This window comes from Helianthus annuus, chromosome 17, assembly GCF_002127325.2.
Source record: "Helianthus annuus cultivar XRQ/B chromosome 17, HanXRQr2.0-SUNRISE, whole genome shotgun sequence".
In the NCBI taxonomy this organism is placed as follows: Eukaryota; Viridiplantae; Streptophyta; class Magnoliopsida; order Asterales; family Asteraceae; genus Helianthus; species Helianthus annuus.
The window spans coordinates 166,065,457-166,130,181 of record NC_035449.2 but is presented as its reverse complement, the minus strand read 5'-3'; the positions used below and the strand labels follow the sequence as shown (position 1 = coordinate 166,130,181).

The window sequence follows — 64,725 nt, the reverse complement described above, 5'->3', positions numbered from 1 at the left end:
CAAGAATTTGTTGTTCTATGAGTCTCAATTTCATCCCCAACAACTCAAAAAAGGTAGGAGGAAGCTTCGTATTAAGATTCATTTTTATCTTTTGTTTTATTTGAAAAGTTTTATTTCTACAGCAAACAATTGACGGTTTCATGTATACATCTTAACTTTGCTCATGATAAAGATTTACTTCGCACGTAGCTTTTAAGGAAACTTTTTGAACCAACTAACAAATTGGGCGGGTTGGGCAGGTGTGGGTCACCGGTTAAAGTGAGTTTGGATCAGAATGAGTTCAGGTCAATATGGGTTAGGATTAAAATGAGTTCGGGTTAAGACGGGCTCAGAGCAAAATGAGTTCGGTTCATTTAAAAAACTTATTAATTAAGATCGGGTAAACATGAGTTTGGAGCAAAATTAATTTGGGTCAAACAGGTAGTTTAAGAGAAAAACTTTCAAACGTTTGGAATCTCTTGAAAAAAAGTAAAGACTGGAAAATAGTGCGGGTTGGGTAATGGTGAAACAGGTGGTTTGAGATACGGGTTAAAAAGGTGAGTCAACTCAGTTGACCTCTTATACCATTACCATTTATTATAGTTTTATAGTTGTTGAATACATGGCAACTGAGTTAGTGCTTATGCAGTCTAGAAACCACAAGGCATGTTTCAGTGATTATAATAACTCTCTCTACAAAGGAACTGAATACATCATCTAGTGAGTCAACTCAGTTGACCTCTTATACCATTACCATTTATTATAGTTTTATAGTTGTTGAATACATGGCAACTGAGTTAGTGCTTATGCAGTCTAGAAACCACAAGGCATGTTTCAGTGATTATAATAACTCTCTCTACAAAGGAACTGAATACATCATCTATTGGGTGAGTTGGTTTATTACATTCGCTATGTTTTTGTTTAGTTAAACGTAGGATCTTCCGGTAGGTGTTAATTCGACCATTTACATGTGAATGGGTCTAATTTGGTTAGGTTTTACATCAGATGGGTCAAATAAAAGGTTAGTGAAAAGGGACAAACGAGTTTAATGTTGGCTCAAAGCCAGTATTTATTTCAAATAGGTCGAACACATAAATCTGAAAGGCAGCCATCGTAACGGGTCGAATGGGTTGAAAGTGGCTGAAAGTATGTTTTTAATGCAAACGCCCTTTTTCATTGTTTAATTCAAAGATATAGATGATTATTGTAAATATATTGTTTCTGAAATCATACATATTGAAATAATTGTTTTGCAGATATCAGCCCACATTGTCTGCTAATCAGATGAAAGTGGCAACTGAGTTTGAGTATCAAGGAGGTATGTCTTTCTAGGCATCTGTTTATCAACTTGAAACATGACTTTCATTTCAAGCATTAATGATGAAGAGTGCACGTGTAGCTAAGGAAGTCAATCACAAGGTATTGCTTCTTTGTTTTGTGTGTAGTGATTTGTGTACACTTCGGATTTGGTTTGGGTAAAAAGGAAACTGGGTTGATTTGGGTAAAGATGAAATTTCATTTGGGTGTTTTTGGGTCCGCTAAATTAAACAATGGCTCAATTTGGGTCTACTAAAACGGATCAATACGGGCTATTCTTATAAAACCCGCTAACTTAAAACGGGTTCAAAAGGGTTTGCACTACCCATGACCCATTTTGACACGACTCATTCACGAGTCCATTTTGGCCAGAACCTGTTTTGACCCAAAATAAATTGGAAACCTTTTAAAATGGACTGTTTTGACCTGTTGGCTGACCTGACCCGACCTGACCTGACCCGACCTGACCTGACCTGACCCAACCTGACCTGTTGGTTGAGTTGAGCTATACTTGTTTCACCCCTGCAAAAGAACAATTAATCCATGCTATTTAATATTTATCATGCAACTTTTCGCCAAGTAATTCTTACCGATCTTGAGTTTTTAGTTTTTATTATAAATATATATTGTATTGATATTTATATGATAACATGCTTGCATAGACTTCTCCTATTATTCAAATTCCTTTATTAAATGAACTCAAATTTAAGTTTGAGTTTAGCTTGAACACAGATAAACTCGGCTCGATATTAACTTGCTAAACCGAAGATTTTTGTTTTTAACTTTCATCAATTTCATAAATACGTCTTATTTCAAACTGACTTCAAAATATAGTTCTATACAAATGGCTGAGCTGAGATAGTTCTATTGTTTTATTTGAAAAGTTTTATTAAATTATAAGACATGTAAAAGTAAATCATCCTATCTTATTTAGTAATAATATTCAAAATATAGCTCTATACTACAGGCCCGAAAGAAAGCAAGAAAGGCTTTGGGGGTCACGATCTCGAACAACGAGAGGTTGTGGTAAAATTCCCACCCAATCACAAACCGATCCCGATGAGTCTACTGTTTCGTAGGAGATGACGAGTGAGGATGGTGGTATGTGGAAGTAAGCAACAACAGCAGCGGTTGTAGCACCAGAGATTTTCTATGTGGAGTCAAGTGGAATTTAAGAGAGTATACTGGCTTTAACATGATTAAGCTGCAGTAGTGATTTTCTATGTTCATGTTATAAGAATTGGGGTTATTTTACATATTAACATCAGTTTGCTCTATATGATCTTATTTCAAGTAGTTTTAGTTTCATTACATACTCATAAGCAAAACAAGTAAAGGCAATTAGTATTATTGTTATTATTATTCTAGAAGGCAACAATATGCTCTTTCTATAAACGTATACACATTTGAATAAAGACTCGAATAAAAGATGATCTACGGGATCATCATAACCTACGGGATATTAATTAGTGTAAAGGTCTACGGGGCCAAATTGACCCACGGGTCATGAATTGAAGCAAAGGGATCATAAGGGCCTCGCCTTAAAGAGGTGAAAGCTTAAGGAAATAGCCTACGAGGTTAAGTGAAGGAACCTACGGGTCAATAATGTAAGGTGAGGGAACTTGTTACGATTCCCCGCGTAAAACAAGAACGGAAAACAATAAATTATGGGTTGTCAATTTCCTTGATATGATTAATTGACACAGTTAAAGAGAAAAACGTTAAACTAAAATTCTGTTTTAGTAAGAAATAACGTTTTGACAAATATGAATACTATAAGACGAATTCGAAAATAACAAATATCAAAGAGTATGGGTCTTAACATCGATAGGTGCGAGACGATACATTCGAAAAGAAAGAGTATGATAAAGAAACGTTGAATTAAACTTAAACGTGACACGCTCATTGACAAGAAAAGAAATATAGAAAATGATCACGTTGTAACGTGAGTTACTGGGTATGAAGTGACGGCGACTAACTAGTCTAGCTGGTAAAACTATTCAAAGTTAAGAAAGCGTCATAACAAATACAAACGCTTGTTAATATAACACAAGCGCGGGATAGACCTGTTAAAAGACTAACGAGACTAAGTGGTCAAGTGACAACTCAGTCAATAAAGATAAAGGGTTATAAGCTGTAAGTAACGGCCCGCGAGGCCTTACACATGAAAGACGTACGCGTCAGTATACATGAAAACTTTTGACCAAAGGAAACGGGAGCCTTGAAAACGAAACTAGGTTCGTTTGATTAAACCAATGAACTACGTAAATAAGGTTTCGGGGACGAAACCTCTTTAAGGGGGGTAGACTTGTAACACCCCAAAAACGGGGTTGGAAATCAAACCACGTTAATAGTGAAAATGAGTAAAATACCGTTAGTGGTAAAAATTAACCCGGTAAAAATTAGGATTTAAATAAATAAACTTGATATTAATTAAAAGGAGGATAAATACTTTGAGAAAAACAAAGTATGTAAAAGGCCCGAGTTAACAGGACTTAAAATAAAACGAGTTATGACTTCTCGAACCCACGAAGTTAACTAGGAGTGTTTAACCCAGTTAACAAGACGAAATATTATTAGAAATAAGTAGGTTGTAGCCTATTAAATAAATTAACCAAACAAGAGGGGCCAATGTGGGATAACTTAAAAAGTTAATTAATAAAACAAAAAAAATATACATACACAGTGTGTGCGTAGAGATGCATGAACAAATCGACCAGGGGAAGCTCCCATGGAGCTCTAACCCTAATTTCAACAAATGCTCCAAATTGAAGCTCAAATCAAGGCCCAAATCAATGCATGAACACAAATTCGTGATCACCTAGTCATGGGGATCACAAGGTATGTTGAAGTTTGTCATTTTGTGATACTTTAAAATTATGGTGAACAATCATAATCGAAATTATGGAATGAATGATGAATCTATGAACATAGTTGTGATGAAATTCATGTTTAGAAACAAACCCTAGTTGAAAACTTGATGAATTAGTGTTAAAAACTAGGGATTTGATAATTACCCTATTATGTGCTAAGTGGGTTTTATGACAATATGATGAACACTCGGATTAGAGTGTTAAATTGATGAATATTGATGTTATGTTATAAGTTCTAGTTGTAGTTCATGAACACTAGACATAGAGGTTTGATTTTTGATGTAAATCTTGGTAGAAATAACTAGTTGTGAACTAGTTAGTAGATATGTAAAATTATGCACATAAGGTGTTTGTTAAAATGCCTGAATGAGAACTAAAGTGTTGAAATTTAGAGTGAAAACGCGTATTTGAATGATATGGAAGTTATGCGTAATATGAAGTGATAAGGGTTCTAAACATCATGTTGAACTAGACTCAGTTGTGTAAACCATGTGATTGAAAGTGGTTAACTTTTGATAAGTTAATCTAACTAATAATGAAGTCGAATGGTAGTTTCGACATAGAGAATGCGTAAGGTGGAATAATCGTATTAAATTATGATCTAACTAACACCTTGAAAACAATGATGATAGTCTGACGCGCAACAAGTTAGGTAGAAGCTTGGGGGAGGAAGCGGGTCAAACGAGTTAAGAAGGAAAAGAGAGGCATAGTTTGGATGCGAGATAAGATAAGTGAAGCTTACGCACTTTTATTTTATTACCAAATACTTGATTGCGAGTATTGAATCTGAATTATATTGAGTAAACAAAACATGAAGTTCCGGCACGATTTAAATGCGAGTCGGAAAAAGTGAGAAAGATAAGAAACCATGAATTATGGTAAAAAGGGTAAAAACGGTCAAATAGTAATCCGGACATGGACTAATGAATATATAAAGGGATTTTAAAGGACACCATTTGGCATGGGCCATAACGGGTCAAACAAAACGAGAACAATTCTTAAGTAAGATGACTTCAAAAGTAAACCAGGATAGGTTAAAGGGGGTGAAATGGTAATTTAATACCATCTCGAAATGATAATTGGTCATTTCGACTAAACTGGTCAAATGGTGTTGTTAACGCCATTTGTAAATAATATTGGATGATTGCTTGTTGAGTTTTGTGATCACAGGATTTAACACATGGTTAGCATTGCTATCAACTAAATATTAATAGCAAAAAGTACTTAAACGGGTCAATCTTATGACCCGAGCCAGGTACGCATGTTTAGAATTATAGCTAAAAGTGATATTTTGGTCAAATAACAGCGGAAGCCCTTCATCGCGCAAATGAAGGGCTAAAATTGACCAAAAAGCCCCTGAGGGGTAAATAGGGTAAACAACCTTTAAAGAGTTGTTTTGAAATAAGCGTCTTCTTAAATTGAGTCATTGGAATTCGTATAAAAATGGTGATAGGATGTAAACCAATAGAAGCATGATTTTAAGTCTAAAAATGTAAAATACTCGTAACGGGTCAAAACGAGTATATATGCATAACGGGTTAAAACTTCTTAAGGAACCCGTAAAGTTGAATGTTGAAAATTAGTAAACGGTTATGGTATTTTGAAGGAAAATAACAAGTTAGTTTGGTAAAAGTATGAACGGGTCAAAAGAGTAATAATTGATTTCAAGCCGAGAGCTTGAAATCTAAAATTTTATAAATGCAGATGTCTGATTTTAATTCCATGTGATGGAGAATTAAATTGCGGACGCGTAGGAAAAAGAATCGCGTAAAACGGACATCTAGATCAAAAGTTATGAAGCTTTGAAGTTAGAATTTCGACCGAAAATGGAGTTGGGCAAATGCAGCAGCAATTAAGGAACTTGCTGTCAAAAAGGGGGCTAGGTGGGGCGTCTAGCCCCCCTGAATCCCAAAATTGTTTAATTTTGTTTGTTTAACCCACATAACTTGTTTAAACTTGTTATTGAACTATCAAAACTAACTTTTAAGTTGGCTTTGATCATAGGTGAATGTCAAGAGTGCCCGGGTGAAGATCAAGCTCGATGAGGAACCGAACACACGATATTAAAGCTTCCGCATGGCGTTACGTCGTAACTTTTAAACGACGAACTCAATTACATCATGTTGTGCTATTTTTTTAAAACAAAATTGTAAAAGTTTTAGTAAACTCGTATTGTCATACGTATGTGAAATCATATAAACATGTAAAAGTTTTAACTAACCTTAATTATCTAAATTACATGTTTGTTTCGTAAACTATACGAAAACCGTAAAATAATAACAAGGGTGTTACAGTTTCGACCCCTACCATTTCGACCTAAACCGTTTCGAATTGAATCGTTTCGACGCTTCGATCGGTATCATTTCGATCAGTACCGTTTCGAATCGAATCGTTTCGACGCGTATCGTTTCAACGCGTACCGTTTCAACGCGAACCGTCTCAACCCGTACCGTTTCGACCCGAACCGTTTCGAATCGAACTGTTTCGACCAGTACCCTTTCGAATCGAACCGCTTAGACCCGAACCGTTTCGACGCGAACCTTTTCGACCCTAACTGGTGATTGTGGGTGCCGGCACAGCGCCGGAACTAGAACATTAACTCAGGGGTATCCCAATTTTTTTACCGTGCAATCATAAAATATTAAAAAAACAACAATAAATAAATAAAGTAAAAAATTCTTTTCAACCGCACAAACCGTAGCATTGTTCAAAAATTCCGAGCCGATTCGATTGCATAAATCCGTAAATCCGTCTTGAGAAGCTTCAATTTCAAAAAAAAATTAGTTATTTGGGCTAATCTAATGTGCTATTATTTAGTTATTTGGGCTTTATTTGGGTTTGTATTATCATCACCAACTGGGCTTATTATTGATTTGTAAAAAAAAAATTTGAGGGGTGTCCTCGTAGTTGTTTATAGTTGTCCTCATGGTTGTAAAACAAGGTCTCCAAGGCCGAGTACTCCCCGAGTAGTCGCTATAAGATCGGCTACCGAGGCGACTTTCTTCAACTCCGACTAATTACTCGGAATCGATCAAATGCGGTCGACATTGGCCAAAATCGGATCTAGTAGGTTAACTTGGCCCGAGTTTGACTTAAAATAAAATAAAACATAATTTCTATGCCTATCATATTAACGAATGAGTATCAATTTCATGTATTTTGTTGTAAATATTAGTAAATTTTTGCTATTTGAAATATATTTAGTTTCTGAAAACTAATTTCTTTATAATTTGGCATATCCGAGTACTCCCAGTGTGCTCTCCGCCTAGGCCGAGTACTCTCAACTCCCTGATCGACCGACTAGGGAGCGCCTAGCGACTTTTACAACCATGGTTTTCCTTAGTATAAAAAAAATTTACACTACCGGAAAAAAGTTGAGTCGTAGCCCGTGCTACGCCTGGACCTTCTTTACGTCCGCCCCTTGTGCCGGGGCGATGGATTCCAATTCATTTGACAACCAAACATGATCATGCTAAGACAGAGGCATGATTATGTTGGAACTAAGGCATACCCATCTTAAAACTACATTGGTTTTTAGAACCTATGTTAGAACTTCATTGCTTTTTAGAACCTGCAGTGCAAAATATTGATTTTGGGTTTTATTGCATCTTACAACCTGGAGTGTAAAGAACATGATCATGCTAAAATAGAAGCCTGGTCATGTTGGAACAAAAGCATGACCATGTTAAAACATTAAGGGTCTGTTTGGTATGGGGTAATGGAATAGATGAGAGAATGGAATGGACGAGGTAATGGAATGGACAACGGAATGAAATGAATCATTCCATTCCATTGTGATGTTTGGTTACTTATATATGAATAGAATGAATCATTACTTTGTACAATTTGATAAACAAAAAAAAAAAGATGAAGTAAACACAACTGTATTAAAACGACAAAAATATAATTGACTCAATAATAATAATAATAATAATAATAATAATAATAATAATAATAATAATAATAATAATAATTTATTAATGATAAAAAAAATTAATAATAGATTTTTCATATATATTAATATTAGTATAAATATTAATAAATATAAATATAAATACAAATAAAAGTATAATAATAATAATAATAATAATAATAATAACAACAACAACAACAACATGTTTCTTTCCATTCCTTGAAGGAATGGAAAAAAAACACATACATACCAAGGAATGGAAATTGTTATATTTGGAAGGAGTTACATTCCCTTGGAATGCTCCATTCCATTACCAATGATAACCAAACATGTTTATTTTCATTCCATCAGAATAATCCATTCCATTCCACCTTCCATTCCTTCATACCAAACGCTACCTAACATGACAATGTTAAAACTCCATTGCTTTTAGAACCTACAGTGCAAAATATTGATTTTTGGTTTCATTGTGTTTTACAAACAAAGAACATGATCATGCTAAAATAGAAGCATGTTCATGTTGGAACAAAAGCATGACCATGTTAAAACTCCATTGCTTTTTAAAGTCTGCAGTGCAAAATATTGATTTTGTGTTTCATTGCGTTTTACAACCTGTAGTTCAAAGAACATGATCATGCTAAAATAGAAGCATGGTCATGTTGGAACAAAAGCATGACCATGTTAAAACATAAACATGGCCATGTTAAAACTCCATTGCTTTTTAAAATTTGTAGTGTAAAATCTTGATTTTGGGTTTCATTGCGATTTAGAACTAGAGTGTAAAAGAACATCAAAGAACATGATCATGTTAAAAGGGAAGCATGATCATGTTGGAACAAAGACATGACCATGTTAAAACATAAACATGACCATGTTAAAATTCATTGCGTTTTAGAACCTGGATGTTGGAACAGAGGCTTGTCCAAGTTAAAACAGAAACATCACCATGTGAAACCCATTGCGTTTTAGACCTGGAGTGTACGTTTTCAGAATTTGAGTGCAAAGAGGATGATCATGCTAAAACAAAAACATGATTATGTTAGAATAGATGCATGACCATGTTAAAACATAAACACGGCCATATGAAACCCGATTGCGTTTTAGAACCTGGGTTATAGTGTGTTGTTCTATCCATTGCGTTTAACGCATCTGGGTTTTCAATTTTTTTTTTCAAAAGTATAGCAATAGTGTGCTCATTTTAAAGATAAAAAAACGCTCGTTTTTATTGTGCAATTTTTATAAAAAAAAAATATTGTTGTATGAAAAGGTTATTAACGTTTTAAAAACAATGAGGAATTGGAGGAGAGAGAAACTATTGACTTAGATGGACTAGAATACCCTCAAACTAACTCAAGCGACTTTTTTGTTCAATTTCACCTCTTTAATCTTAGCCATTGATTATTTAATAGATTATCAAGATTACTACCTAGCTTTCCTATCCAAATAAACTTTCTAGTATATCCTAACCATAAACTTACATTTACTTTTCATATTTTTTGTTGATGGTTTTAAAATACTTTATTAACTTCAAGAGCACGCATACTTTCTTTTAGTTTTTTAAGATTACAATATCAGCTCTTAATAATTGTTAAATATCATAAAGAACTGAAAAGTTAGAATTATACTTGACTTGTTTACATTTGTTCTTGTAATAAACAAGATAACAATAAACAAATTTTCAAGCTTTGTAATATTTTTAACCTTTAGGGTGAGTTTGGATCACAACTGTAAAAATATGAATTTGTATGATTGATAGATTTTAGAACTAATTTTGATGTGTAACCATGCATCTCTCACCAAGAAAAAAGTATTGATAGTTGATAGAAACTTTGATTTATAACTATGCCTATCTTTTTAAGGTATAACATTCCCTGGGCTCAACAATCAACTCCAAACAATTTGATTTTCATATTATCTTGGTAAAATTCTTTTGTAATATAGCTCGCTTGTTGACCAACTAAAATAAAGTTTTATTTTTTTACTTTTATATGTATATTAATACTTTGATATGTGTTATTTCAAACAGCAATTTGATATTTTTGTTAACTTTTTATAGAGACTTGTATCAATGAGGACAAAGTCCGTCCCGCCAGGTGGGACAAAAGCAAGAAGCTTGGAAAGAATGGAAGGGGAGAAGGGAGTATTACCCACGAGAGCCAAAAGCTTGCGAGTGAGAGGGAAAAGAGGTACACCGTCCCCTCCTTGTGGGAACTTTGATTTGTGGCAACTGTCTGTTTTGTTAAGATAAAACAATTATGTTTTTGGTTAACCTACTTTTCATTTAATAACATGCCGAGTTTGAGTTTGACCTGCTTGACCCGTTTAGTAAAATGGTCCTGCTTGGGTCCTAAAACTAAACGGGTTGACCATCAAACCGTGCAAATTCGAGCGTTTAGTTAAAAAAACATTTCTTTTTGTAAGATTTTCCACTTGGAAGTCGTCCAAAGACCCAACCCAAAACCATGAAACTCAAAAGTAGGATAAAGCTACATAGCCATGTCTGTGACAATTAAATCACCATTGTAAAATTAACATAGATAGTTTATAGTTCTAGAAGAGAAGACCGAGTACACGCACATGGCATAATACATATGTATATCATGTTCATTGCATAAATGTATTATGAGACCAGTTTCATTGAAAGTAAATCTCACAATATCTAGAAGCCCTCGGAAGAAGCTTAAGCAACATTGCGCACGACAGCGTTTCTTTTTCTATGCTCGAGTTTTCCCAAGTGATTGTTACCAACTTCAACATCTCTGCGTTCTGCAACATGTATTTTAGAACCGGTAGATCACATTTCCACAACAGGTGTTTTAGAAACGCTGGATCACATTCCGACCGCTCGCACATTGAGAACTTGATGGTTGTAAGTTTTGTTACCACACAGGCCGGAACCACCTCTGGTTTAACCCAGCTATATTCTTCATGCTTCTGTTTTTAACACAAAGAAGATGGAAAAAAACTCGGTATTATATAAGGATAAACTAAAAAGGTTAAAAAAAAAAGTTAGTAAGAACGATCAGCAGACCTTCATACACCGGTCAACTACTTTTTCAATGCACAAATGTTTCAGCTCAGGACAACTTTCAAGAAATTGAGGGATTAGTCCAGAATGCCAAAAACCCTTCAACTCCAAGCGGTTCATATTCGGAAAGATGGGAAGAGATTCAACTCCAAAAGGTGAAGTGAATGGGATGTCGAAGTCAATAAGGTGAGTTGTATTTACAGCTGATAGAGATTTAACTCCATTTATTCCGTTTATAAGCTCAAACCACATAACATGCCTCAACCAGAGATGACACGTCTTCCACTACAAAAGACGAACACAATACTCCACCGACAAATAAATATTCAAGATTAGGTACGTTTAATATAACTTTGTGAAAACGTGTTGAACATTTGGCCCATGTCAGTTTCAGTCGTTTCAAAGTTGGGATGTTGAATACGTAATCTTTTTCATATGTGCCCCATGTTACTTCCAAAGATAAGTTTTCAAGCATTGGACAACCACCGATGAGTTTAAATGCATTGACAGAAGGATTAGAAATAACAAGGAAGATTGACCGGACACTTAAACTCCCAAACATTCTCACTATCATAGTAACTAGGATATAATCTTAATTTTGTGAGAGTCTTGCAAGTGAACATGCTTGGAGGCAACTGAAGTTGATGAACCTGTAAGTCAAGCTCACTAATCTTTAACCTGACTGCCTCATCAATCCAATTTGAAACACGTGACACTCGAGCACAAATTACAGGAAAGCGTAATCGGAATAATTTGACTTGGGATGGCGTGCAAAACTTTAGAATCCGGTCAACAATTATAGTCAAGCTATGTAGACTATCCATGGTGTGAATTTCTCCAAAGTCGAGATTCATGACAAACATCCAGCTATATCTCCATCTTTTAGATAGAATGCTAGTTCGCACAGCAAATTTCATAGGCATTAGAGAGAGTATGTGTGAAACAATATCTTCAGGCAACCTGCTAATCCTGTCGTCTACATTCTCACCTATGGAACTCATTGTTTAGCTTCTTAACTTGCTTCCTAAAAATAAAAACCCAAAATCATCTGAAAATCCATCTTCATAAACTCTTGAGAAATTCAACACTTTTTTCAAATATGCAATTCACTATTAGTTTCAAAACAAAAAGTGTAAAAATGAAAAAAAAAAAAAAAAAAAAAAAAAAAAGAGAAGTAAAACAGGATTGAAGAGGTATGGTCCCAATTCCCTGCCTACATGGCAGGGACCACACCACTTTTTGTGCACACAAGGCATCCACATCATCTGGGTCTTCTAGAAGCTTCCAGAAGACAACCGGATAAGGCCCGGCTGGCATCAAAGATGCCTCGCCCAACATCAAGGACAATACGTGGCACCATACACAGGAAGCCACATGGGCCTGCGACAATCCAGGGAGCAGGGCTGACATGACCAGTACGAGGTGCCCAACACCGTCGAATGCAGGGACGCAACGTGTACCACTATGCCGTCCCTGACAGAGCAGACCAAGAGGATATTCCCCTTGGTCGGACAGCTGGCGCACACCCACAGCTGGCACAGCTGCTTCCTCCTTCTTCACCCTCCGGCTATAAATAGAACCCTTCATCATTCAGGTTAAGGATCTTGGCTCTCTTTACTCATTCTATACACACACTGTTTATTCATCTCGGAACAGTACTTATTCTCACGCCGGAGCCTGGTTAAGAGGGAAAACCTCCCTTTCCCCTCTTAACGAGACTAACGGTGTTTGCTGTTTTGCAGATCTCGAGCCTTTGATACGAGCAAGAGAAGAGGTTGAACCCCATAAGTGAAACGACCCCCTTTGGTTATCCTTTGTGTTAACCATTGTTTCAACATTGGCGCCATCCGCTTTTTTGCAAGACCACTCTCACCTCTTTTTCTCTTTTAGAAAACACTCGTAAAAATGGCAGACCAGAATCATTCACATCCAGCTGACGGAGAAATCTCTTCTTTTGAACTCGTTTCGGACACGGCACACGTCCAACGCAGTCAAAGGAACGAGACCATCCAGGAAGGCCAGCTGAACAACGAGTTCCCGTCCATTTTTGGAAGTGCGTCCAGGGCTGCTAGCCAGACCACAACTGGACCCATTTTCCAAACACCAACAAGAATTATCACTCAGACCACAAACGGGGCTGCTCTCCAACCTCCAACGGGGATGTTACATCAAACCCCACCGCCGATGCAGACTGTAAGCCATGGGCCAGGCCCTTCGGCACCATCGGAACAAGCACAACTCAACTATTCTGCACTTTTAGGGCTACCCGAAGGAAAAACTCTGGCTTCCTGGTATGCCGAACAGATGGCGTCTATAAACCTTGTCTATACGCAGCTCAGCGCACAACAAGCCTTGCTCCAAGCACAGGCTAACCAATCAGCGTTCGTAACTCCACAACCAAGGTCTCTGAGTACACACACGGCTCAGCAGACAAACGCGTGGAACTTACGACCAGAAAGAGAACCAGTGCAACAGGTCAGAAGACCCAGCATACAAGACACACGCGATACTTATGCTGAAACAGAGAGCAACTTCGTTCAAACTTCCAATCAGCAACGAAGGCCGATCCAAACCCGCTTGGGCGCACGAAACATGAATACAGAATGGGAAGAGGAGGAAGACGACCCAACGTACAAGGCAGAGTCCACAGTGTTTAGCAGACTTCCTCCAGAGCATGAGGCTTACAAACCAACCAAGCGCGCGGGGTACAACCCCAAAGCAGAACACGACTTCACCTTGAGCTATCGTCCTGAGGACATGGCTGAAAATTCAAAATTTATTCCAGAAATCGCATGCGCGGCCATCGACAAAACAAAGTTACCACACAACGTAGGTAAATACAATGGGTTGACGGATCCGGATGATCACCTCCAGGTGTTCAAAGGCGCAGGAGCAACAGGTGGTTGGAACCTACCAACATGGTGTCACTTGTTTGCTCAAACTTTCGTTGGCGCGGCACGCATCTGGTTCGACAATTTACCAGCTGGAAAAATCAAATCATGGGTCGACTTCCGAGAAAAATTCTTAGCACACTTTTCTCAACAGCGAAGACACGCCAGAGACCCAGGTGATTGTCTGAACATATACCGAAAAGACTACGAAAGCGTAGAGGATTTTATTACGAGGTACAACAAAGAATGTCTGGAAATTGGAGACATACCGGAAAAGATGATGCGCGCACACTTCATGCGAGCAGTCAAATGCGACGATCTGGTTAAAAGAATCAAAGGGCGCGACGGAGGACCCAAAGACTGGGAAACCTTCATTGAAGCAGCCAAAACCATTGCGCAGACAGATAGGCAACTGACCGGTGACGATCACCGTCAGCGCGCACACAACCATCACGATCGAAACAACAGAAGGGGTAGAAATCAACCCTGGAGGGCTTCTGGGAACAGAGAAAGAAGCCCCCCACGGGACGACGCACGCCATACGATCAATCAGATAGCCCATCGAAAAGAAGTAAAGCGCGAAAATAGAGAAAAGCAGTGGACTCCACTAACTAAAACACCTTCCGAAGTCTTAGCTACAGAGAACCATCAATTCAAACCACCTTTGCAGATGCGCAACAAAAGGGGTCAACACCCAAATCTCTTTTGTGAATTCCACAAAGACACGGGCCACTTGACCGATGATTGCTTCAGCTTAAAACAAGAAATCGAAAGAGCTCTAAGAGACGGAAAGCTCGGTCACTTGGTCAAAGGAGGAAAGCGCGATTACCGCCAGATACAACGAAGAGATGAAGGTCCAGACAACAAGAAGCTCAGAAAGCTAGAAACCCATATGGTGCAAGGAGGACCACGGCGACCAAGGAAAAACTACAACAAACGCGCGCAGGATGATTCATGGCGCGAGAAGCAGGTAGTATTCCCAGTTGTCAGGGGAGGTCCAAGAGAAAAGCGGCCAATAGTCATTTCCGGGGTGATCGGCCACTACCAAACAGATTACATCTTTATTGATCCCGGAAGCACCGCAGACATCATATATGAACAGTGTTTCAATCAATTCGACCAAGAGGATAAGGCGCGCCTGGAACCAGTTGACTACCCACTAACTGGATTCTGCAATGAGGCCGTCTTTCCCCTAGGACAAATATCTTTCCCAGTACTACTTTCTGATGGGAGAAATTCAAGAACTGAAGAAGTCACATTTATGGTGCTACCGGCACATTCAAGACATGACATCCTTTTAGGACGAGAATCCCAAGGAGATTTCAGCATGATCTGTTCCGCACCACATTCTGCCATAGGCTTTCCAACCGAAACAGGCGTTGCGTTGATATACGCAAGCAAGGAAGTGCTAGCAACAGACGAAATCAGGCCGGCAAAAGCAAGCAAGCCCGCACCGCGCAGAGAGGCAGAAAAATGGGTATTGAACAGTGCATACCCAGAACAAACGGTCACTCTGATACCCGCAATGTCTGACCTAACGCGTGCGGCGCTAAAGAAATTACTGCATGACAACATGGATGTGTTCGCCTGGACACCAGCCGATATGGTTGGCGTTCCACGGCATATAGCGGAACACCGGTTAAACGTCGCAGAGGACGCGAAGCCAGTAGTGCATGCCAAACGACACCTGGGGGACATCAAGCATGATGCAATGAAGGAACAAGTGTTAGAACTGCTAAACGCAGGAATCATCAGGGAAGTCCGGTACCAAACGTGGGTGGCAAGCCCAGTCATGGTGAAGAAACCGAATGGTAGTTGGCGAATGTGCGTCGACTACAAGGATCTGAACAAAGCATGCCCCCGTGACTGCTATGCGTTGCCCGACATAGACGAGAAAATAGATTCTTTGGCAACGTTTCGGTGGAAATGTTTTCTGGATTGCTACAAGGGATACCACCAGGTCCAGATGGCTGTTCAAGACGAGGATAAAACCGCATTCCGCACGCCAACGGGGCTATACTGCTACACCAAGATGCCGTTCGGCTTAAAGAATGCCGGTGCTACGTATCAACGATTGATGAACGAAACATTTAGTGACGCCATCGGTAAATACATCGAGGTATACATGGACGATCTGGTAATCATGAGCAGGGAGGAGAGCGCAATGCTGGTAAATATTCAGAAAACCTTCAACACGCTGCGCAGCGTGAGCATCAAACTGAATCCAGCAAAGTGCTCATTTGGAATGGAGGAAGGAAAGTTTCTGGGATTCATAGTCACCAAAGACGGTTTTAAGGTGAACCCAGAAAAGGTCCAGGCCATAGAGAGGATGCCTTCACCAGCAAGCATCAAAGATATGCAAAAGCTCGCAGGACGATTGGCAGCCCTCAATCGATTCCTAGCAAATCACGCGGCAAAATCCTTCCCATTCATCAAGACCTTACGAAACTGCATGAAGAAAACCCAATTCCAATGGACTCCGGAAGCAGAAAGCGCGTTCCGCGAGATGAAAGACTGTCTCATCAAGCTGCCAACTCTAACCGCACCTAACAAAGGAGAACCTTTGGTTTTGTACCTCTCAGCTTCCGACAGGGCCGTCGGTGCCGTATTGCTGGTTGATCGACAAGGTGTCCAAACACCTGTGTATTATGTGTCCAGAACCCTAACCGACCCAGAAACAAGATACGCAATCATGGAAAAACTTGTCCTTGCACTGATTCACGCGTCGAGAAGGCTACGCCGATATTTCGCCAATCACGTCATCCACGTGTTAACAAATTACAATATTGGGAATATCCTAGCAAGGCCGGAAATATCAGGAAGGTTGGCCAAATGGGCGATAGAGCTAGGGGGACTCAACGTAGTCTTCAGACCACGACCGTCGATAAAAGGCCAAGTTTTGGCTGACTTCATGACGGAAGTCCCCGATGACAAAGACAGAGAGTGCAAGGCGATGGAGAAAGCGGAGAAAAAACAAATCGAAGAACCATGGATGTTGTATACTGACGGTGCGTCCAACGAAGATGGGGCAGGTGCGGGGCTGCGGCTAGTGAGCCCAGACAAAAACGAGTTCACCTACGCCATACGACTGGACTTCAAGAGCACAAATAACGAGGCAGAGTATGAAGCCTTTCTGGCCGGCTTGCGCTTAGCAATCAAAATGGGAGTCCGACATATTGAGGCACATGTGGACTCCATGCTAGTGGCAGGCCAAATCAACGGTCAATACGAAGCCAAGGGCGACATCATGGCACTTTATCTCAACCAGGCAAAGACGTTGCTGCAAACTTTCTACTCTTACAAGGTGCACCACATAAACCGCAGCGAAAACAAGCCAGCAGACGCCTTAAGCAAGCTTGCGTCAACAAGTTTTCAGCACCTAGCCAAAGACGTACGAATAGAAGTTTTAAGCAACCCGTCTGTGCCACTCCGAGAAGTCAGCGTCATCCAAACAGGAACCACGTCATGGATGACACCCATCATCATGTACTTACAGTCCGGGATACTCCCAGAAAATAAAGCCGAGGCGCGGAAAATCCAATATAAATCAGAACATTATCAAATGGCGGATGGGATATTGTACCGAAAGTCATATCTCGGCCCTCTGTTGAGATGTGTTGACGCCGACGACGCAAATTATCTGATCCGGGAAGTACATGAGGGCATCTGCGGCATCCGCGCCGGGCCACGCATGGTAGTGGCTAAAGTAATGAACGCCGGGTACTACTGGCCCGGAATGCACCTCGATGCCGTGAAAGAACTAAGGAAATGCAGCGGCTGCCAACGGCATGCACCAAAAACCATGCGTCCAAAAAATGAGTTGGTGCCTGTAACAACCGCATGGCCCTTTCAGCAATGGGGCATAGACATGGTGGGCCCCTTTCCAGAAGCTCCGGGGGCAGTCAAGTTTATCATCGTCGCGGTCGATTACTTCACCAAGTGGGTAGAAGCAAAAGCACTTGCGTCAACCACGTCGGCAGTCGTTAAACGCTTTATCTGGGAACAAATCATATGCCGTTTCGGCCTACCACTCCGAATCATCACCGACAATGGTACAAACTTTGCAGCAGATGATCTCGAACGATGGTTCAAGGAACTAAACATCGAACATACCTTCTCGTCGGTCGCACATCCGCAAGGGAATGGTCAAGTTGAAGCGGTCAACAAGAGCATCGTCGATGGCATCAAAGCAAGGCTCGGTGAAAAAAGACGAGGGTGGGTCGACGAGCTACCAAGCATATTATGGGCCCATAGAACAATGCCCAAAACAAGCAATGGAGAAACACCCTTCAGCTTGGTCTATGGGTCCGAAGCTGTGATCCCAGCAGAAATCGGGCTTCCATCTCCAAGAATGCTCTCCATGAATCTGATCAATAACGAAGAAGAAAGGAGGATCGATCTGGACCTCCTAGAAGAGCGAAGGGAGATGGCTGCAATCAATGAAGCCAAGTACAAATCAAAGCTTGAAAAGTATTACAACTCCCGAGTCCGGATCTGCACCTTCAACCCAGGCGATTATGTCTTAAGGGACAATGAAGCGTCCAACGCAGAAAAACCAGGGAAACTGGCTCCCAAATGGGAAGGCCCATACATCATTGATGCGGTCCTCGGCAAGGGAGCATACAAGCTACGCACCATGAACGACAAAGAGGTTCCACGAACCTGGAATGCCCAACAGTTACGAAAATGCTACATATAAACATGTAATCGTATAAGGCAAATCGCCGACACATTTACTTAATACAAGAAGTGTTTGGCTACCTTTATTTCATGCAAATTTTTTGTCACAACTGCATTTATTACTTCGGGCGTACACGAAAACATCAATGGCTCGACCATAGGAAACGTTGTAGACCTCCAAGGCTCGTCACAACCAAGTGAACAGCCGGGTCAGAAACACAACCAAAGCCTACAAAACGCCAAAAAACATAACTTCGTGCCCACATAAACACGAAAACATCGATAGCAAGGCAAATAAACATTGTAATGCTCCCAAAGCTGCAATCCCAGCCGAGCTCACACAATAACCTGCAACTCGATCACTTCGTATATCACATACAAGCGCGCATACTTAAACGACAGAATAAAAACGTTGTCATAACACATCACCTGTCAGCGCCATCATTCATTCGAGACGCCTAATCAAAGTAATTAAAACATGCACATATTATGACGATTTCAAAATTTGCATAAACACAATCAGAGCAACAAACAATCGTCAAAGTACACAAAAGTGCAAAGTAAGAAATTGTCTTGAAACATCATTACAAGCCCATACAAGGCTGTACGCGGCACACAGGCCGGAAATCCCAAACTAAGTGCGGCTGGAACCAGCACCACCCGCACCGCTAGCATCATCTTCTCCCAATGCCTTCTTCAACAAAGCTACCCCATCCGCTTTGAGGGCCAACTTACCAGCAGCCTTAACTACGGCAAAATCAAGCATTGCAAACTCTCGCCGTTTCTTCGCATACGCATTATCGCAATCAGCCTTATACAGCTCAAACTTGTAATCCTTCTCATTGTTTGCAGCAGCACACCTGCCTTCAGCATATCCATTCTTGCGGCCACTATTATAACCTGCCCCACCCAACTCAAACATGTATTGGGCAAGCTCAGGAGAATTCAAGATACGATCAGCAAGCTGCATGAAAAACAAGGTCGAATAAGATAGCAGAAAAAACTACACAAAAGTAGAACAGACAAAGAACATTACCAATGGAACACCGCGAGATAGCAGCCACCTACTATCAGCTGAAGCTTCCTCAGCAAGGAGCTCAGACGCACGGCACTCCGCCGTCTTCTCATCCAGAAGACGCTGAGCAGCCTCACATTCCGAAGTCTTCGCTTGCACAAGAAGCTCCAGCTTATCTATCCGCGCAATATACTCCTTTTCCTTCTTCTCCGCCGCAAGACGCGCTTGATGAGCCTCTTCCGCGAGAGCAGTCTTCTCACCGGACAGCCGTACAATAGCATCACGCTGCGACTGCATCTCCGCGTTCGTACGAGCACATGCCGACTCCCAATCCTTTTGTTTTTGATCGTTTAACTGTTTCTGCTCTTCAAATTTCCGCTCAGCCTCAGTAACCCGCCATTGCAGACCCTTCTGCTCTGTGTTAAATTTTTCCTTCTCTTCAGCAAATGCCTTCTTGGCCTCCTCAAACGCCATAGTTTCTTCTCCCATAGAACGCCACTCACGAAGAATCTCCTGAGAGGTGGCAAAGAAGTTAACCCCAGCCGTAACATGATCATCTATAAGGGCAAAGCGGCTGCGGTTTTTCTGAAACATCCTCTCGGCAGGAGGAAGGGATAATGAGAAGAACTCCTGACAGTTCTGCAAATCATTCATGCGGGAGCCTTGAGTAAGGCCCCAACGGGGGACGTGCGGCAAATCATCGCAAGCCGGGTTACCCCAGGAATCACCAGGATTTTGTTCAAAGTGCGGACTCCGCACAAAGCCAGAAGTGGCTCCACCTTCAACAGGAGGACGTTTTGTGTAAATGGTTTGTTGTGGAGTAGTCTCACTAGACTCCATCTCCACTTCAATACCTTTACCCTTATCAACTCCACCAGCATCACCGCCAACATCACCACCAGCAGCGTCACCTCCCTCAAATATACCTTCAAATCCTTCACCGCCCTTCACAGTTACATCAGCATCATCTCGAGGAGGGGTCAAGCCAACAGTCCTCGAAGGAGGAGAGGTAGGTGGAGTAATCTGAGAAATATCCACTGGCCGCGGCTTCTTGTTAGTCTTAGATTCTGCCACAAAATTACAATTAGCAAAGAAGACAAAATGAAAGATGACAGAAACATACGCAGAAACTAAGTTACCAGGGCGGGAAGCAGAAGCCTCAAATATCTTCTCCAACAAATTCCCTCGACCCCCACTAAATACACCCAAATCAACCTCAGATTCAGAAGGGGCTGGGGGGGCATCCTTCTGAAGCTTGGCCTTCTTGGCCGCAAGAAGGGCAGCAGCTTGTTCATCAAGATGACGCTTATGATCATCAAGAGCCTTCTTCTTCATGTGCTCAGTTAAAGTAGCTTTATCGTCAGGATCAGACCCTTGACGCACCTCCCCAGGGCCTAGGCCAGACAATGTATCAGACACTACCACATAATCTAGATAAGGAAGAGTAGAAGGTTGCTTACGAGAAGATCCAGCAGCTCCACCCTCTTTCTTCCCTTCCTTTCTCACAGATTTCTCCGTCCTTGCCCTCTTCCTCGTCTCCAACTGGGCAGACGGATCAACAGATGCCTCCGCATCGTCATCATCCTCAGCAAACCCATGTACCGGCTCAGCAACACCAACAGGCGTGGTACCTGCACGCGCGGAATGAGATATTAGATCTTCAACATCCCGGTCAGAACTTCCACTAGAAAGGATAACGACTTCCTCTCGACCAGCGTCGACCAAGTCGTCCTCATCATCCTCACCAAGAACTTCATTGGCGTATCCACTCAAACTCGCATCGGTAGGATGAAGAAAACGGTCATGTATTTGCTCCAACCACGTTGGATTCCCATCAGCTTGGATAGCTTCAACCATGGCACCCGCTGATTTCGGGTCCAAGGCATTCAGCAAACTATAACCAACTGCAAGGTGGAAACAAAAATAAGGACACATAATAAAAATAAAGGGAAATAATCAAGGGATGAGACATGAAAGAACAATACATTTGCCCTTATGGCTATACGCAGGCTGACCCAACGGATGTTTAGGAACCCACAACAAACTCATCCCTGCACCAACCAAGGCCATCTCATCCAGTTGAGAAATAGCCGTCGGCTTCGCAGTTATCTTCTTAAACCAGTCTTGATCACCATAGTTGGGAAGAACATCCACCCTGGGAACCCCTTGTTCCACATGCCTATACGACATATCCGTCGGAATCACACCGCGACGGATGTAGAAAAACTTTTGCTTCCAGTCATGAATGCCCTTTATCGGCACCGAACACACCTGAGCGACCCCCATCCTAGCCTGGAAAGAGTAGAACCCACTGGAATACGAAACACTATAAAAAGTGTTAAACATTGGAAACGTCGGTTCAACTCGATAAGACCGGCAAACAAACTCGAAGTGAGTAATCCGGGGGAGCCCAATAGCATTTATCTGAGAAATATGAAGACCATAACCTCTCAGAACGTCAGCAACAAACTTAGTAATGGGTAAACTAAAATTGCCCTCCCGGAAGAAAGCAGCGTATAAAGTGATAAAACCAGGGGGGGCATCCAGTGCAGTAGATCCAGACGGAGGATATCGAGCCCCCCACTCAGATCGAAAGTTATGTCCTCTAACGAGGTTCTGGAATTCATCTTCTTTCCAGTTAATCTGGGCCTGGTCAGGACCAGGAGGTGCTCTACTCTTATGTTTCCTCTTCTTTTGAGTAGGATTCTTATCAGCCATGATAAAAATCAAGAAGAAAACGACTTGAATAAAGGTGAAAGATAGAACAAAGGAGAAGAAGGTAGAGAGAAATTGCACTAAGAATTTGAAAGTGAACGAAGAAAGTGAATAACCGCTCTGCTATTTATACTCATCGCATTAAATGCGAGAGATAGTGGAACGTCAGGAGGCAGGAAAAGTAACCAATAGATGGCCGACACGTCAGAGGAAAGAGAAGACGTCGCCTCATTTTTCGGAAGCATGGGCAACAGGGTCTGCTGATGTGACAGAAAGTCACTGCAAAAGCAACTGTTCACCTCCGAAAAGACAGGGATGTCAGACGGTCACACCAAACGCTTCCCCATAACCACCAAACTTCAAACAGAAGAAAGCACAAAAGGGCCAAAACCCATGCGGCATGCGTCCATTTGGCTCACTTTTTTCAAAGGGCCAAAACCCATGCGGCATGCGTCCATTTGGCTCACTTTTTTCAAAGGGCCAAAACCCATGCGGCATGCGTCCATTTGGCTCACTTTTTTCAAAGGGCCAAAACCCATGCGGCATGCGTCCATTTGGCTCACTTTTTTCAAAGGGCCAAAACCCATGCGGCATGCGTCCATTTGGCTCACTTTTTTTAAAGGGCCAAAACCCATGCGGCATGCGTCCATTTGGCTCACTTTTTTCAAAGGGCCAAAACCCATGCGGCATGCGTCCATTTGGCTCACTTTTTTCAAAGGGCCAAAACCCATGCGGCATGCGTCCATTTGGCTCACTTTTTTCAAAGGGCCAAAACCCATGCGGCATGCGTCCATTTGGCTCACTTTTTTCAAAGGGCCAAAACCCATGCGGCATGCGTCCATTTGGCTCACTTTTTTCAAAGGGCCAAAACCCATGCGGCATGCGTCCATTTGGCTCACTTTTTTCAAAGGCCAAGACCCACGCGGTATGCGTCCACTCGGCTCAACTTATATTCACCAATTCCAACGCGATGCATAAAAACCACAACTCTCATAAGTCCAGAATCCCTCCTAGACGATCAACTCAACTAGAAGGCACACTGGACTGGGGGGACTTGAAGAGGTATGGTCCCAATTCCCTGCCTACATGGCAGGGACCACACCACTTTTTGTGCACACAAGGCATCCACATCATCTGGGTCTTCTAGAAGCTTCCAGAAGACAACCGGATAAGGCCCGGCTGGCATCAAAGATGCCTCGCCCAACATCAAGGACAATACGTGGCACCATACACAGGAAGCCACATGGGCCTGCGACAATCCAGGGAGCAGGGCTGACATGACCAGTACGAGGTGCCCAACACCGTCGAATGCAGGGACGCAACGTGTACCACTATGCCGTCCCTGACAGAGCAGACCAAGAGGATATTCCCCTTGGTCGGACAGCTGGCGCACACCCACAGCTGGCACAGCTGCTTCCTCCTTCTTCACCCTCCGGCTATAAATAGAACCCTTCATCATTCAGGTTAAGGATCTTGGCTCTCTTTACTCATTCTATACACACACTGTTTATTCATCTCGGAACAGTACTTATTCTCACGCCGGAGCCTGGTTAAGAGGGAAAACCTCCCTTTCCCCTCTTAACGAGACTAACGGTGTTTGCTGTTTTGCAGATCTCGAGCCTTTGATACGAGCAAGAGAAGAGGTTGAACCCCATAAGTGAAACGACCCCCTTTGGTTATCCTTTGTGTTAACCATTGTTTCAACAAGGATCATAATCTTAAAATTAAATAAGGGTTCGATTATGCCAGCAAATTAACTACCAACACTCACCAAAGATGAAAACGTACCTGATTAATGAAACTCTTACCTGCAAAGATAACAAGAAAAGCAATTAGGGTTTGGGATTTAAAAGTAAGATCCATGAAAAAAAAACACTGAATGTCCATATTATACTGCTATGAAGTCCAAGTTAACTTTGACCCAATAAAGAAAGTCAATAAACATGCTAACGAACTGAAAGCTATCGCTACTCATTGCAAGTGAAATCTCATTTTAATTTCTTTGCTCTTTCAATTTCCCAAATTTGTAGTTGTGATTTTTGCTTAACTGAAACTTGTTTTGACTTTAAATAAATCAGATCAAACTTCAATATTATTCTTAATTCTGCTGCTATCTTGTTTGAAAATTGAGGATCTTGATTATGTTTATTACCTACCTAATAAGCTTCTGTCTAATGGCATATTAAGTAATCAAAAGGGTAAAGAAGCAAGATATTCGATTTCTTTTGGTGTCTGACTTGGGTCAACTCAACCCGATCATGTCTCAACCTGTACCAAAAGTTTTCGTTTTGACCCGTTATACAACTTGCCTGACCCATAATAATTTTTTTTTTACCTCAGTGTATCAAGTTTGCATATAGCAGTGCTATGTTCAGATTTTATTCATTTTCGAGCAGTTTCATTTAAATCTTTAAGATCCATCTATCTATCTATCTCTGCAGTTATAAGATGATCAGACAGGAACATGATCACATGTGTGTGCAGCAACTTGATACATACTATTTATACACAACACTTTTATGGTACACACATGTATGTATGTCTCAGTAACAAACAAGATGAGCGACTAACCCCCAAATCAGCAAAAACCATTATTAGGAGATCCACAATACGAAAGCAGAATTCATAGGTGTTTCAAATAATACAAAATTACAAAGTAAGAGGACTTACAAACTGGGATATCTCAGTGGCTTCACGCTTACGAACCTTGTTCGATTTTGCTTCTCCATGAAAAGAAAAGTATAAACCCTGATTTTTCTACGAACCAGAGTGAGAAGGAAACATTCTTTTGGGGAAGGGGTCGCTACAGTAGGGTTTTTTTTTTTTTTAATTTATACTAGGTTATAACCCCGTGTATTACACGGGTTGAGAAAATAAAATATCAGATAGTTAATAACGAAGATTTAACAATTATAAAACGATATTTTAAGACACTTTTCTGATATTCGAACAAAATTTTGTTTTATGTATGATCAAAACTTGTGATGTTTGCCAAGTTTATAAATATAAAAACATTTGAACCATCGATTAGAAGACAAAATGTATCATCGACTTTCTCACGACATGAATTCAAGTTTTATTTAAATAATAGCTGTCTTAATTTATTAGTTCTAAAAATATTGTTGAAATGTTTAGATTAGGCATATAGCAATTAGGCAATTAGATAAACTTATAGCTACAAAATAATATTTAAATTAATTAGATAAGTATAAATTATCGGTAATTATTAAGTTATATAACTTTAAAATTTAAACATATAGACTTGAGTTACATCTTAAAAAGATGGTTGTTTTTGGATAAATTTATTAGTATGATAAATTTAGTTATTATTCTTCTTGTATTTTAAATATGTTATATAAATAATTTATTTGTTAAGCAAGAAAATCGTTCCCTCCCCCCTCATTATGAAAATGCTCAATATTTGTTTCAATTATTAAGATATAATTTCTAATCTAGTAATTAATATAAAGAAGAAAATCGTTCCCCCCACCCTCGTTATGAAAATGCTCGATATTTGTTTTAATTATTAAGATATAATTTCTAACCTAGTAATTAATATAAATAAATAAGAAGATAATTTATGGAACTTTATATAGTAAGTTCTTAACATCTGAGCCCCCAACATTTTTTAAACCCTTTTAGCCCTAGACACTAACCCCATGCATTAAATGTTAGGGACTAAAAGGGTTAGAAAAAAGACGTTAGAGGCTCAGATGTTAAGAAATTACTATATAAAGTTCCATTAAAAATTCTTTTTGAGCTAAAAGAGTAAAAGTGCTATAACCATAGGGGCCAAAATCGTAATTTACTCTATTAGTTAAATAAATAATATTATAAATGATAAAGGAGATTAAACTAAATAATAATTATTCATAAAAAATTAAACTAAATAATATTTAGTAGGAGAATTATCTATAATTAATTAGAAAAGATTAAACTAAAATAATACTTATCTATAAAACATGGGCTAATATGATGACAAGTGTCCCCAAAATGGTTTCTTTTATTATATAGTATAGATTTTGATATCTAGTAATACAATTTTTTTCGAGTTAATTACATAGTTAGTCCTCGTGGTTTGCACAAAGTAACATACTTAGGTACTAATAGTTTAAAATCACATTCTAGGGTGTTAACTTTTCATTTTGTAACGTTTGAAGGTATTAACGTTATTTGTAAGTTTAAAATCACATTCTATTAGTACCTAAGTATGTTATTTTGTGCAAACCACAGGGACTAACTATGTTAATACCCTAGAAGTTAATACCTCTAAACGTTACAAAATAAAAAGTTAATACCCTAGAATGTGATTTTAAACTATTAGTACCTAAGTATGTTATTTTGTGCAAACCATAGGGACTAACTATGCAATTAACTCATTTTTTTCCTTTAGAAATGGGGAGAGTTTTAGGGTAGGGATATAAATTGTGTCGGTTTGGTCTGTTCCGAATTTTATAACTCTACCCTGACCCATATACTTATTTGATGTTATGTCGTCGATATACTTATTTGATATGTTGTGTTGAACCTATTTAAATTTATTTTGTGTTTCTGATCGACTCGTTTCATATATACTTACGAATATGAGTAATATACAATGACTTAGTAACAATTTAAATAATTAATTATTCTTATCCATATGAACCTTTCTAATATATACTATATAGTGACTCAGTGACAATGTAAATAATTAATTATTCTGATCCATATGAACATTTTTATAATTTGTATTAACTTTAAAAGTTTTGTGTAGTTATCTCTCATTCTCAATTAACGAGTTTAGCTTTATATATTTAGCTCAAAGTTATAATAAGTGAATGGGGAACAAATAGGGAATATGGCAATTAAAACTAATAAAATAAAATTGTTGGAAGTGAATAACACATAAAAAGGTTTAAAAAATAAATTAATAGCTTTATAAAAAATTTAAAAACAAAATATTTAACTTTAAATTTTTACAACGTTTAAATTTTTACACTTTAAATTAATAGCTTCTCACTTTGGGGAGCTCCAGTTTTGTTTGTTAAGAAAAAGGATGGTAGTTTTCGTATGCGCATCGACTACCAAGAACTGAACAAGTTGACAATCAAGAATAGATATCCTCTGCCGAGAATTGATGATCTGTTCGATCAGCTTCAAGGTTCAAGTTTCTACTCAAAGATCGATTTACGATCAGGTTACCATCAGTTGAGAATTCAAGAGGAAACTATTCCCAAGACTGCTTTTAGAACTCGATATGGACATTACGAGTTTTTGGTGATGCCGTTTGGGTTGACAAACGCGCCAGCCGTTTTTATGGATTTAATGAACTGAGTTTGTAAACCGTACCTCGACAAGTTCGTGATTGTGTTCATCGACGACATTTTGATCTACTCGAAGACGAAGGATGAGCACGAACAACATTTAAGAGCCATTTTGCAGCTACTTAAGAAGGAGAAGTTGTATGCCAAGTTCTCAAAGTGCGAGTTCTGGTTACGCGAAGTCCAATTTCTTGGACATGTGGTTAATGGAGATGGAATCCATGTGGATCTAACAAAGATCGAAGCGATAAAGAACTGGGAGACTCCAAAGACGCCAACCGAGATTCGACAGTTCTTAGGATTGGCTGGTTACTATCAAAGGTTCATTGAGGATTTCTCAAAAATCGCTCAACCTTTGACTTCCCTCACGCAGAAAGACAAGAAGTTTGATTGGGGAATCAAACAAGAAGATGACTTGGCTTTGTAATGCACCGATCTTATCGCTACCCGACGCAATAAAGAAAGTCGGTCCTAGGCGGTGCCTAGGACCGACTTGGCTATGACCCAATAAAGAAAGTCGGTCCTAGTCGGTCCTCACGCAGAAAGACAAGAACTTTGACCCAATAAAGAAAGTCAATAAACATGCTAACGGACTGAAAGCTATCACTACTCATTGCAAGTGAAATCTCATATTAATTTCTTTGCTCTTCCAATTTCCCAAATTTGTAGTTGTGATTTTTGATTAATTGTAACTTGTTTTGACTTTAAATAAGTCAGATCAAACTTCAATATTATTCTTGAAAATTGAGAATCTTGATTATGTTTATTACCTAATAAGCTTCTGTTTAATGGCATAGTAGGTTAGAACCCCGTGTATTACACGGGTTAAATAAATGTAATTTTATATATTAAACAATAAAAAGTTAGATCTTTATGAAACCCCGTATATTGTAAGGGTTAAATAATGTAATTTTATATATCAAATAATAAAAAAAGTTATAACTTTAAAAACCATGTGTATTACACAGATTAAATAAATGCAATTTTGTATACTAAATACTAAAAACGTCGTATTCTTAAAAAAAAGTGTATAATCGGGTTGAATAAATCTACCATATAATAAAAAAAAATTACTTCCTTAAAAACCCCATATATTACACGTGTTAAATAGATCTAAAAAGAGTTTTATCTTTAAAAACCATGTGTATTACACATATTAAATAAACGTAATTTTGTATATTAGATACTAAAAAACGTCGTATCTTTAAAAAACCATGTAGTCGGGATAAAAAATCTACCAAATAATAAAAAAATATATCTTTAAAACACCGTGTATTACACGTGTTGAATAAATCTAATTTTACATAGCAAATGATAAAAAGTTATATCTTTAAAAACTTCGTGTATTACACGGGTTATATAAATGTAACTTTGTATAGTAAATAATAAAAAATATTATTTTTAAATACCTCGCGTTTTACACGAGTTGAATACATATAATTTTGTATACCAAATAATAAAAAAAGTTATATTTTTAATAAATTTGGATAACATTTAATACTAATTTATTATTTATATATTTAATATAAAATAAGTAGCAAAGAGAGGTATTTGTTTTAAAAATATATTAAATTAACAATTTAGATTTGAGTATAATATTTTATTAAAAGATGATAAGATTTAATATTAATTTATTATTTGTTTAATTTAATTAATATAAGATAAGTATAGATTTGAGAATACCCTTAATGAATGAATGACACGTGTCAAAAAATTCGTTTCTATAGTAGTTAGATAAGTATAGATATAAATATAGATTGGATGGTGAGTTGAATAGGTAAAATTAAACACAACCTGTATATTTATTTGTTTAAAAAATTATCCACTAAAATTTGCACACAGGCTAATGTCATATTGTGTTCACGTTATGTTTAAGCCGATATTTTTGAATATGATTAACAATGACCCAATCTGAAATGAAAATTCCTTGTGAATATGAGTAACAGATGACCAATCTCAAATGAAAATTCCGTTTTTCTTGTAATTGGGCGTCTTTTAATTTATTATCCTTTTTTTTCCTAATATTAATCCATAAGATATTAAATTAATAATATTTTAATTAATTAAAAGAAATTAAATTAAAATAATAATTATTTATAAAAGATGGTCTATTATAATGACAAGTGTCCCTAAATGGTTTCTTTTATTATATAGTATAGATAGATTAAGTAATCAAAAGGGTAAAGAAGCTAGATTTTCGATTTGTTTGGAAAAGATGACATCTTGGTCTCTGACTTGGGTCAACTCAACCCGATCACGTCTCAAGCTGTATCAAAATTATTCGTTTTGACCCGTTATACAACTTACCTAACCCAATAATAATTTTTTTTTTACCTCAGTGTATTAAGTTTGCATATAGCAGTGCTATGTTCAGATTTTATTCATTTTCGAGCAATTTCATTTAAATCTTTAAGATCCATCTATCTATCTATCTCTGCAGTTATAACATGATCAGACAGGAACATGATCACATGTGCGTGCAGCAACTTGATACATAATATTTATACACAACACTTTTATGGTACACACATGTATGTATGTCTCAGTAACAAACAAGATGAGCGACTAACCCCCAAATCAGCAAAAACCATGGTAAGAATCACTTATTAGGGGATCCACAATACGAAAACAGAATTCATGGGTGTTTCAAATAATACAAAATTACAAAGTAAAAACTCATTCATGCTCAAAATCGAAGAAATCCAGTACTAAAAGTAAGAGGACTTACAAACTGGGATATCTCAGTGGCTTCACGCTTACGAAACTTGTTCGATTTTGCTTCTCTATGAAAAGAAAAGTATAAACCCTGATTTTTCTACGAAGCAGAGTAAGGAAACATTCTCTTGGGGGAAGTGGTCGCTACAGTAGGTTTTTTTTTTTTTTTTTTTTTTTAATTTAGATTTTGATATGTAGTGTATGTTTAGCAAGAGTAGATTGTGGCCGGAAGCTATAATTTTTAGGATATATTTAAGTGTTTGGCAAAGTAGTTAATAAATGTATAAAATGAACAAAATTAACATAATTAAAAACTTCATTATCTTTAGAGTTTAAAAATAAAAGTCTTTTTTTACTAAAAGCTTTTATCTCCTCCTAAACGCTACTATGTTTGGCATGAAGCTTCTAGGAGTTTTTAGAAGTTTCTAGCTTTTAAGAAAAAACTCAACTCAATAAAAAACCTTGTTTGGTTGAAGAAGCTTGAAGCTTTTGGTTGAATGCTCATACTAGTAGCGTTTAGAAGGAGCTACAACTTTTAGGGAAAAAATGACTGTTTTAACCTCTAAAGATAATGAACTTTTTAATGCACAAACTTTTTAAATTTTTAGTTATGTCCATTTTGGTCATTTTATAAATTTTATTAAAAGCTCTAGCTACTCTTCCAAACACCAAATATATCTAAAAAACTACAGCTACTAGCTTCAGCTACCAGCTTCCAGCCACCAGCCACCAACTTCTAGCCACCAGCTACTTTTGCCAAACATAACTAGGAGCGTTCAACCAATGACTTAATAAGGCCACACGGGGCGGTTCCCGTGATGGCATTTATAACGCGTGGAAAAACCAAAGTTCCCACCCGCCTCTTGCTATAACGCTCTATAGTAGCACGGAATCGGATTTTCGTTATTTTATCACAGCGTTATTCTTTTGGTTTGTGAGGGTAGTTGTTGGTTGGGGGAAAATTGTTGGGTGTGGTGGTGAGTGATGACCACCCCCACTAAAAAAGATTGTGAGTGATGAAAAATGGTTGATGACATGGCGGAACTTGATTGATGCTTATGAATGATAGAATTCTATCACTAGTGACCACCCTCTCCCCTAACAATTTAAATAATTAATTACTTTGATCCATATGAACCTTTGTATTATATAGTGACTTGTTAACAATTTAAATAATTAATTACTCTGATCCATATGAACATTTTTATAATTTGTGTTAACTTTAAAAGTTTCGTGTAGTTATCTCTCATTCTCAATTAACGAGTTTAGCTTTATATATTTAGCTCGAAGTTATAATAAGTAAAAGTTATAATAAGTGAATGTGAACAAATAGGGAATATGGCAATTAAAACTAATAAAATAAGATTGTTGGAAGTGAATAACATATAAAAAGGTTTTTAAAAATAAATTAATACCTTTATAAAAAAATTTAAAAACAAAATATTTAACTTTAAATTTTTACACTTTTTATATCTAGAATCAAAATATTAACTTAAATAATATTTGTTAAACAGGTTAATATGTCAACCCACGGGTCATGTTCGGGTTGACCTTTAAGAAAACAAGTCGTGTCAGCCGATCCAAAACTTGTTTTTTTCCTGTCAGGTTTAAGTCGTGTCAGAAATTCTCACCCCTACCTTAGGGGAGACATGTTATCTACATTGAAGCCTCAAATTCTTACTTTCTCTATAAATATATAGGAAAATAGAGAAAACAACTAAAACTCACTACATTGGAGTTTGTGTACATATGAAAGTTTTAGAGATAAACTAAGTTTAAAGCCGTTCATACGTTTTTGAAGGCCCTAATCAAACTATACAGTGCAGACCCTTTTTCAAAATTATCATACAGTATGTTTTTTTTTTTATAGATTTTGATATGTAGTGACGCAATTTTTTCCTTTAGAAATGGGGAGAGTTTTAGGGTAGTGATGTAAATTGTCTCGGTTTGATCAGTTGAATTTTATAACTCTACCCTGACCGATATACTAATTTGATGTTATGTTGTGTCTAACCTATTTAAATTTATTTTGTGTTTCTGGTCGACCCGTTTTATATTTACTTATGAATATGAGTAATATACACTGACTTAGTAATAATTTAAATAATTAATTACTCTAATCCATATGAACCTTTATAATATATAGTGACTTACTAACAATTTAAATAATTAATTACTCTGCTCCATATGAACCTTTTTATAATTTGTGTTGCACGGATAGTCCCTGTGGTTTTGCAAAATAACATTTATAGTCCTCAACTTTTGAAAATTACACCGGTGCTCCCTGTGGTTTGACAGTTTGTTACTCGGATAGTCACTGGAGTGGATGTCCGTTAGTTTTCTCCGTCAAGTGGACGTGAAATAACAAAATTACCCTTCATCTTCTCCACTCTATAAAAACAAAACAGCCCCACCCCAACCCCACCCACCCCACCTTTCTCTCTGTTTCACCCCCAACACGAGTAAAATGCACGGATAGTCCCTGTGGTTTTACAAAATAACATCTATAGGCCTCAACTTTTGGAAATTACATTGGTGCTCCCTGTGGTTTGACAGTTTGTCACTCGGATAGTCCCTAAAGTGGATGTCCGTTAGTTTTCTCCGTTAAGTGGATGTGAAATGACAAAATTACCCATCATCTTCTCCACCCTATATAAATAAAACAACCCCACCCCAAACCCACCCCCTCACCTTTCTCTCTGTTTCCCCACTATTAACCACCAACCACCACCCACAGCCAACTCAACGGTTTTTATATCGAAAGGCACCGGGGCAGCAGCGACACTTCGCCGCAACCTCTTCCCATTGCGGCATTCAGTCAAACACTCGAAACACTTCCAACCCCTTTGCACTTCCTAACCCCTAAAAACTCAACATGAGACTTCCCACAGTCAGTACAAATCACCATCAACCCTTCTATCTCACCACAAGACAAACACCGCGCTCCAGCGGCAACCCAACGGCGCCGGCGAATTCTCGAGGGGAGGGTAAAGGGGCTTCATTTAGATCAATTTCTAACGCTATTGAACGCCCACTGGTTCCGGCTACTGATCAATTACCCGAATGCTGTTGTTCCATTAAAAGATTCGAACTTTGTGTCTTGATTACAAAACCCACAAATTGTTTTAACTCAAATTGTACGAAGAAGTGAAGACACGTGAATCTTTATGACTGTTGATTAAAGAAAGACACGAAGAACAAGTGTTGAACAAGATCATTAGAAAGGGTTTCAGTGAAATCGGAGAATGTGTGTTTGTTTACAGTGTTGAAGAAGAAGGAACTTAAGGCATGTGATGAGATGGGTCAACGTTTTTTGAGTTGGCTGTGGGTGGTGGTTGGTGGTGGGGGAAATAGAGAGAAAGGTGGGGGTGGGTGGGGTTGGGGTGGGGCTGTTTTGTTTTTATAGAGTGGAGAAGATGAAGGGTAATTTTGTCATTTCACGTCCACTTAACGGAGAAAACTAACGGACATCCACTCCAGTGACTATTCGAGTAACAAACTGTCAAACCGTAGGGAGCACTGGTGTAATTTCCAAAAGTTGGGGACTATAAATGTTATTTTGCAAAACCACAGGGACTATCCGTGCATTTTACTCCCCTACCACCAACCACCACCCACAGCCAACTCAAAAACTGTTGACCCATCTCATCACATGCCTTACGTTCCTTCTTCTTCAACACTGTAAACAAACACACATTCACCGATTTCACTGAAACCCTTTCTAATGATCTTGTTCAACACTTGTTCTTCGTGTCTTTCTTTAATCAATAATCATAAAGATTCACGTGTCTTCACTTCTTCGTACGAGTTAAAACAATTTGTAGGTTTTGTAATCAAGACACAGAGTTCGAATCTTTTAATGGAACAACAACATTTGGGTAATTGATCAGTAGCCGGAACCAGTGGGCGTTCAATATCGATCTAAACGAAGCCCCTTTACCCTCCCCTCGAGAATTCGCCGGCGCCGTTGGGTTGCCGCCGCAGCACCGAGCACCGGTGTTTGTCCTGTGGTGAGGTAGAAGGGTTGATGGTGATTTGTACTGACTGTGGGAGGTCTCATGTTGGGTGTTTAGGGGTTAGGAAGTGCAAAGGGGTTGGAAGTATTTCGAGTGTTTGACTGAATACCGCAATGGGAAGAGGTTGCGGCGAAGTGTCGCTGCTGCCCCGGTGCCTTTCAATATAAAAACCGTTGAGTTGGCTGTGGGTGGTGGTTGGTGGTTAATGGTGGGGGAAATAGAGAGAAAGGTGAGGGGGTGGGTTTGGGGTGGGGTTGTTTTATTTATATAGGGTGGAGAAGATGAAGGGTAATTTTGTCATTTCACATCGACTTAACGGAGAAAACTAATGGACATCCACTTTAGGGACTATCCGAGTGACAAATTGTCAAACCACAAGGAGCACTAGTGTAATTTCCAAAAGTTGGAGACTATAGGTGTTATTTTGCAAAACTACAGGGACTATCCGTGCATTTTACTCTTTGTGTTAACTTTAAAAGTTTTGTGTAGTTATCTCTCATTCTCAATTAACGAGTTTAGCTTTATATATTTAGCTCGAAGTTATAATAAGTGAATGTGAACAAATAGGGAATATGCCAATTAAAAGTTATAAAATAAAATTGTTGGAAGTGAATAACATATAAAAAGGTTTAAAAAAATAAATTAATAGCTTTATAAAAATTTTTAAAAACAAAATATTTAACTTTTATTTTTTACACTTTTTATATCAGAATCAAAATATTAACTTAAATAATAATTGTTAAACAGGTTAATATGTCAACCTACTTTTTAACGGGTCATATTCGGGTTGACCTTTAAGAAAACAGGTCGTGCCAGCCGATCCAAAGCTTGTTTTTTTCCTGTCAGGTTTAAGTCGTGTCAGAAATTCTCACACCTACCTTAGGGGACATGTTATCTACATTGAAGCCTCTAATTCTTACTTTCTCTGTAAATATAGAGGAAAATAGAGAAAACAACTAAAACTCACTACGTTGCAATCTCTATACATAAGAAAGTTTTAGAGATAAACTAAGTGTTTGCAAGTAAGACAGATATAGAGATGGAGAGTTGGATATGAGATTTTTTTATTTAAATAAACAAAGTTTAGATAAAGTTATATAAAGAGAGATAAGAGACTCGGATGTAGTGGCGGCTCTAGCCTAAAAATTAAGGGGTATCCCATTTTTTTTTTATCTGAGGTATCATTTGTATAAAACTTGAAAAAATAAAAATTTTACACTATGTAGATGGAGTTGGATATTTTTACACAACGGAGACGAAGTTAAGGAGTAGCACAGGCTACACCTGCTTGTACACTACCTCCGCCCCTGCTCGGATGAGAATGCTCTTACATTTGATCTTAGGTAATACGAATCGATTCAAATCATCGTCGTGAACCAACCGAAGCTCTCTAAGCTTAAAGCCCAGTACAAAAAGATTAGGTGTGGTGCTCTCCGTCTTTCTATTCCTGTTTTTCGCTATAATGTTATAAAATTGGGATTGTGATGCATACGTGAAAATGGGATTGGGTGAAGTTGGTTGAACGAGTTGGTCTAGTATTTAAATAGGAAGAGATAATTATACTATGGTCGAATCATCATGGTGAATACGAGACAAAATGAATACAAACGACGTATACGAATAACTTAAGTAATAACTAATAACAGAGTGGAGAGATAGACAAGTCAAAGACCCGAGCTTCGTGACTCTATTTGGTTTGAAAGCTTAGTCAAAGTACATGAAGCTCACATCCCCGGTCGATCACAGTTAAATGGACCTGCTACTTCACTTACCGAGTTCGGTTTCTCAACTTTCAGGCCCCACGCAGTGTAGAAAATCAAAGATGGTGAAACCATTCTTTAGCTCTTTCATTGTCTTAGGTTGAAGAAACACAAAGTCTAAACCGTCAGGTTTATCCTTGTGGGAAGTATGTAACGTGTGTCGGTAATCTTGATTCATAACTATGCATCTCTCTCCAAGAAAATAGATTTGATATTTGCTTGCTCATTGTTCTTCTTTACTTTTCTTTGTGTGTTATTGAGACATGAACAATTTGTTATCATTGTTAACTTGTTATCGAGACTTGTAGAAAAAAAAAACATATAAATTAATCAAACAAGTGAACTCAAAGAGCCACAACCTTGGCTCAAGCAGAATACAAGCTCATAGTCCAGCTTGTGTTTGAGATAACTATGATCAAGCTCGAGTTGATGCTAGCTCGACTCAATTTGATCTCTGAACATCCTTAAGATATTGATTATCAAGATTTAAGAGAAATCTAAAGTTTTACTTCCCATCTTGTAGTTTAAGTTTTGTAATGGAGAACATCATGGTGCCTCTAACATCCAGACTTGAAAATCAAATTATTCAAAAACGTTCTTATACATTAACAAATTATTTATTTGCCATCACTGTAAATAACTTTTTAATACAAACTTGAAATCATAAGCAAGTTACCAGGCAAACGGGTCGGGTCGGGTCATGGGTCAAACGGGTCTGGGTCGAAATGGGTTCGGGTCAGAACACGTTCGGGTTGAAACGGGTCCGGGTTAGAACGGGTTTCGGGTCGGGTCGGATTAAAAAAGGTTTAAGAGGTCAATTTGCTTCTGGTAAGCCTTTAGCCTACATCACAAACTCACTACATAATTATTAAAAAACAAAATTCAGACAAGGAGTCCTATGACATAGCCTTAGTTATAAATGAATTAGTATTTTACCAAAATGTTCTTTCTTCTTTTTCTTCTTTCAATAATTTTCTTCTCAAATGAACTTTCCCCTATTTTGGTTAACCTGCTTATCTATTTAAATCTATACTACCTTATTAAGCAAACTAGATTTTCTACCCTTATGGTAATTTTACATTGTGTACACATTTTGAAGCAACATGTACAAGAGAGCTAAGCTATTTTAGAGGGGGTAAACTTGTGCATTGTCCAAAAACTTAAGATACTTTAGGGGCATTTTAGGGATTTTGGCGCTTTCTCCCAAATTTGCCCCAATTCAATTCAGTTCAGTTCAATTCAATTCAATGTCAGTCGTATGGCATTTCTTTATCCTAAGTCGCAGGAAGATGTTACAGACGACAACAAGCAGCTGTTGAGAAAACTTTCGAATTGAATTCAACCTTGGTTAATGCTCTGACTCATCACCTCCATCCTTCATGAGTCATGACCAATTAATTCGTTTTGGATTTCGCCCTAGGTTAATATGGTTAATTTTAATTTCATGTCATTGTGTTAGCATCTTGATTTTAATCATGAGATTTGAGAATATGGTTAATTTTCAATTTCATGTCATTAGGTAAGTTGGAATTGAAACAGGCAGGATGTTACAAAAGCTGCAATGAAGGCTTGTAGGGATGCGATTTCTTCTAATTCAATTCCTGCTTTCCATAGAGGTAACGACTACCTGAGGTTTTATTATATTAGGTTTTTTCATGATTGCAGTGTCTCTTTCATATTGTGATCTTATTCTATTAAAGACGAATTAGTTATAATATCTTGTTGATTCGGTTGTCTTATAACCTGTTTTTTTTTTTTTTTGATATTCTGTAAATCTTGTTGATTCGGCTTAAAGGCCATTGATTTGTTTGTTTTGTATGCATAATTCTCTTACCATGATTGCCATATTATGTTCCTTAAATATTATGTTCCTTAAATCAACATAGATAGCTTATAGTTCTAAAAGAGAAGACTAAGTGCAGACACATTGCATAATAATACATATCAATATGTTCATTACATAGTTGTAGAACGAGATCAGTTTTCATGAAAATGGATCTCACAATACCTGGAAGCCCTACGAAGAAGCTTAACCGCCTCTGCGCACACCAACTTTTCATTTTCATTGCTCATGTTTTCCCAAGTGATTGTTATCGTCTTCAACACCTTTGCATTCCCCATCATATATTTTAGGAACGGTATATCACGTTTCCACCACTCGCAAATTGAATACTTGATGGTTGTAAGGTTTGTGAGCATACAAGCCGGAACCAACTCCGGTTCAACCCAACTATATTCTTCAGGCTTCTGTTTTCAATACAAACAAGATAGAAAAAGATTCTATATTATGCAAAGATAATATAAAAAAAAAGTTAAAAAAAAAGCAAAGAAGAAATATCATCAAACCTGTTGAAATGGTTCAGCTAGTATAACACACATTTGTTTCAACTCAGGAGAACTTTCAAGAAATTGAAAGATTTGTCCAAAATGCCGAAAACGCTTCAATACCAAATGTGTCATACTGGGAAAGACGGGCAGAGGTGAGTTGACATCACAAGGAGAACTTTGATTATAAACTGAGAGTGACTTAACTCCACTTAATCCCTTTAGGAGCTCAGCCGACAGATGACCGTATGATACGTAATCCAATGGAACAGATGCCTCAACCAGAGATGACACATCTTCCATTACAAAAACCGAGCGCAAAGCTCCACAAACATATAGGTGTTCAAGATTAGGTACATTTAAAATAACTTTGTTGATACGTAGATCATATTTGGACCACGTTAGTTTCAGTCGTTTCAAAGTTGGAATATTAAATACGTAATCTTCTTCATTCATGTTGAACCATGTTACTTCCAAAGATAAACTTTCAAGCATCGGGCAGCCACTTATGAGTTTAAATGCATTGACAGAAGGAGTAGCGTAAACAGCAATGTCAAGAGTCTTAAGACAAGGAAGATTGACCGGACACTTAAACTCCCAAACATCCCGAAAGGCATAGCCACTACGGTCTAATCTTAATTTTGTGAGGGTCCTGCAAGTGAACATGCTTGGTGGCAACTGAAGCTGCTGAACCTGTAAGTCAAGCTCGCTAATCTTTAACCTGACTAACTCATCAATCCAATTTGAAACACTTGACTTTCGAGCGCAAATGTAAGGAAAGTGTAATCGGAATAATTTAACTTGGGATGGTGTGCAAAACTTCAACACCCGATCCACAATTTTTGTCAAGCTATGTAGACTATCCATGCTGTGAATTTCTCCAAAGTCAAGATTCGTGACAAACATCCAAACGTACCTCCATCTTTTGGATAAAATGCTAGTTTGAACAGCAAATTTCATAGGCATTAGAGAGAGTATGTGTGAAAGAATCTCTTCGGGTAACCGGCTAAGCCTGTCGTCTACATTCTCACCTATGGAACTCATGGTTTAACTTCTTAACTTGCTTCCTGCAAATTCAAACCCCAAATCATCTCAAAACCCATCTTCAGAAATTGTTGGGAAATTCAAAACATTTTTTTTCATATATGCAATTCACTATCTTTTCAATGTAAGAAGTATAAAAATGCAATTTTTTTTTTAAATTGGGGTTTGGTTATGCAAGCATGTTAACTGAAAACTCTCACTAAAGATGAAAAACGTACCTGATTAATGGAATTCTTACCTGCAAAGATAACAAGAAAGGCAGTTAGGGTTTGGGATGTGAACGTAGATTACATGAAAATCAGGAATCGGTTACAGTAATACATACCTATATTCGATCATAGGTAATACAAATCGGATCAATCCGTCGTCTTGGTGAACGGTTCACTGAAGCTCAATACAAAAAGGTTAGGGGAAAAACACGGTGCTTTGGGTCTTTACTTTCTTGTTTTTGCTGTCCCTAGGCTCAAGAGTATTCGTGATCGGTTCGGTTAAAAACTCGAATGAGTCTAAACCCATGTTTGGCTAAGCTTTTTAAAAAGTGCTTATTGACTTATTGGCTTTTTGAAAAGTCAGTATGGAGTGACTTTTTGGAAAAGTCACTTTTCCGACTCACATACACCCTCATTGCCAAACACCATTTTAGAGCTTATGACTTTTCAAAAAGCCAATAAGTCAATAAGTTGTTACAAAAAGCTTAGCCAAACATGCCCTGAGTCTTAATGAGTCCGAGCTTGAGCCACGAGCCAAACAAGATTTTAGTTTTATAATAATAATAATAATAATAATAATAATAATAATAATAATAATAGCATTGGCGAGCCAAGCTTTGACTAGTTTAAGCGATGTTGAAGCGAGCTCGAGCCGAACTTTTAGCTCGTTTGAGGTTGTTCTCAAAATGGCTCGAGCCGAGCCCGAGCTTTGGGTTTTATTCGCGAGCCGAGCTCAAATAAGTTGTGACACTCTAGGTTTTCCCGAATAACCCTTTTGTATTAACATTGTGTGTATATACGTTATTAAATGAAAGTTCATGAATTATCTTGACGAGTTATGTGATCCTTGTATTGAGTATGTGAATTATATATATATATATATATATATATATGTATGTGTATAATAGTGAACCGAGACCACAAACCCGACTCGAGACCACTCGGTCTCGAGTAAACAGTAACGGTTGGGCCGGATTGGGCCATACGCCCCTTTGAGCCCACTCGAAACCCTTATAGGGTGCACCACCCAAACCGAATATAAAGCCCCTCATCCACCTTCTCCATTACACTCTCACACACTCTCTCCCTCACTAAAACCCTAGAAGCTACAAGACCTCCTCTCCTTTCTCTTGGATTCAACCGGCAACAACAAGGAACCTCGGTCAAGCTCGTCATCATCACTCGGACACCTCATTTCCTCACCTTCCTTCTTGACTCGGTACCTTTTCATCAACCGGTTAGCATCTTTGACTTTCACTAGGTGTTTATGTGTATAATAGTGCTATTTGCTTTGAATGATTGAAATGATGGATGATATGCGTGAGCTCTTGATAGTTGAACAATGAATGATTGATAGGGTAGAGTGTTTATGATCATCCGATTTATGTTGTTAGTATAGGTCATAGTGTTTAAAACAAATGTTACATAATTGTTGCTTGTGAAATGCATATTTGAATGTGTTGAAGGTTTATTGATTTGCTTCTATGTTCACGTGAATAAATCGGTGAATCATAGTGAATGTGTTGGTTGAATAATCAAGTATGAAAACCCTAAAATGATGAACATATGATGAATATGTGTTGAATGTGTTTTGAATGTTGTTACAAATATTTGAAAAACTTGTGGTTTGATCCATTTTGGTTAAATGTTAGACAAGGGAACATGTTTGTGAAACCTTATTGGATAGTACATAATGGCATGAAATCAGAATTCTGTTGCATAGTACATTTCGGGCAGATGCATCAGAATCAGCAGGTAAACGACTCGAGACCAACGGTTGCGACTCGAGACCACGGAGCTACAACTCGAGACCGCAACGGTTGCGACTCGAGACCTAGACCAAGCAACTTCAAAACGGACTTCAGGGACTCGAGACCATCAAGGTCTCGACTCGAGACCACACCGTGACAACTCGAGACGGGACTCGAAACCTCTGAGGTTGCGAGTCATGCCTGCACCACTCGAGACCAACCATTACCAGTCGAGACCTCCTGGTTGCGACTCGAGACCGCATGTTCTCGAGTCGAGCCCACCTTGTCTCGACTGGGCTGTTCACTTTAGTTATTGGGCCATAACGTGATTTGTTTGGGCTGCGTGTTTAACTAAACTATGTGTTAGTTGATACTGTTGACTGATCCAATAATAGAACAGGCCCAATAACTCTACATGTAACTGTATGCATGCTATGTGTTAGATTATGTGTAAAATATACGTGACATTCTCTGTACCCAAACCTGACCCATACTGGTAACCATGTTAGGACGTGGTGACCAGCATGTTTGACAAGTAACCTAATTGGCCGAGCAACCCAAGGTGAGTTCACACACTAAAAGCATGCGTCCCAGGGTGGGACACGGACAACTGCCAACTTTGGGAAAAATACTTTTGAACTATTATTTCCGGGGGAAATCCGAATGGGTATTTACTATCTCCGGGGGAGATACGTTTGGATATTATTTATAAATCACAACTAGCCAAGCTAAACGAAACTCTATCACCTTAAGTCCCTGCTTACAGTACCGATTAATCGCCGGGGGCGAACGGGTTATTAGTTGATAGCGCTATTAGGTTTGACAACCTCACACCGTGACCGGGGGAGATCGGGCGTGAACTAGTAGACCTTGCATCTTGGTCAATGACGATAGACATTGACTCGGGGCACAACAACTTTCCGTCAACAGTTTCGGTATCTACAGTTTAGTGAGCTTACAGATGGGGTAGCTCCCCACAACGTGATTATAAATGCTTTATCTAAACAACTTACGTTTTCGAAAACTAAAACTTGACACCTCGTGGACTCGCCAACATTATGTTGATACCCTACTGCATGCTTTGCAGGTACCCAGTGATTCAGGAGCTTGCAGCTTGCGGATGTGTAGTGGTCGTCTAACCCGTGTGTTGGGTTCTAAACAAACTTGAACTAAGAATCTTGTTCTAAACTATTTTGCCTATGCTTCCGCTACTTATCTGAACTATTATTTAAACTTAAAACTTTTGAACTTTGACTATGATATTTGCTGACCTTGTGGTTGGCGAGTATTACTTATGTTATTTAATTATATTGCTCAGTATAATTGGTGGCTGGATCCTGGTCAGTCACGCCTCCAAGCGGTGGTGTTCCGCATGTGGATTTTGGGGGTGTGACATAAGTAGGCTCGAAACGAGTCGAACTCGAGCTTCATAAACACATGACGAGCCATGCTCGAGCTTAGTCGGGCTTGGCCCGACTCGTTTACACCCCTACGTGTGAATTTTGGTAGATATTTAAAGATGTATTTTTTTATTAAAATTGTAATATGCTCGCGCATAACACGCTTTCGATCATTGTCGTTTAGGGTCATTGTTGTGGTGGATGTGTTTATAGGTGATGAATAGTGGACCCTTAAATATGGGGTTTCAATCTATGAACCTTACAAAATGGGAGTGGGGTATGGTGATAAGAGATGGAATGGAAATGATTTTTAAGTGATTTCTTTAAAATTTAAAGAATGGGACGGTTGTGGGGACGGGATGTGAATTCTCTCTAACAAGTACAAGATAGAATGCGATTTTTAAGTGATTTCTTTAAAATTTAAAGAATGGGACGGTTGTGGGGACGGGATGTGAATTCTCTCTAACAAGTACAAGATAGAAATGCGAAAGGTTTAAGCGTTTAACAAAGTTAATAGCATTAGTTCTTCTTTTAAAAAAGAGTTGCATTTTCGGGATGGTCGGTTAGTATGCCAATATTACAATTTGGTCCTTAAGTTTGAAAAAAATGCATGTGTGGTCCTAATGGTTTGTATTTATAACATCGTTGGTCCCTGACTTGAATACGTTTAAAGTTTTGTTAAATCCATGTAAAATGACCATTAAACCCTATAATATTAGCTATATATGACCAACCCTAACCTAGCCCGCCCCACCCTCACCTTTTTTTTTGAAAGTTGTGAAGCCACCACCTCTTCCAACGACTCATACTACGATTAATCAATGGGAAGAAAGCTTTACAAAGGTATCTGATTCGAATATCGTGATTCCACTTACACCACACCACCACCTTCGTGCACCATAGAAATATATAACGCTTATCCAACTGGGACCACTAATGTTACAAAATGCAAACCATAGGGACCACATATGTAGTTTTTCAAACCTAAGGACCAAATTTGCAATATGAACAAACCATAGGGACCATCCAAGTAAATATCTCTTTAAAAAGAGTAAAATGCACGGATGGTCCCTGTGGTTTGTCAAAGTAACACCTATAGTCCCTAATTTTTCAAAATTACACTCGTGCTCCGTGTGGTTTAACAAGTTGTTACTCGGATAGTCCATAGAGTGAATAACCGTTAGTTATCTCAGTTAAGTGGTGTGAAATGACATAATTACCCTTGCTAAAAGAGAGAACATTTAAATTAAAAGAGTAATAACTGGAGCACACTTTTTTTTATTTTAAGTATAATAAAACCACCCCCACCCACCCTACCATACCTTATTCTCCATCCACATGCAACCTCCACAACTTCCACTTACAACCTCCACCACCCACTACTATCCACTCGTTGTTCATCTCAGATCCACCATCTACTCTAACAACCAACAAATGCAACAAACCTCAACCGCCATCATCTTCCCCCAACTCGACCCGACAACCTAAAAACCACCACCTGAAACCCCAACCTGCAATCTAAACCCCAACTCCCTCCGACCACCACCACCACCATTAAACTATCGTCGTACTACGATTTCGGAGTACAAAACGCTAATTTCATTAAGAATTTCGGAGTATTTTGTACATAAACCCTAACACTTCATCTAATGAAACAGAAATTCATTACTGAGCAACGTGAGAATAACGATTCTGCAACAAGTTATCGAAGAAAAGATCGAAGAGTAAGTTACCTCAGACATGTAACGCCCCAAAACCCGAACGTTTAACTCACTAATGAGATTTCATGGAATACGAGATAAAATGTGACAAATATGTTATTTAACTTGGTCACAATACAAGTTAGATAATAGTAGTAAAGTTTGTGACTAAGCAATTACCACATTAAACTCAAGGGACTAAAAGTGACAGGTTAAGAAAGCTAGATGAATAAAAATGAAATAAGAATTAAAACACACACACATCAGGTGTGTGTGTGTGTGTTCGACGCCCAGAGCCAGAGAAGAAGGGGAAACCCTTCTAACCACAAAAATCCAGCCAATTGAAGCCCCAATCGTGACTAAATCTCATGCATGTCAATGATTTCTTGATCATCTAGGCCTATTAAAGCTTAAGGTAAGAAGAATTTGATAGTTTGATGATCTTGAATATGTAGGGTTTCAAGAAATTCCATGTGTTTATATGAAATTAGTATGATATTGAACTAAGATCACCATCTAGAACATTATGAATGCTTGAAATCGATTAAATCAATGTTGGGAGTGAAAACCCACTTAGAGTAGAATGAATATGAGTTGTAAAGTGTTAAATTGGATGAGGGAATGTATGATAATTGTTTATAATGATAAATTGTTAGTTAGAGCTGAATGAGAAGAGAAGTTATGTGAAATTCTATTGAATATTGATGTTCTTGATGATATTGATATGGATTGGTCATGTTATGCAAATGATACTTGTACACTATGCTTAATTAACGGTACGCCCACCAAGTGTATGATGAAATGCCTAAGTGACGATTTTAGATGAATTATGTATAATGATGGATGGAAAAAGTATAGAATGTAATAATGAAGTGATAAACGATAGGTTAGCATGAAATATGCGTTTTGATTGAAATACATATGTGTTTTTAATTGATAAAACAACTTTGATAAAAGGTATGCTTAGAAGTTGAACTTCGTACTTAAATGATGCGGTAAACGTCATGTGTTGGTCTAGAGGTTTGATGGTGAATTGATATGGATGTGCACTAAAGGTAGAGTGATTTATTAGTAAAGAAGGATGTTAAGGTTTTGTTAAATTGTTAACTTGAATATGGTTGACAATTACAAGATTATAAAGTTCATATGGAACGTAGTTAGATCAATGTATGAATGTGTAATGACATGATAAATTATATAAGCTTGAAAAGATATGACTTTGAGTATATGCTTTATGCTTGTTAGAAATTGACTAATAAAGGTCAAAGGTTGAGCATAGGATTAATGTGATTGATGTTATGTGTGGTCTTGTATGCTAACAAGGATATTAATGTATTGACATGTAAGGATGAATAACATATCTACGGACTCAAGCACGGAGGCTAACGGGTCGAAAGTAAACATGGAACCTATGCTTGAACTTGGTCGCTCAAGGTAAGTGATTCCGATTTCACTTCTTAGCTTGTTTAAATAAGGTAGTGTTCTAGACAATTGAGTATGTTACAAAGTCAAATATGGATTTGGTTGAATGAAAACGATGGTTCTCGCTAAGTAAATCGAATGGGTCAAATAAGGTCTTGTTGCCATAACATAACGAAGTATAAGTAAGTTCCAAACCTCTTTTCAGTATTTAGAAAGATTTGTTAATTTTGTCATATGTTGCGAATAGTGAGATATGCAAGAATGTAAGATCAAATGAAGTTCTAAGTTTAGTTTTGTGGTGATGGGTCAAAAATGTTCACTAAGTTGGAAAGTGTGTAATAAAGATCAAACGGGTCAAAACTAGGAAGCGGGGTAAGGTGAGGTTTCGGCCTTTAAGGCATGGGGAAAGTATTGGCATGATTTGGGACCTTGTAAGGATGTTACCACACGTTTGGAACGTTCGTGGTGCAAGTATAATCGATCCCGATAGCCAAAAAGTAGAAATTAGCGTATGGGATGCAGAAAGGGCGTCGCCGACGTCCCAAAGGACCGTCGGCGACGGTGCTTGGGTGGTTCTGTGCTTCCGACGTCCTAATTTCCTGTCTACGGACTTCCTTCCCGACGGACAAAATTAGAGGGCGTCGCCGACGGCCTGGTGAGGCGTCGGCGATGGTGCCTCCGTTTCCTGCTTTCTGTTTTCGCCATGTAGCGCTCTCGGTTGAACTCATTTCCGTCCGGGTGCTCCGTAAAGGCTCCGTAAGCCTTGTTAGGCATTAGAAAGCACTAACCTTATTAAAATAGATAGCTATGCACTCAAGTTCATGTAAAGTGCGGATCTTTTTTTAAATAATTAAATGGTGAGAGGAAATGTGTTAGAACAATTTACGGATAAAATGATAAAACTTGTTCATAAGAATGCTTACTTGTGAATTATTACGTTTGTTATAGTACAATAGTAGGAGGTGGTTAAGGGATTATGACTTTAAATGCACGTGTTATATGTATTTTGGCATACAAGAACATGTACGATACACATAGGTATGAATACATGATTGTAAGTATATTTGAATATATGTAGGGATGTAAACGTGAATGGTTGTAAGTATGTACGTGTGTATGTACGTGCGAATGCATAATGTAGATGTATTGAGAATTAACGTTACTAACGACACACTTGAGTTTAGAAGATAATGCAGAAATAAGAATGACGGATCCTTATGAAGTTGAAGCTGAACTCGGAACGAGAGACTTCAAGAGAATAGGCGAATGCTATACGGAAGTTAATTGTGTGAGACTAGTGTCGTATGAGATTGTCAATGTCTAATGATTTAGTTGTATGTGATGTTCACATGTACCACACGGATTCCTTCTACCACTAACAAAGCTGAGCGGACGTAGATCGAGTCAAGGGCAAGGGTTGTACGGAAAGAACGGTTACGTAGTCTTAATTTTGTAACGCATTAATTTGTAAAGGGAAGTGAATTTTGTAAGCTTCTTCTTGAATGTGTCTAATGTTATAAGATCGTAAAGAAATTTTTAAAGCTATTTTCCGCTGCGTTATCTTTAAGTTCTTATACGATGATCTTACAGGGAATTGTTCTTATTACGAACGGGTCATGCCCGAATTTTTCTTAACCAATAGTATGATAATATTACTTTTCGGATTAAGAAATATGGGTGTTACAAGTTGGTATCAGAGCCCTGGTTTGAGAGAATCAAGTAACAGGAGGTAAATACTTGAACTCAAACCGGTGTGCTCTCGTGACCAAGAACCCGTGCAATCCAAGACTCGATCGAGGCCTAAAGGCAAAAGCGATTGTAAGTATGTATTAGATTATGTATTTGAATGAAACTAATAGTATGTTTTGTGAAGGGTAAGCGCGATTGTTGGAAGAGATGATCCGTGAATGCGGTCTAGGACCGGCATCGAGGCAAGTAATGAAACGAATTGACCCCAGGTACGTAAACCTAACGTATGGGCGTATGAAATGGTATGGTTAAGCAAGTGAAAAAAAAATAAAAAAATAAAAAATAAAAATTTGAACAAATCATGATAACGACATGGTAAATAAGTTTTGAAAATGTTACACGAGCCGAAACTAAATTCTTCGGACATAAGGTGGCGATTACGCGAAGACACGAAACTAGTACGTGGAATGTGTACCTGGCCAGTACACAAGAAACGTATGACGTTCGTGAGACCGTGATAATTATTACAGGTATGTCCGATAGAGTTTGGTAGCAGCTAGGCGTGTGGGTGAAATGGGTAGTAAGACTCTCGGGGGATCGAGAGTACTTTGAAGGAATGAAGTATGCGAATGCAATGCTTGAATCCGCGAGACGGATTCGAGGAATGAAATATGCGAATGCAAAGTTTGAATCCGCGGGACGGATTCAAGGAATGAAAGATACGAATGATGCAAATCCCTTGCGGATTTGGTTATGATAGCGAATGCTATAATAAGCTATGCAAGTCGACCGGTTCAAGTTGAACAAGTCGAGTAAGGATAAGGTACCATCCGTTTAGAACGGGTGGTCGTGAATGCAATAACGAATGTATGAAGTTCAATCCGTTATACGGATAGAACGAAAAATTTATGTTGAAAGCAATTAACCCGATGTAACCGGGTCATAAGTGGTATGCTTGAATCTCATTAAGAGAGTATATGCCATTACCCCTTTAATTGGGTAATCGAATGTGTAAAGGAAATGAAAGTATATGAGCAAATGGAACTAAAATGTTAGTATTGTAAGCGAAATAAGTATTATGACTAACTTTAAAAACGGGAAGGGTAAGTGTTTGCAAGAAAACACTGGAACAGTGAAGCGATGAGATCGTAAGCATGTCTGAATTGAAAAGGAGTACAAACATGTACTTCGATACGTATGTATATATATAATAAGAGATAAGTGGCAGTTTGACCTTGAAAAGTCAAACTGTAGAAGCTGAGAAATAATTTAATTTCAAACCGTGGGAGCGCTAGAGAAGAGAGGAAAAGTGTAGTGTAGTACACCAGATGAGTTAAAGAATTACAAAATAATGGTTATGTATTTACCCATCAGGAACGGGTCAAATAATAAGAATGATATATTAAGAAATGGCCATGTATTGACCCGTTATGAATAGGTCTAACACACTAATGTCTTAAGAAGGAATTGAGAAAGTATTAATATATAAATGAGGTGATATGATAAACATCGTGTCTGAATGAGATCGAATGAAATGTGTAAACCCCTAATTTTGTAATGAGATTGGCAGTAATCATGATGCAATAAATCTACCTAGGACGGTGAAAGAATGCTCATGAATGGAAGCTCATGTTACCAGATGGACAAGATCAACCCTGTTAAGATACGGATTCGTGAAGGAGCGAGTCAACTCGGGTTGTTACACGTTGGTTCGTGCCAAATTAGCGAGGTTAGTAAATGGTTTAACTTGTGGATGTTAAATAGAAAGTTACATATTGAATAATACTTCTATGCGAACTGGTGGTACTAAATTTGAATGATCGTAACTGTGGAAAATTCTGATAGAATACAAGAAACGACAAGTATCGGCAAGAAATGCTAACTTTGATGCTCGGCTTGTTGCCCATGTTCATTTGAACAAGACATTGTAGAAAAGGTACGCATGGCATAAATAACGATAGTAACCATGGAAATAATGCTTAGTCTTCGTGATTTAAGTACGGATAAGTAAGTTTGAGAAAGGTGATTTTAGTTGTAATACTAAGTCCTTGAATGACTATAGTATGCGTATGGTAATATATCGACCCCTCCTATGAGCTTAAAGGAAAACGAAAGTAATGATAGTAATGGAATGTCTAGGATGACTCATAGTGAACAAAATGAAAGATAGCATATGGTGTATGAGTAGTATGAAATAAATCGATTTATTTCGATTAGTAAATATATGAATGTAATATGCATAAATAGAAAGTGAGAAACAAGCCCTAGACTTGGGTTTGCACGATTAATAATTGTATACAGCTGGAATAAATTCGATGAATGAAACGCTATAGATGGTATGCGCTAGGAGCTAGCATTATAAAGTAAATGACACTAATAAGAGCTCTGGATCAGACCCTGACCCTTGTGTGATTATGAAAGTAAACTATTAATTTGAGATGATAGGGTCAATGCGTACGATTATATTTATTCATGAATAAGACTTTTGCAAAGGCCCCGAGTAAATCATGTGGTAGTGTGCCAGTGGATGAGTACAATAGAAGGGTAAGAGTAGGAATGAGGAAGGTTTCGGGGACGAAACCTCCTTTAAGGAGGGTAGACTTGTAACGCCCCAAAACCCGAACGTTTAACTCACTAATGAGATTTCATGGAATACGAGATAAAATGTGACAAATATGTTATTTAACTTGGTCACAATACAAGTTAGATAATAGTAGTAAAGTTTGTGACTAAGCAATTACCATATTAAACTCAAGGGAGTAAAAGTGACAGGTTAAGAAAGCTAGATGAATAAAAATGAAATAAGAATTAAAACACACACACATCAGGTGTGTGTGTGTGTTCGACGCCCAGAGCCAGAGAAGAAGGGGAAACCCTTCTAACCACAAAAGTCCAGCCAATTGAAGCCCCAATCGTGACTAAATCTCATGCATGTCAATGATTTCTTGATCATCTAGGCCTATTAAAGCTTAAGGTAAGAAGAATTTGATAGTTTGATGATCTTGAATATGTAGGGTTTCAAGAAATTCCATGTGTTTATATGAAATTAGTATGATATTGAACTAAGATCACCATCTAGAACATTATGAATGCTTGAAATCGATTAAATCAATGCTGGGAGTGAAAACCCACTTAGAGTAAAATGAATATGAGTTGTAAAGTGTTAAATTGGATGAGGGAATGTATGATAATTGTTTATAATGATAAATTGTTAGTTAGAGCTGAATGAGAAGAGAAGTTATGTGAAATTCTATTGAATATTGATGTTCTTGATGATATTGATATGGATTGGTCATGTTATGCAAATGATACTTGTACACTATGCTTAATTAACGGTACGCCCACCAAGTGTATGATGAAATGCCTAAGTGACGATTTTATATGAATTATGTATAATGATGGATGGAAAAAGTATAGAATGTAATAATGAAGTGATAAACGATAGGTTAGCATGAAATATGCGTTTTGATTGAAATACATATGTGTTTTTAATTGATAAAACAACTTTGATAAAAGGTATGCTTAGAAGTTGAACTTCGTACTTAAATGATGCGGTAAACGTCATGTGTTGGTCTAGAGGTTTGATGGTGAATTGATATGGATGTGCACTAAAGGTGGAGTGATTTATTAGTAAAGAAGGATGTTAAGGTTTTGTTAAATTGTTAACTTGAATATGGTTGACAATTACAAGATTATAAAGGTCATATGGAACGTAGTTAGATCAATGTATGAATGTGTAATGACATGATAAATTATATAAGCTTGAAAAGATATGACTTTGAGTATATGCTTTATGCTTGTTAGAAATTGACTAATAAAGGTCAAAGGTTGAGCATAGGATTAATGTGATTGATGTTATGTGTGGTCTTGTATGCTAACAAGGATATTAATGTATTGACATGTAAGGATGAATAACATATCTACGGACTCAAGCACGGAGGCTAACGGGTCGAAAGTAAACATGGAACCTATGCTTGAACTTGGTCGCTCAAGGTAACTGATTCCGATTTCACTTCTTAGCTTGTTTAAATAAGGTAGTGTTCTAGACAATTGAGTATGTTACGAAGTCAAATATGGATTTGGTTGAATGAAAACGATGGTTCTCGCTAAGTAAATCGAATGGGTCAAATAAGGTCGTGTTGCCATAACATAACGAAGTATAAGTAAGTTCCAAACCTCTTTTTCAGTATTTAGAAAGATTTGTTAATTTTGTCATATGTTGCGAATAGTGAGATATGCAAGAATGTAAGATCAAATGAAGTTCTAAGTTTAGTTTTGTGGTGATGGGTCAAAAATGTTCACTAAGTTGGAAAGTGTGTAATAAAGATCAAACGGGTCAAAACTAGGAAGCGGGGTAAGGTGAGGTTTCGGCCTTTAAGGCATGGGGAAAGTATTGGCATGATTTGGGACCTTGTAAGGATGTTACCACACGTTTGGAACGTTCGTGGTGCAAGTATAATCGATCCCGATAGCCAAAAAGTAGAAATTAGCGTATGGGATGCAGAAGGGGCGTCGCCGACGTCCCAAAGGACCGTCGGTGACGGTGCTTGGGTGGTTCTGTGCTTCCGACGTCCTAATTTCCTGTCTACGGACTTCCTTCCCGACGGACAAAATTAGAGGGCGTCGCCGACGGCCTGGTGAGGCGTCGGCGACGGTGCCTCCGTTTCCTGCTTTCTGTTTTCGCCATGTAGCGCTCTCGGTTGAACTCATTTCCGTCCGGGTGCTCCGTAAAGGCTCCGTAAGCCTTGTTAGGCATTAGAAAGCACTAACCTTATTAAAATAGATAGCTATGCACTCAAGTTCATGTAAAGTGCGGATCTTTTTTTAAATAATTAAATGGTGAGAGGAAATGTGTTAGAACAATTTACGGATAAAATGATAAAACTTGTTCATAAGAATGCTTACTTGTGAATTATTACGTTTGTTATAGTACAATAGTAGGAGGTGGTTAAGGGATTATGACTTTAAATGCACGTGTTATATGTCTTTTGGCATACAAGAACATGTACGATACACATAGGTATGAATACATGATTGTAAGTATATTTGAATATATGTAGGGATGTAAACGTGAATGGTTGTAAGTATGTACGTGTGTATGTACGTGCGAATGCATAATGTAGATGTATTGAGAATTAACGTTACTAACGACACACTTGAGTTTAGAAGATAATGCAGAAATAAGAATGACGGATCCTTATGAAGTTGAAGCTGAACTCGGAACGAGAGACTTCAAGAGAATAGTCGAATGCTATACGGAAGTTAATTGTGTGAGACTAGTGTCGTATGAGATTGTCAATGTCTAATGATTTAGTTGTATGTGATGTTCACAGGTACCACACGGATTCCTTCTACCACTAACAAAGCTGAGCGGACGTAGATCGAGTCAAGGGCAAGGGTTGTACGGAAAGAACGGTTACGTAGTCTTAATTTTGTAACGCATTAATTTGTAAAGGGAAGTGAATTTTGTAAGCTTCTTCTTGAATGTGTCTAATGTTATAAGATCGTAAAGAAATTTTTAAAGCTATTTTCCGCTGCGTTATCTTTAAGTTCTTATACGATGATCTTACAGGGAATTGTTCTTATTACGAACGGGTCATGCCCGAATTTTTCTTAACCAATAGTATGATAATATTACTTTTCGGATTAAGAAATATGGGTGTTACAAGACAGAGAGAGAAGGTGCATATTTTTATCAATGGTGGCTGATGAGCTGCTGCTATGTATGTGTGCGCGAAATGCTTAATTCCAAAACCTTTTTACGAAAGCTTTATACAAGAATATCTTTGTTCTTCCTTCATGTTTAATAAATTGACTCGGCCGCGATTTAATTTTTATCGTCCACCACCACCGTGCATCACCGTCTTCACTACCGGAAGCAAAATTACACACCAGAGACGAGTTCTGATCGATGAGTTATCTGCCGACGGGTTAGTTGCAGGTTTCATCCGAGAAGAGAACTAAAAAGTTGGACAAAGATTGTTTAAAATTAGGTTTGGATCTGATTATTTTTTATTAAAAGATTCAGTTAGAAAGAAGATGATTGGTGATTGCAATTTGCTTTGAGATTGTTGCAGGTTTTGTTTTGGTTCATGGTGTGATGTTGGTCGACCATGTGGTGGTGGTTCATGTTGTGATTGTGATTAGGGGTGCAAACGAGCCGAGCGGCTCGCGAGCTACTCGAGATCGGCTCGAGAAAAAGCTCGAAACGAGCCGAGCCGAGACTTATCGAGTCCGAGTCCGAGCCCGAGCCCGAGCCCGAGCCGAGCTTGAGCCTCAAAACAAAGCTCGTTTGTTTATCGAGCCCGAGCTCGAGCCTCACATGTGAAGCTCGTTAGGCTCGTCGAGCCTTATCGAGCCTTAGTGTAAACGAGCCGAGTCGAGCCGAACTTATTTAAACTTGTTTACAAGTCGACCTCGAACCTAAAAATAAGTTTATTTAGTAAACGAGCCCGAGCCCGAGCTTTACTTATCGAGCTCGCAAGCTCAAAAAGTCTATTATTTATATTATTTTTATTTAATATACTAATTAATAGATAATAAACGAGCCGAGCCCGAGCCGAGCTCGAGCTTGATTAAATACAAACGAGCCAAGCTTGAGCTTTGAAAACAAAGCTCGAATCGAGCCGAGCTCGAGCCCGAGCTCACATAAGTTAATCGAGCTCGAGCTTGGCCGAGCTCGGGCTCGGCTCTGCTCGTTTGCACCCCTAATTGTGATGGTCCGGTGATGGTTGTCGACAAATGGTGGCCGGGGGTGAGGTAAACAGGGGTGGGGCCTACACTATAATAATAGTAATAAGTTAATTAATATATTTTTAATTGTTTTTCTTTTAGCAAGGGTAATTATGTCATTTTAAACCCACTTAATTGGAATAACTAACGGTCATCCACTCTAGGGACTATTCGAGTAACAACTTGTTAAACCACAGGGAGCACGGGTGTAATTTTGAAAAGTTAGGAACTATAGGTGTTACTTTGACAAACCACAGGGACTATCCGTGCATTTTACTCCTTTAAAAAAATATAATATGCGGGCCTGGTTTAACCATCTAAACCTTTTGACTCGGCCAACTTGGTTTTAAAAATACAACTAACTAGTGTTTAACTAAAAATAAAATAAAATAAAATAAAATAAAATAAAAATCAAGTTATTGGTTGATAACTTGTAGACTCCATCTCTCCTCTCCTTCACGTCTGTTAAGACCAAAGGGTATGGGGCTCGTCTCCCCCCGTCCCGGCGTTCCGGATCGTCCCACATCGCTCCTGGCCGTCCGTCGACGTCCCTCACGTTCCCCTCAAGACGGCAACGACGAGCCAAATGGTGAGGCCCCCCTCATTTCTTCTCTCTCTCCTTTATTTTATATATTAATTTTTTATTATTGGGTAGTTTCCACACCCTTGGGTAGTCTCTTTTGGATGGTCCTTTATCGAATGTGACGTGACACTTACGTGACGGATAGTACCCAAAGAAAGTACCCAAACCATACCCTATGTTCTAATAGAGTTGGGAAGAAGGGACTAACGCCTCCCTTGGCGCTCCTCTATAGTGGATTGACGATGATGTGACTGACTGACTGGGACACCGGACACCACTTCAATACGGACAGTCTCATAACTACAAATGACATGGGCTGTTAATTTTGGTTTATTTAATATAATAATTTTTAACATATGAAACTTAATGCTTGACAATTAGACATACCTAGCTTTACCTACCCTCCTTTTAAGATTACATTATTAGTTTTATATAATTATTAAAAAGTAGTATATTATAAAGAACGGGAAAGTTAATAGTTATACTCGACTTATTTACATTTGTTCTTGTTGGACGTTTTCAGTTCATCCACATTTGAATCGATTAGCGATCGATTTTTTTTTTCAAAGCATTCAAATCATCATATTAAAAAAATAAACTGACCCCTCAAGATTATTTTACTTTTAATATATTTTATTTTTATATACATTATAATATATCACAAAAATTGATTATTATTTACATGTGATTAGGAATGTAATTTGATATATATACTACACTAGGTTATAACCTCGTGTGTTACACGGGTTGAATAAATGAATTTTATATATACTAAATAATAAATCAATATATCTTTAAAAACCTCATTTATTTCACGGGTTGAATAAATGTAATTTTATATATTAAATAATAAAAAGTTATATATATATAAGAACCATATGTATTGTACAGGTTGAATAAATGTAATTATATATCTATATAACTATATAAGCATCTCCTATGTACAAAATAGTAATTTACATCTAATTTTTTAAGATGGCATATGAAAGGTTAACTTAAGATGCCAATTTTTTTACTGTATTCTTCCCTTTCTGCCCTTCTCACATAAAATAGATAAACAATTCTTCAATCTCGATCTCTCTACACCTGTTCCTTTCTCCTTGCCATTATTATCAGTTTCTTCAACTCAACCGTTCCTCTTTCAATGCAATCATTCTTTAATTCAATTGTTCCCTTCAATAGCACTGTCCGTTTCCAGCCACCCCACATACTAAGAAAACCTCCTGAGATGACGCCGGGTCAGTGATGATGGTGTTCGGATGATGGCGGGGTGGGTTGTTTAGGGCTCTGTCGCAAGTCAGTCATGGGGTTCTTGTGGTAGACGATTGTTCTTCAATACCATCATCAATTTATGCAATTGAATGTTTCTCCTTCAATCTCCCTATTAAAAGGCACATCAGATTCCTTTTCTTGAATGGCGCCATCATCCTCTGACCTCTTTATGTTCTTATGGAAATCAAAGACATGAAGCTTAAGTAAATCGATGAGGTTTACAACCTGGTAAGACAATCTAAACCTAATCGATCATTTAGTTTGTATGCATACTCTCGCTCCAAGCAACAATTTGTTCCTTCTGATGATTTGTGTTTGTTATATTTTGTTTGTTTATATTTTTTAATCTGTATATTTTTTGGATTCTGATGATTCAAGTTCTATGGATTTATGTGATATGTCTAACATCATCTCACAGTCTCACATTGAATTCAACTGTAACATCTCTTCAAAAACTCCGATTGAGGAGAAAAAAACACCCAAAAAACTCTTGATAAGTTTAATCAGTTGCGTTCATCTTTGAAATTCGCGCAAACGATCAGCACTTTCTCCCTCTAACATTTCTCTCACAAGAACAGAGATGGTGAAAGATCCAGGTCTCTAACCTGATATCAACAAGAAAACCAGAGGTAATTCATCAGTTTTTCAGCCTATTTTTATATCGATTTATCTGCGTGTTTGTTGACTTGCATATGAATATTCGGTTTCTGGTTTTGTGTAATGTTCGTATGTGCAACGAGTGTGTGTGTTGTTTTGCATCTGTTGATTATTGCAGAATCGGTGTTTTCACATATGTATTTCCACTTGTGTATGCCAAATGCGCCTCACATGTCTCTTGCCTCGGCTTCGTGGACCCTATTAGCGTGTGGTGCTTTATAAAACACACCTTGCATCAAATGTGTCCTGCAAAATTTAGGATTTCTGTAGCTTTATCTCCAGTGATCATTCAAAGCTTATTCTAAGAAGTGGTAAATTATTTATAAATTTCATATATTTTTACTTTTTTACGTGTGTGGTGCGTATTGGAACTAATGTCTGTCCGTTTCATGGTTGGTAGATGATGAATTTCTTATTAAGGGTCAAGTGTGCCAAATTTGTCCTTGATAAAGCTCGAAGATGGATGTGGAAGGTGGGGTAGTAACGGAATATGTTATGTTTTTCTATTGTATTTGTTTTTGTAACTGAAAGACGGTTATGTTCCAGGAACGAGGCACGACGACAGTTAACCAAAAGCATAGGTGGTTGGTGGAGCAAAAACTTCTTCATTTTGTTGACGCGTTTCATCAATACGTTATGGACAGAGTAATAACCGCCTTACACGTTCGCAAATGAAAATGTTATTATCTTTCCTTACTGATGTTCATTTACGGTTGGTGTACTGTATATGTAGGTGTACCACAGTTCATGGAACGAGTTATGTGAAGGTATGGCAACAGCTGGATCTCTTGATGAAGTGATTCAAGTGCATGAGGCCTACTTACTCTCAATTCACCATCAGTGCTTTGTAGTTCCGGACAAACTCGTCAGTAACATCTTTCTTTCTTTTGCAGGTTACAATGATCCGTGTTAAAGATAGAACGAGTTATCGGCTTTGTTTCTTTTTTTATAGTGGGCATTGATAGCAAGCCGGATCAACAAAGGTACTCTCTTTGATCGATTTCGAATTGGTTGTGGTGGCAGCCAATCTTTACCTGCAACAGAAGTCCCTGGTGTTTCTTCGTGACTGCTACTGAGTTCTTACTTTACAAATTTTATTTTACGAGTCACCATTATATGATGATAGTATATACATTGAACTGTTTGATGTAACGGGTCGGTTCGGATCGGATTCGGGCCAACACGGGTTTTCGGACGGGACGGGTTTCGGATCGCAACGGGTTTTCGGCCGACACGGGTTTTCGCACGGGACGGTTTTTGGATCGCAACGGGTTTTAGGCCGACATGGGTTTTCGCACGGGACGGATTTCGGATCGCAAAGGTTTTTAGGCCGACACGAGCTTCCGCACGGGACGAGTTTCGGGTCGGGACGGGTTTCGGTTTGGTTTCGTTTTTTTCAGTTTGGTCGGTTTTTTTGGTTTCGTTTCGAATCGGTTTCAATATTTTCAGTTTTTTTTGGTCCATTTCGGTTTTTTGTTTTTGTTTGGTTGGTTTATTCGGTTGAGTTTTATTACTAATCGGTTTTTTTGGTTTCGTTTGGTTGGTTTATTTGGTTGAGTTTTATTACTAATACCTGAAAGACAACAAAAACATCCAGCAACTAAAATCTTCAATGCAAGAACAGTGTTGAAGTTCATGATTCGGATTCAGAACATCAACTACAGCAGCTTTATTCATTTTGAACTGGGATCATTGATTCCGAAAGTTGACTCATTAGAAACAAAAGTTGGAAACGAGCGTGCTTTATCGGGAAAGATGAGAGACAGATGTTGGGTACTAGAAGGCGAGTTGGAATCATTAAATATGAAAGTTGATTCGCTAGAAACAGATGTTGAAAAGGAACATGCCTTATCGAAGAAGATGGGAGCCAAATGTCGGGAATTAGGTGAGTTGGAATCCTTGAATCTGAAAGTTGATTATTTAGAAACCGAGACAAAAAGGAGTGCGCTGTATCAGGAAGATGGGAAACAGGTGTCGGGAATTAGAACATTAATTGGAATCCTTGGTTTTGAAAGTTGATTCTCTAGAAACGGAGGTTGAGAAGGAGCGCGCGTTATCGAAGAAGATGGGCGTTAAATGTCGGGAATTAGAAGGCGAGATTTCAAGATTACAGTGTGAAAATCAGTGCCCAATACCCGCTATCCGAAATTCGGAGCTCACGATGAAACAGGTTAGTTTACTTGATAAGCAACTTATATGTATAATGCTATTCAGTTAATATCGGTATGGAGTTATTTTTTAGTTACCAAACTTGAATATTGTTTATTCTTGATAAATGAATATATACTTTTGTACACTTTTTTCTTGTGACAGGGAACAGTTGTGGAGGGTACGATTCGGCAGTTATTTGAAGGACACCATATGACTTATATTGAATGTATAAATGCTGACTACAAATCAACAAGAAAGGAGTCTTTTTATGGTAAAAATCTCACTTAAATGTTAAGAATGGCAATTTTTGTATGGACGTCTGATTTCTTACTAATCTATATATTGTGTCAGATCTTCAGCTTGATGTCAAAGGTTGCCGAGATGTGTATGCCTCATTTGACAAGTATGTTGAAGTAGAAAGGCTTGAAGGTGACAACAAATATCATGCTGAACAACATGGGTTACAGGTTGGATGCTGAACAACATGTGTTATAAATATCGGAGCTTTCAAATTTATATCTGGTGCAGAAATGGAGACCACCAGCAAGGTCGCAGTGAGCCAGTGGCTCAGCTCGGACTATCTGGTTCCGTGGAAGTGTCAAACTGAACAATTGAGAAAACCAAGTCAAATCTGGTCAACCGGGTTCCGTACACTCACTGAGGTAAATATGTTAATTTTTTTCTTTAGAATATATATTTATACCTTTGTTTTCATTGGGACTAAATTTGGGATTTTGTGTTGTTTGAATTCATTTAGAGCTACAAGCACCGACTCTTGCTTTGATTAATCAAAATGACGCCTTAGATGATGATAAAGATGAGCCTCTGAATGAAAATGATGATGTGCACCAAGGTGAGGAACTAAATACTCGACATTTGGTTCTCAACTGACAGACTACACAAAGTTGACCAAAACCTCAGCACTCATGTTGTTTCAGTGAGTTGAGTCACGACAGGTTCCATATAATTATAACTTAAAAGTGAAAATTTGGTGCAATTATTAAATCGTTTACATACAAAAAGATCTTACAAAAGGTGATTCTATGAGTATTGTGAATGAAATTCACTTGTTTTGGTCCATTGTTTCGAACCCTTGAGAGTAGATTCGGCAGTGAAAACCCCAGCTGCTGCTAGCAATGACGGTGGGAACTTCAGCATTTCGTATTCCACCAAACACAGGTCAATCAAGTAGAAACACAGTTGCTCCATCTATACAAATAAACACAAAGATTATCAAAAAAAGAAAAATCAATTGGTTTCTAGCAATGAATATATTATTCTTTAAAATCTTGCAGACCTCTTTGTAAGATCTTGCAGCTTTGAGAAACTGCTTCACAAACACGAATGGCATTGGAACCGAGAGGTTGAATTCAAGGGTATTCATCATTTCTTTCTCCTGGAAACATCAAAACAAGAACAAATATGACGTTATAATTATATAATAATAACAATAATAAGGTAGATAAATAAAATTTTGTTCATTAGTTACCATATCAAGAACTTCAGATCTTGTGTAAGCTTTATCAGAAAGAAATTACGATAAAATCATCGACAATCAGCACTGTGACTTCTTCATATTTACAAGCGAGAAGCATTGCGGTTATTCCAACGAGTTGAATATTCTTCCTTACAACGGGTCGGCGCGACAGGAACCGGTCAACAAGATTGACAGTTAGATACAAAGTCTCTTCCGTAAGTTCAAACTTGTAATGAACCTATTTTTTTTTCATCAAAAGTTGTTATAAACATTAATTCTGCATTTGGTATGGTATCATAATTTATTATAAACTTTAATAATGTACCTCAATTAGCCAATCGATGAGAATGCCTCTCATTCTATCGGTTATATCACGCTGTTGGAAAACGAGAATGTCACTATAAATTGTCAATACCGCGGCAACGTGCGGGTTCCCCACTAGTACTAAATAATAAAAAAGTTATATCTTTAAAACCATGTGTATTACCCGGGTTGAATAAATATAAATTATTTACCAACTAATAAAAAAGTTATATCTATGATTTACATACCAAATAATAAGAAAAATATATTAAAAAATTAATGGATATACTCGGTACATGATAGATATGGTGATTGCGGAAATGAGTATTGAAAAGAAGATTTAGTGGTCAAACATGTTATTTAAGAAGCAAATAAGCAGCCATTTGAGTGATACAATATAAGTTATATTTAAAAAACCTGTAAAAAATCTAATTTTATATATAAAGTAATACTGAAAGTTATATACAATTTGTTTAAAAATTATGTAATAAAATCGTTATCATATTTTTTAATAATAAAAATAAAAATAAATGATATATTAATATAAAGTTTGGTTTTGGTGATAAATAATTTGGTTATTTAAAATATCTTAAATTAAAAATTTAAAATTAAGGATAATATTTTATTAGAAAATAGAAGTATTCCATTCAACATTTAAAGTAGGATAAGATTTAATATTTATTTTTATTTATTTAGTTAATATAAGATAGAAAAAAATATGATTGAATAGTTGGAGTTTGTATAATAATAAATCGGTTAACTTTATTATAATGTCATATGTTTTTAGTTATATATTTTTTGAATTATTTAAAAAAAAATAAGACTTTGTTATTGTCAATAAAATCAATGATTTTATATTTGTAATTTTGTTTAGTCCTTGTGTGGATAATATTTTATAAGAAAAATAGAAGTATTCTATTCAACATTTAAATAGGATAAGATTTAATATTTATTTTTGTTTATTTAATTAATATAAGATAGAAAAAAATATGATTGAATAGTTGGGAGTTTGTATGATAATAAATCGGTTAACTTTATTATAATGTCATATGTTTCTAGTTATATATTTTTTGAATTATTTTTTAAAAAAAATTAAGACTTTATTATTGTCAATAAAATCAATGATTTTATATTTGTAATTTTGTTTAGTCCTTGTGTTTTAATGGTTTTAGCCATTTGAGTTCAAAATCAAAATATTTAACGCCCTAAGTCCCTAGACGGTTTTTTTTATAACCATAAGATTTAATATTTATTTTTGTTTATTTAGTTAATATAAGATAGAAAAACATATGATTGAATAGTTGAGAGTTTGTATGATGATAAATCAGTTAACTTTATTATAATGTCATATGTTTTTAGTTATATATTTTTTGAATTATTTTTTGAAAAAATTAAGACTTTGTTATTGTCAATAAAATCAATGATTTTATATTTGTAATTTTTTTTAGTCCTTGTGTTTTAGTGGTTTTAACCATTTGAGTCCAAAATTAAAATATTTAACGCCCTAAGCCCCTAGACGTTTTTTTTATAACTATTTGATTCCAAATTTTAACCTTTTGAGTCAACTTTTTTAACAAAATTGAACTCAAAACGTTATAAAATGAACAAAATGGACTCAAAACGTAATAAAATGAACGGTTAGGGACTCAAGGCGTTAAACGTTTTGATTTTGGACTCAAGTGGTTAAAATCACTAAAACGCAGGGACTTAAAAAGTAATTTACTCTAAATAATCTTTAACTTATTCACAAGTTCTTATTTTGTAATCTTCAAAAGAATTCACTTCGTATGTCAATTGATGTAATGATGTCTACCATCTTCATTTTTGTTTTATTCATCATTTTAGTTCGTTTCTATCAATATTATATATAGGGATATATTACAAAACAATAATAATTATAATAATAATAATAATATATTTTTTAAATAATCAAATACAAAAATAAAGTACTTTAAATGAACCGATAAGATATTTTATATAATACCAATTGTTAATAAAAATCTATAATTAATTAGAAGACATTAAATAAATAATAATTATCTATAAGAGATTAAACTAAATAATAATAATTATCTATAAGACATAGTCTAATATGATGACACGTGTCCCATTAATGGATTCTTTTATTATATAGTATAGATTTAAAGGTTGATTACCATGCTAATGAACTTATATTGTATTTCGTTGAAATTAAGAACGTATTTTGTGTGGTTAAACTTGATTTTGGTTTGTAATGTATTAGGTTGAGCCTATTTTGGATATTTTCTTTTGAATTATTGAATAATATTTTAGATTAATGAATTTTGAGAGTCATGTATTATTATTACTTTTTTCAAAATTGAGCCAAAGCAAGCCGAGGCGAGCCAGCTCGGTTTAAAATCAAGCCAAGCCCGAACTTAGATTTTTAGCTTGGTTTCAAATCCAAACCAAACCGAACAAGCTCGGTTTATAATCGAGTCAAGTTACCCTACCTCGGCTCCTCCACATCTATACTATATAATAAAAGAAACCTGTTTTGGGACACTTGTCATTCTCTCATTTAATTGATTAGAAATATTAATAATACTAAAAATAATAATATTTAATCTAAATTAATACAAATTCTTATTATTAATAATATTTAATCAAATCTAAAATCTAATCTAATACAAATTTTTATTATCAATAATATTTAATCAAATCTAATAAGAATTCATATGAATTCCAAAGTTGATATTAACTTTCAAATAATTAAAAAAAATCCGCCTAACATCACAAATGTTTCTGTTAAATTCGATTAATTAATTTGTTCAACAATCACTATTATCTTTATCATTCAGTACGGTTAACCGATTTAATTATCATAATACAACCTACCACCTATTCAATCATATCTTATATTAACTAAATAAATAAAGATTAATCTTCAATCTTATCCTACTTTAAATAAAAAAAATCCGTTAGTTCAGATTAACATTCAATCTTATCTTACTTTAAATATAAAAAAATCTGTTAGTTTTTTAAAATATATATTTTTTTTTATTATTTGGTATATAAAATCATATTTATTCAACCCATATAATACACGAGAGTTTTTAAAAATATAACTTTTTTATTATTTGGTAAACAATGTTACATTTATTCAACCCGTGTAATACAGTGGTTTTAAAGATATAATATTTTTTTACTATTTGATATATAATATTACATTTATTCAACCCGTACAATATATATGGTTCTTATATATTTTATTATTTAATATATAAAATTACATTTCTTTAACCCGTGCAATAAAGAAGGCTTTTAAAAAGATAATGTTTTATTATTTGGTACATAAAATTTGTTTATTTAACCGGTGTAATACACGTGGTTATAACCTAGTCATATTTAAAAAAAAAAAAAAAAAAAAAAAAAACTGATTATTATATATATCAAACAATAACGCATGTTTGCTCCAGTCAATTTTTGTGAGTTTTTAGATTTACCACCGAGCTTTTTGTTTTTGTTCTTTTGTTCTATAACATTTTAAATACAAAGGAGCCACCGATCAACATTAGAGTTATATATCTTACATTCTGACACAAACTCAAATGCATTTCCTAGAACAATTGGTTGGTTTCTTTGGTTCCTTTACTTTAAACAACTATTTTTATATATCTTTCGGTATAAATTCGAGTTGGTCTACGTTTCGATGTAAACATTTTAACAGGAATCAAGTCAGGTCAAATATAATACGTTTTCGTTAAATAAAACATTTTACGTGCATATTATTATGTACGTGACGGTATAAATTTGAATTGGTCTACATTTCAACGTAAATATTTTTGTA

General features: G+C 37.3%; 3 protein-coding genes, 1 long non-coding RNA gene and 1 pseudogene across 7 annotated transcripts; 1 reads left to right on the top strand and 4 right to left on the bottom strand.

Annotated features, from left to right (window-relative positions):
- Positions 1 to 10,585: 10,585 nt before the first annotated feature.
- LOC110925992 (F-box/FBD/LRR-repeat protein At1g78750) lies at positions 10,586 to 12,136 on the bottom strand. The gene is made up of 2 exons (XM_022169775.2): positions 11,114 to 12,136; positions 10,586 to 11,016 (listed from the first exon to the last, which is right to left on the bottom strand). The coding sequence occupies exons 1-2, from the start codon at positions 11,360 to 11,362 to the stop codon at positions 10,717 to 10,719; spliced, it is 549 nt and encodes a 182-aa protein (XP_022025467.1). The 5' UTR covers positions 11,363 to 12,136; the 3' UTR covers positions 10,586 to 10,716.
- Positions 12,137 to 19,091: 6,955 nt separating this feature from the next.
- Positions 19,092 to 22,895, bottom strand: LOC110925991. 4 transcript variants are annotated; one of them, XM_035986930.1, is made up of 5 exons: positions 21,442 to 22,895; positions 21,157 to 21,327; positions 20,836 to 21,090; positions 19,718 to 20,763; positions 19,093 to 19,645 (listed from the first exon to the last, which is right to left on the bottom strand). In XM_035986930.1, exons 1-5 carry the CDS (start codon positions 21,629 to 21,631, stop codon positions 19,316 to 19,318), a joined length of 1,992 nt encoding a protein of 663 aa, XP_035842823.1. In that variant the 5' UTR covers positions 21,632 to 22,895; the 3' UTR covers positions 19,093 to 19,315. The 4 variants fall into 4 exon arrangements, with proteins under 4 accessions (XP_035842820.1, XP_035842823.1, XP_035842821.1 ...); XM_035986928.1 differs by having other exon boundaries at positions 21,157 to 22,895; XM_035986929.1 differs by having other exon boundaries at positions 20,836 to 21,327.
- A 15,201-nt stretch (positions 22,896 to 38,096) lies between these two features.
- LOC110922057 (F-box/LRR-repeat protein At4g14103) lies at positions 38,097 to 40,024 on the bottom strand. Its single transcript, XM_022166379.2, has 4 exons — positions 39,897 to 40,024; positions 39,790 to 39,809; positions 38,549 to 39,594; positions 38,097 to 38,449 (listed from the first exon to the last, which is right to left on the bottom strand). Exons 3-4 carry the CDS (start codon positions 39,569 to 39,571, stop codon positions 38,180 to 38,182), a joined length of 1,293 nt encoding a protein of 430 aa, XP_022022071.1. The 5' UTR covers positions 39,572 to 39,594; positions 39,790 to 39,809; positions 39,897 to 40,024; the 3' UTR covers positions 38,097 to 38,179.
- Positions 40,025 to 59,335: 19,311 nt separating this feature from the next.
- Positions 59,336 to 60,069, top strand: LOC110921917. The gene is made up of 3 exons (XR_002582719.2): positions 59,336 to 59,408; positions 59,489 to 59,799; positions 59,895 to 60,069. It is a non-coding gene; the product is annotated as an uncharacterized LOC110921917 (long non-coding RNA).
- Positions 60,070 to 60,169: 100 nt separating this feature from the next.
- Positions 60,170 to 63,404, bottom strand: LOC110925181 (annotated as a pseudogene).
- Positions 63,405 to 64,725: the final 1,321 nt, after the last annotated feature.

Excerpts from the sequence above, each read along its gene's own strand:
- LOC110925991 (XM_035986927.1), bottom strand. The coding sequence starts at position 21,631 with ATGTGTCCTTATTTTTGTTTCCACCTTGCAGTTGGTTATAGTTTGCTG. Across the intron at positions 20,764-20,835 it reads GGCTTCTGCTTCCCGCCCTG|AATCTAAGACTAACAAGAAG; the intron begins GTAACTTAGTTT and ends ATTTTGTGGCAG. Across the intron at positions 19,646-19,717 it reads TATCTCGCGGTGTTCCATTG|CTTGCTGATCGTATCTTGAA; the intron begins GTAATGTTCTTT and ends TTTTTCATGCAG.
- LOC110925992 (XM_022169775.2), bottom strand. The coding sequence starts at position 11,362 with ATGTGGTTTGAGCTTATAAACGGAATAAATGGAGTTAAATCTCTATCA. Across the intron at positions 11,017-11,113 it reads TAGTTGACCGGTGTATGAAG|AAGCATGAAGAATATAGCTG; the intron begins GTCTGCTGATCG and ends TGTTAAAAACAG.
- LOC110922057 (XM_022166379.2), bottom strand. The coding sequence starts at position 39,571 with ATGAGTTCCATAGGTGAGAATGTAGACGACAGGCTTAGCCGGTTACCC. Across the intron at positions 38,450-38,548 it reads TAGCTGAACCATTTCAACAG|AAGCCTGAAGAATATAGTTG; the intron begins GTTTGATGATAT and ends TATTGAAAACAG.